Source organism: Capsicum annuum, chromosome 5 (assembly GCF_002878395.1).
Source record: "Capsicum annuum cultivar UCD-10X-F1 chromosome 5, UCD10Xv1.1, whole genome shotgun sequence".
NCBI classification, from domain to species: Eukaryota; Viridiplantae; Streptophyta; class Magnoliopsida; order Solanales; family Solanaceae; genus Capsicum; species Capsicum annuum.
The window spans coordinates 193,551,372-193,623,460 of NC_061115.1; the positions used below are offsets into that span (position 1 = coordinate 193,551,372).

A 72,089-nucleotide genomic window follows, 5' to 3' on the forward strand; every position below is an offset into this window, starting at 1 on the left:
ATTAACAACTAAAAAATTTTAAAATATAAATATTTGATTGACTCTCGAAATCTTATGGGTGTCATATTAACAACTTAAATTATCAACTAAATAAATGAAGGTTTTAATTAAATGGTAAAATTACACATGTCGGAGAATTTTTAAGTATCAACATTGGGCCGTGTGTAGCATGGCTAAGCTACCTAGTTTAATATATAGAAGCATGAAGGGAAGGAGGAGGCGGTCGTCATGCCTGATTCCTCCGTGATTTTATCATATCACCCCTAATTAATTATTATATGTCATTTACGTATTAAAAAATTAATAATATTTAACAAAAATATAAAATAGATATTTATGACATGTCTGCTTCAGCTGCTTCAACCGTAATTTTTAGTATTTCATCCCTAATTAATTACTATAAGTCATTTAAATATTAATCCGTGATTTTACTATATCACCCCTAATTAATTATTATATGTCATTTAAGTATTAAAAATTAATGATATTTAACAAAAAAATAAAATAGACATTTATGACATGTCTGCTTCAACCGTAATTTTATTATTTCATCCCTAATTAATTACTATTAGTCATTTAAGTATTAAAAAAATTAATACTATTTAATAAAAAAGATAAAATAAACAAAAAAAATGATAAACAAATTATTGAAGTTTTAAATTAACTTGACATCTTATATAAGGTCTGTCTAAATTTTTTTCACAATTATTTTTCATATTAATTTTGTTCTACCACTTCTAATAAGTTATTTCGTAATTGATTATTATATGTCATTTATGTATTAAAAAATTAATAATATTTGATTAAAAAAAAAGTAAAATAGGGTAAAATAGGCATTTATGACATGTTTGCTTCAGCTGTTTCAACCGTAATTTTATTATTTTATCCCTAATTAATTATTATGAGTCATCTAATATTAAAAAATATTCAATAAAAAAATAAAATAAACAAAAAATAGATAAATTAACTATTGATATTTTAAATTAACTTGACATCTTATATGAGGCCTGCTTAAATTTTTTTCACAACTATTTTTTATAGTAATTTTATTGTATCACTTCTAATAAGTTATTATAGGTCATTTAAGACATGTCTACTTCGCGACTTCAATTGTGATATTTGATTGACTCTCGAAATTATATCAGTGTCACTTAAATTGAAATAGAAGAAAAAGTATTATAAATTTCAGTAATTAAAAACTTAAATTAATCTAAAAATATAATAGACTATCAATGCTACAAAACTTTGGACAAGGAGAGTATTATAAATTATAAAGGCTAACAACATAAAATAGTAAATTACAATGTCAAAAAACTATTATAAATTACAATAGCTAACAACATAAAATATCTAAAAAAATATTTAAAATATAACTAATTATCAAAATTTTATTTGTATCATATAAATTGCGACTAAAAAATAACATATATTAGGCCCGTGCTAGAACGGGCCTTAGATATCTAGTATATATATAAGCTTCAGTTAGCTGGCACCTCAAGCAGATAGCTGGCGGTTGTCATGCCTGCTTTCTGCTGTCTGCTTGCTTCGTGATTTACTATATCATCCCTAATTAATTATTATATGTCATTTACGTATTAGAAAATTAATAATATTTAATAAAAAATAAAATACACATTTATGACATGTCTACTTCAGCTGCTTCGACCGTAATTTTACTATATCACCCCTACTTAATTATTATAAGTCATCTAAGTATTAAAAATATATTTAATAAAAAATATAAAATAGATATAAAATAATAAATTAACTATTGATGTTTTAAATTAATTTGACATCTTATATAAGACTCACTTAATTTTTTTTCAAATGTATTTTTATAGGCAATTTTGCTATATCACTTTTAATTAGTTATTATGAGTCACTTAAGACATGTCTACATCGCTACTTCAATCGTAATATTTGGTTGACTCTCAAAATTATATCAGTGTCGTTTAAATTGGAATAGAAGGAAAAGTATTATAAATCATAATAATTAAAAAATTAAAATATTTTTAAAATATAATTGACTATCAACGCCACAAAAGCTTGAACAAGAAAAGTGTTATAGATTATAATAACTAATAACTTAAAATATTAAATTACAATGCCAAAAAAGTATTATAAATTACAATAGCTAATAGCTTACAAAATCTAAAAACCTATTAAAAATATAACTGATTATCTAAATTTAAATTTAATTAATTTTCTTAGCTTTAACTTATTATATATATATATATTTGAAAAATTTTCTAAAAAATATTATAAATTACAATAATTAATAATTTAAATTATTTATAGACACATAAAAAATTTTGGTTGACTTTTTATCAGTACAACAAAAATTGAGATATATCATTTAAAATTTTTCGTGAAAAGTAATTTAAATCACAATAATGCAATATTAATTGGGATACATTATTTGAAAGTTTCATGAAAAATAATATAAATCACAATAATTATCAATCTAAATTATTTGAAAGATGTAGAAAAAAATTGCTTGACTTTTTCAATTCTATCGATGTCATATTATTTGCGATAGAGCAATATTATTTGAAAATTATGTAGAAAGTCGCATAAATCATAATATAATTAACAACTTAAAATATCTAAAACTATATAAAAAAATTTATTGACTTTCTCAAATATTTCATTAGTGTCACGTAAATTGAAACAAAAAAGTAGCATATAGTACCCAAAAATATTATAAATCAATAACTAATAACCTAAAACATTTAAAAATATATATAAAAATTTATTGATTTTTCAAATTTCATCTATACCACATAAATTGAAATAAAAAAGTAACATATATTGGGTTCGTGCTTCACGGGCTTCAACATATAGTATATATATAAAGGAGGATCATAGACAAGATTATGTGGCACCTCTCTATGATCTCCATTCTTATTTATCTTTTTTGTGATTTTTTTGGACATTTATTGAGTTTCTTCGTCATTTTAAATATTTATGTATTTAAAGAAAACTCGGGAGGCTCGTCTCGGGAGTGTTGTGTGACAAGAAGGTGTCACTAAAGTTTAAAGGTAAATTCTACAGAGCGGCAGCCCGTCCTGCTATGCTATATGGAGCAGAGTATTGGCCAGTCAAGAACTTCCACATTCAAAAAATAAAGGTATCGGAAATGAGAATGTTGCGTTGGATATGTGGACTTACCAGAGGGGATAGAGTCAGGAATGTGACTGTTCGGGAGAAGGTCGGAGTGGCTTTGTTGGAAGATAAGATGCGTGAAGGAAGGTTGAGATGGTTTGGGCATGTGATAAAGAGGGGCACGGATGCCCCAGTTCGTAGGTGCGAGAGGTTAGCGTTAGATGGCTTCAGAAGAAGGAGAGGTAGGCCGAAGAAGTACTGAAAGGAAGTGATTAGACATGATATGGAGCAGCTTCTGCTTACTGAGGACATGACCCTGGATAGGAAGGTGTGGAGGTCGTGGATAAGGGTAGAAGGCCAGGTTGTGTGCGTGGATTTAGTAAGTAGTTAGAAGAGCTCAGGTTGAGTCGGGCTAGTAAACCTAGGATTGGGTCTAAAGATAGGAGCCCGGTCAGGCGGGCGTGGGTCTCTTTCTCCTATTGCGCTTATTTATTTTATTTCTTGTTGCTCTGACTTCTATTTTTATGTATCTTATTCCTTGTCAAGTTATGATATCCATCTTGCTTCTTATTTAATTACGCTTTGGTCTACTTTTCTTTATCTTGAGCCGGGGGTCTATCGGAAACAGCCTCTCTACTTCTCTGGAGGTAGCGGTATGGACTGCGTACACTCTACCCTCCCCAAACCCCACTTGGTGGGAATACACTGGATTTTTTTTGTTGTTGTTGTTGTTGTATGTGTTTAAAGAAAACTCAAAAGTCACTATATTTAACTCTATTAATTATTTCCTCTGTCCTATTTTACTCGTCCTAATTTGACCTTGCACATTGATTAAGAAAAATAATTAATAACATGGTTGTTTTACCATAGTACCCCTATTAAATGATGTTTACATTTTAATTTGGAGAAAAAATAATCAATACTAAGGCTAAAAATAAATAAATTATCTTGTCTTGATTAATGAAAAATGACAAGTAAAATGATAAATCAAATTAGAAAATTTGGAATAAGTAAAATAGGACGGAGAGAGTATATAAATAAAAAAAAATTGATCCATTTAATTTGATTTGCCGGATGAAGAGTCCAAGTAGTATTATCAATTAATACCATTTGCTTTCATCTCTTCTTTGTTTGCCTTTTTTCACCAATTTTGCTTTGATATTTATACCTCCATAACTTGCTAATTGATTTATACTCTTAATAATATTTGTAACTCTCAAGCTATTCATGTTTTTAATATTTATAACCCCTAAATATTTAATATAAAAGTTAAGATACCTTATGGTATTCCTTTATTTTTATATGTATAAAACTAATATTTTTTGTTTCATGAGATTCTATCCAAGGTACCCTTCATTTTTACTATTATATTCATGTTTCTGTCTGACTTGAAAAGAAAAAGAAGGCTTGAATGGTGATAGGCTTGTGAAAGTAGATACCAACAAGAGTTGAACAATTAGGATTATACCGACAAGAGTTTGAACAATTAAGATTCATTCCGCTTTTCTTTCTATAGAAGTTCATATTTTTTATTTCATGCAATTCTAACCAAGGTTACCTTCATTTTCACTATGATGTTCATGTTTTTATTTCACTTTAACAAGAAGGAGAATGCTCTTAAATGATGATAGTCTTGTGGAAGTGGATATCGGCAAGAACACGACCAATTATACATTAATTAATTTTTTCTTTCTTTATGTTTTTAACTCTAAGATTACCCTTCATTTTCACTATTATATTCATAATTTTGTTTGACTTGAAAAGGAAGGAAAAAGCTCTTGAATGGTGATGGGCTTGTGGAAGTAGATGAGAGTTTGGAAAATTAGGTAATCAATTCATTTTTTCTTTCTATAGAAGTTCATATTTTTTGTTTCATACGATTTTACTCAAGGTTATCCTTTATTTTTACTATGATGTTCATGTTTTTATGTCACTTGAAAAAAGAAGAAGATGTTCTTAAATGGTGAAAGCCTTGTGAAAGTGGATATCTATAAAAGCGTGGGCAATTATACAATGATTTAGTCTTTCTTTCTATTCAACTAATGATTACAAACTTAATGATATGTGTATTTTCTTATTTCTATCTCTATATATAATGCCTAAGTTCAATTTTTATATAAATTTATAATTATTGCAAGTTTATGATTTCTGTTGATTCAAATGAATAACTTTGTAGTTGGAAATTTGCTAATTATTAATTAAGTTTCTTAATTTATAATTAATTTCTTTTTTAGGTAACTAACTTATTTTCATTAATCACCTGTAAAGCAATACAAATCAGACAACATCCACTATTGGCTAAATAAATTTTAATAATTGAAATTTATTCATTATTTGGTTTTTGCTATGTTTAAGTTTTTAGGACTACCAATAAATATGCATGATTTGCAACTTGAGAAATGTAAAGGAACATGGAGGTGAGAGAAGAAAATGAGGTGATTAATTGTAAAAATTTTATACACACAATGAGGTAATTTTAAAAAATTTTGTATACACGAAAAAAAAAACCTTTATGTTTTATTTATTTCTTCTTTTCTCTTTCTTTTTAACTTTGAAAAATAGTGTATTTATGTGATTTATTTTTAAATTATTATAAACTATAAGAATAATATGTTGCTCTTCAACTTCTAGAGTAAATGAGTATATGTTGTTAACATTTTTACTCCATGAAATCAAATTGTACGTCTGTGTATTTTAAGAAGCGGTTGAGTAGATATAATTATTTTTTCTTTGTAAGTTTAAATTTTATATTCTTTTCGTATAAGGATCTATCTATATATATTTAATAAATTATTTGTATTTCTATTACCGCGCGAAGGGTAGAGTTAATTCACTAATGGTTAATAATTATGTCTCTTAATAAGACTAATATAGTGTAGTTTGAGTGACGTGTTTATACAATAATGTCATTAGATAATTTAACATGTAAGATTCTTGTCAAAATCATTTAATTCCTTATTTGGATCAAGCTTTGTAAAACAATGTGTGCAACTATGTTTTCCTTTAAGTTATTTTGTAAATCAAGAAATATTCTAGTTCGATAAGACTGACTGAAATATAGCTTCAAGATTCTTTTATTTTATTTTATTTTATTTTTAAATTGGAGGTAGGGGAAGGAAAATGGGGGAGGGGATTACAATGTGGGGAATCAAACCCTCGACAACAAAGTGAAAGTTCAGGTAACTAACCAACTAAGCTATTAAGATTCCCACAAGTAGCTTTAAGATTCGAACTAATTTTTTTAAAAAAAAATTATGTAGCCGATATAATAGAATAACCAATTAAACACCAAGTTACTAACAAAAATAGTACTCCCTCTATTCTAAAATAATTGAATTATTGGATTATGGTACATTCCTTATGAAAAATCTTTTAGAACATAAATTGTAGTTTACTTTTTTAATTGTTCTTAAATTACTCTCCTAAAAAATAAAAATAAAAACTTAAGAACCTCACTAAATGAAAGGGTAAAATTGAAAGAAATTTTTAACATGTCTCTTGAAAAATGAATAATTCATTTATTTTGAACATTAAAAAATAGTTCAATAATTTATTTATTTTGAAATGAAGGAAGTAATAATCAAAGACAGTAAATAAAGATGTTGCTTAGATAAGGGGTAATTCATTAAAAACTAAAAAAATAAGCTAGAAAGAATATCATTGAACTAAAGACTGAACTACTTAGGGATGAGTTGCACGCAAATTTCAACGGCTCAAAATGTGATTAGTTAATAAATGAATGGATCACTAATCCACCTAAATTAGGCGAATCGTGATTTCATGGCTAATTTCACCACTCCTAATATTCAAATTTGTTGAATGTTCTCTTAAGTTGAGAGTTCTGTCATTAAATAGACAGAATTTTTTTTGTACATCTCTAAAGATCTACTATGTATTTCCTAATATTTGTCAATCCTAGCTATTACATTTCTAAGAATATCTCTTATATCTAAGTATTAAAATTATTTACATAAATGTTTACAAAGATTACATTTTTATAATTGAAATCTCTCTAGATATTCCTAACTGAAATCTGTCGAGTCTGGACAAATATGATCCATCTATTGTCCTAAAATTGCTCCCTCAAATTGATGTCAGTCAATCAAGAAGTATTAATTTGTCACTAAAAATTAATGGCGTCGTCGTTCCATGAATTTTATAAATGCATCAGTTATTTGACGATCACTGGATACATGTGGAAGAGTAATAACTCTCTTAGCTGCAGTTTCTCTGGTATAATAACAATTCACTTCAATGTGTTTGGTCCTTTCATGATAAACTGGATTGATAGCAATCTGAATAACACTTGTATTGTCAGTGTGGATGTGAGTGGAATTAAATTGAGGAAATTCACTTTCTGCAAGTAAAACACAAAGCCAAATAATCTTAGAGCAAGTAGTAGACATTACTCGATATTCAAATTCAATTGAAGATTTTAAAACACGGTCTTGCTTCTTACTCTTTCAAGATATCAAGGAGTCTCCAAGAAACATGCACCAACTCGTGATAGAGCGACGAGTATCAGGACATTGATCCAATCAAAATCACTAAATGCATTAAGCTTAATTGAAGAACCGCTATTAAAGAATAATCCACAAGTAGATGTGCTTAAGAGATATCGAATGATGAGATGGACAACCATCAAATGTAGATGACAGGGAGTCTGCATAAATTGACTCACTTGTTGAACTGCAAAAAAAATATTAGGCAAAATAATAATAAGACAATTTAGGCTCCTAATTAATGCCGATACAAAGTTGTATTAGGAAGAAATTCTCCTTCCGCATGATGATACTTCACATTCAATTCTAGTGGAATATTTACAGAGGAAGATTCTTGAAGACCAGGCAAAGTAATTAAATCCTAGGTATATTTGTGTTGGTTCAAAAACACATCTAAAGAATCATAATGAACTTCCAACCCAAAAATTATGTAGGAGTACTAAGATATTTCATATAAAATAAATTCTTAAGCTATTGTTGAAGGCAAATGATTAATGAAGAGTTTGATAATGATATCATCCACATAAACCAAAAAACACAACTTGCAGATATTTTTTTGAAGAAATAAATATGAGTCATATTTGCTCTGCTCAAAAGAGAATTGAAGCAAAGTAGATCAAAATTTGTCAAATCAAACTCTGGAAGCTAGTTTTAATCCATATAAAATCACTTCAACTTGCATACATCTGATGTAGGTGATGAGAACAAATCAAGTGGGAATTTCATATAAATATTTTCTTTGATATCACTATGGAGAAAAATATTTTTGACATCCATTTGATAAAGAGGTCAATTTTGTGACACAATAATGACAATAATAGTTTGTACCATAGTCATTTTTGCTACCAGTGCAAAATCTCCTCATAATCCACAACATACTCTTGTTTGTTATTGTTAGAGTTTCTGACCCGAATTTTATTGATCCGACCCTGAAAAGTTCGCGGTGCGACCCATATTAGAGTTTGGGGGACCTGTATGTTTTTGGACTTAGAATTTATTTGTACGCACGTATTGTATAAGTGAGATTTAGAGGGTTATTTTTGGAAGTTCACATACGTAATTAGGACTTTCGTATTCTCCTTGTATTCCTCTCCATTATAATGAATTTCCTCCTCCTCTACTCATGATTTTTCCCATCAAGGGTTTCCACGTAAAATCTGTGTGTTTTTCTTATTTTTTTATTTTGTGGTATTACTTATTCTTGTCCGTTTCAATAACAATTATCAAGAACCATTAGTCGAGCTTTGTACTGATCAAGAGTTCTATCAGAATGAAGTTTAATGAAATAAACCCATCTAGATCCAATTGGACGAACATTTGAAGGACAAGAAACAATGTCCTATGTGTTATTTCTTTAAGAGCCAAAAGTTCATCCTTCATTGCTTTTTACAAAATTCTTGCTTAGAGGTTTGTGAGTAACCTGTTGGAGATGGTGGATAAAGTAGAAGAAAATTCATACCATTTAGGAGTATAAAACATTCTGGTAGATCGTTGATGAGGGTTAAGAGGAGCAGACCTTGAAGAAATCTCAAATTCTGATTGTGGAGCAGTCTCAGGTGATGAATCTATTTCGGAATGTGGTAAAATTGGCCGATGTCGTTCATACACAAATTCAAATTTGAATCGCTTATAAGAAAATGACAAGTCCTCAAAATTAGGAAAAAGAGGAGAAACATAAAATGACTCAACATGAGTAGGAAAGAAAAACTAATTTTCAAAGAACACAACATTTCTGAAAATACAAAATTTGTTAGAACTTGGATCATAGCAAATAAAATTTTTTTGTCAAGTACTATAACCTATAAAAGCACATTTAGTAGACTGAACAGAAAGTCTAGTACTTTGAAAAGAAAGTAAGTGCACAAAACAAACACAACCAATTGTATGTAAACTATGATAGTTAGGATACTTGTGATAAGGACGATAATATGGAGACTCAAGATTTAACATATTAGATGAAAGTCTATTAATCAAATAGACGGGAGTAGACAAACTTCTACCCAGTACTTAGATAGGATAGACTCAATCAATAAAGTACGGGTGACATCTAAAAGACGAATGTTTTTACATTCAGCAACTCCATTTTGTTGTGGCATATATGGGCAGGATCATTGTGAGATAATTTCTTTGTCAAGTAAGGGAGTATTGCATTCATCAGACATATATTCTCCACCAAAATCAAATCTTAATATTTTGATACATGCAGAAAATTAATTCTCAGTGTAACCAAAAAATTCTTAAACATGAAAAATACTTCAGATCTGGATAGAAGAAAATGCACCCACGTAAGTCGACTATAGTTATCTATGAATGTCACAAAGTACTTGAAATGTGAACGTGAAATAATTGGTCAAATGTCCCAAACATCACTATAAATGACATCAAAATACTTTGTGGCACAATTACCAAAATTAGAAATAAAAAAAGAGTTTTACTTTTGCTTAATTTACAAGTAGAACAATCAAAAAAAGCAACTGAAAAATTATTTTTATTTTCTTATAAATCAGAATTTGATAAATAAGACAAGATAATAGAATTGGGATGTCCTAGTTCCTTATGCCAAACCTCAGTCTTACTAGTTGTAGGAGTACAAGTAAAAGATAAAACGCGAGGAATGAAAATGTGTATAGGAATAATCTTCCAACTTTAGACCCTTTTGTGATTATCGTCCCCAACACCTAATCATGCACAAGACAATCATTACAAGAAAAATTCACTAGTGGAGAGCTTTGGTAATACAAAAACATTCTTGAAAGTTTGAGTAATATTCTTAACTTTGATGATGGGTGAATTACTACCATTGGCGACCTGAATTTGTGAGAGACCATAATACTTACGAATATTTTTTAGCTCAGTAATTGAGTTGGTCATATGATTGGAAGTGCCAAAATCAACAAATTAAAAATTAGATGTAATATCGTTACCTTGTAGCCCCAAAGCTAAAAAGGCTGACACAATCATTTGTTGTACTATTTTAGGAGTAAGAACTTGTTTAGCTGTCGAAGTAGCAAATTGATTGTTAGTTCATATTGAGGATGGGTTATCAGAAGCGAAACCATCTATCATCCTATGATTTTGAGGACATATGGGACAATTCTTAATTATATGCTCGTGTTGCATACAATAATTACAGAACTTCTTACTACAACTGCTCGCAACATAACCATATTATTTGTAACTGTAGCATTGCATTCTGCTCATATTCCTACCCTTTTCTTTTCCTTGAGCAACAAATGCATCAATTTGAACGTTTCTTTTATGAAAGCATTTTGTGTTTAAAGACGTTGCTTCTCATGAAGAATTTCCTAAAATAGGTATCTAAGGAGAAAAACAGGTCACGATCATCAAGTTAGAGTGAACAAGCTCAAATTCATATCGCAATTTCATCAAAAATTATTTTCTCTTGCTTTGCCGTGAACTGCTTGAATTACAGAGACAGATTCAGCAGTTGGTTTAGCATAAATATTAGTAAATTCATCTCATAAATTCTGAAATCCTAAAAAATAATCTTGAATGTAGAGACCTCCTTAAGAGTAATTAGGAAGTTCATGCTCTAACTGAAAGCGTCTCGCGCAATGATCTTCGTTGTAAACCTTTTGTAAATAATCTCAAGTGGCCTTTGTTTTTTTCTATGGCCAAAGATTAAGAATAATAAGATGATCAATGTAAGATCCCATAAAAATTTTAGTTCAATTCAATCTCATATAGCTTGTAATAAGGGGTCCAAGACTTAGAAAAATTCAGCTAAGTGTTAAGACTTAGAAGCATTATTAGCCTTCGAAATTGGATGATTTTATTTTTTATCTTTTTGACCTTCGAATGTCGATTTTCAAGTTGATTCATGATCAAGGATGTCAATAGGTCATATTGGGTGAGTTTTGAAATTTTTGGACTTCGTTTCGGTCATGTTTGGATGGGCAAAACAGCAAGCCAACACAATCTTGATGCGTTGCGTTGGCCACCGTATTGCACCCATCGACGCAATGCGTCGGTGATCACATCGATGGAATCGATGCGCGCGGCGCCAATGCCGGCGCTGGGCAGTTTTTGTGCATTAAATTTTGAGTTTTCAAGGGCATTTAGGTCCTTTTTTCCTCATCCAATTCAGCTAAAACACGAGATTTAATATCCTAAAGGGCTAAATACACTCATTATTCTCAAAATCCTCTCAAGAACAAGCCCTAGGATCATCAAGCTCAAGAATCAAGTCTCGAGAACTCATCACAATCTTCACGAAATTAATAATCAAGGTATGTTAGGTGTTCATCCTTGGGTTTCCTTCCACCCTTGGAGTTCAAGAACCCTTTTTAAGAACTATAAGTTTATTGATTTCATGATTTACATGTTTGAATTGGATTGTGTTCATGTATGTATTGTTGTATGGTTTTCAAATCAAGATTTATACAAGTTTCAAGTGAATTAATTAGCAAGTATGTAAAATTATGTGATCCTCATGATAAATCCTTAAATTGCAAGTTGAATGTTGTAGGCATGATGTTTATATCTTGATGAATTCCATGTGCATTAATTATGCTCCCCAAGTGTTTGATAGAATACCTATGTAAATTAAGTAGTGAATTCATGACATGTTATCATGTGGTCCCATTCATGTACGAGTTCATGCCTCTCAAGTGTTTGACAAAATATATAAATGAATGCATGCATGGTGAATAAGTAATTAATGTAATGCTTTCAAGATTTTGTCATGTTTTACTATTGATGTTATCGAGTCCTGGGGTATTTAATACCCGAAAAACTAGCTGCTTACCTAGAATTACAGTAGCTACAGAATAGTCTCAGAAACATCACGAACAAGTAGTACTCAGTCAGATACAGAACTCAATAAAATTCAGTCCAGTTCAGTTCAGCCTAATAAGCAGTGTCATTCAATTGGGAGTAGGATTCAGCACTGAGTGAACCCAAGGATGGAGGTTCACCTCCAATTGAGGGTGTGATCCTTAGTAGCAGTCTTTGCATTCCAGAATTATGTAGCCAGCGTAGGTTGAGATATCAACCTGCCAGTTGAGGGTTGATAAGTGTTTGCCTGCCAGATGAGGGTAATACCTATCTCATTAGGGCACCTTCCAGATGAAGGTGACTCTTTAGCTTGTTAGTACCCGTGGCACGGTATTAGCACCCTTCCAACTGGGGTTACAGGTTGGACCCCAAATCAGCTTAACATGGGGCATGTCCATTAGATGATACCTCCCACAGTTTCAGTTTCAAACTCAGTATAGAACTCAATTCAGTTCTGCAAAATTAGGACTGTAAGAAACAGTCACCCAGTTATCAATAATACAGTTATCAGTAACCTCAGATATCATTCACTCAGTTATTAGAACTCAGTATTCAATTTTAGTATGATCTCGAATATTATATATATATGTGTGTGTGTGTGTGTGTATGTATATGCACAGTATTGCATAATCAGTATTTACAGCAATTTCAGTTATCCATGTACTCTCATTCAGTTATGTTCATATCATGCAGTCAGTTACTGTTCATGTATATGAGCCTATGCATTTTAGCCTCACCTCATCTAGCATACCAGTACACTCCACGTACTGACGCATACTTTTTTTTTGCGCTATAATGTCTCATATCGTAGGTTCAGACGCTCAGGTTCCTGACCGTACTTAACAGCTCAGGTTATCAGCAGCAGTTATAATGGTGAGTCCTCATATTTCGAGGACAAAGTTATTTATTTCAGCATTCCAGTAGTTCAGTATGTTCAGCAGTCGGAGTTAGTTGGGGACTTATCCCATCAACTTCATATTCAGACAGTTAGAGGCTTTCGGAGTAGACTATTTCAGACAGATGTTCAGTTTTTCAGTATTATTATCAGTATTTAGTATTTGTTTTCAGTTTATGAACCTTATGGCAATCTCAGCCTAATTTTTGCATAAATTCTCAGTATTATTATTATTATTATTCAGTGCTCACAGCAGGTAGCAGTCATGGGTTAGCTTGTGGTCCTTCGGGATTGTAAGCACCGTGTGACACCCAGGGTGCAGCCTTGGGACATTAAAGCCAGTTGACCCTAAAATTTATGTCATTCACCTGAGCATCTTTAACCTTCCATTCATCGAGCTTTGTAGGATCGTTAGAAGCAGGATCAATTTCATCTATATATCTCCGTAATTCTTTTTCGGTGATAAATAATTAAAACTGAAATTCCTAGACAGAGTAATTTTTTTCAGTGAAACGAACACGGAAGCACTGAAACTGATGTGACGACATATTCTTAACTAGATAAGAAACACAAAAAAAAAACACTATTACAAAGTAACCAGAATGACCAAGACTAAAATTTCAAGATCCGTAGGACTGACTATTGACTAACAGTAAGCAGAACTAAAACTTTCAAAAAAATCCTAAAAGAAACCAAAGATGAAATACTAAGAATTAAAGCACTGGAAAGAGAATTCTAATACCATGTAAAGAATAATTTTGGGTCTAACTCAACTCCAAAAGTTAGCTCATGAGGGAAGGATTACCCAAGTCCAGATGAGGAGATCAATTACCCATTATTTTTTCGATGTGAGACACTTAACACTCCTCCGCGGTCCAAACCTTGTTAAATGGAGCGTGGACACTATAACATGGGAGCCCAACATCGGTGAACAAAGAGCCGGAACTGGAATGGATTTGGCTCTGATACCATGTCAATTTTGCTGAATGTTCTCTCAAGTTGAGAATTCTGTCATTAAATAGAAAGAATTCTCCTTGTACATCCCTAACTGTTACATCTCGAAGAATATCTCCTATATCTAAGTATTAAAAACTATTTACACAAATCTTTACAGAGATTACATATTTATAACTGAAATATGTCCAGATATTCCTAACTGAAATCTGTCTGGATAGTTGAACAGATATGATTTGTCTATTATCATAACACTAATCACGTATATTCCTTCAAAGTTTCAAATCGTCGCCTTTTCTATAGCTACACAATTTAACTTGTAACTAGTAGCCGAGGCAAAAAATTAAAAACAGAAATTCAAATAAAAAATAATGTCACACTTAAAGTAAAAACCTATGTCAAGAAAATCAATAAATATATAGTGTATAATATTATTTATTCTTTTAGCATGATGCAATATTTTGGATAAAGCGAATTTAGATTCAACTGAACATCTTTTGCAAAAGTGCAAACGATAGCTCTACCACTATTTGCAACGATCCACTGTATCAATTCACTCTTATCCTCAAGGGCATTAATGTGGCAACAAAAAATATACCTACGTGATCGAACGGGAAAAATTAGATGTAGTTGTTGAAATTTAAGTATCCATTTAGCCATAAAAATTATGAAATGTCGAGATTGGTGGCAATGAAAGATACACCTGATTTTTTAGGATATAATTAGTGAAGGTGAAATTGGTGGATAGTGGGATAGTCAATGAGGCAAGGATTGCTGGCTGTCCGGGGGTGGAATGGAGAAAATAAAGTCAAAAGAGGATTTATGAAACTTATTTTTTTTACTTCCACCTGGGAAATTTTTGCTTTTAATGAACTAGTTTTCTTAGAAAAAATATTTCGACTAACCAAATAATGGAAAAAGAAAAAAAAAAAAAAAAAAAAGGATTCATACCAAACACATCCAAAGAGTGTTATTCTCTTCTTTGTGAGTGAAATGTTGACCAATTAATTAAGTCAATTGAATTGTTTAGTTTATGGATCGGTTTGAGCAGTTTACAAGCAAATCAATCACAATTTTCTCAATTTACCAACACCGCAAAGTTCTTAGATAACAAACTATAAAACATACTCTATGTAATCCCACAATTGAGCGTGGGAAGGATAAGATGTATATAGACAGTACTCCTACCTTTGTGGAGTAGAAAAGTTGTTTCTAATAGACACTCAACTCAAAAAAAAGTTTAATCAAAGCAGTGTAGAAAGAAAGCAAATAAACAATGGGATAAAATAACAAGGTGAACAAAGCAAAGAAGCAACACAGTAGTAAAAAATGAAGAAAAAGATATTTTTCATATCCAGACTCAAACCTGAAACCTATCCCACCACAACCTCTGGTGGTCGCAAAGTTCTTAGATATGCACAAGATATTAAGTCAAATCCTCTATACAGGAAAGTCAGAAGATCCTCTGAATATAGAAATTGAAGAGCTATTAACTCTACTTAATCATCTTGTCCAAGAGGAAATCAACATCAGGAGTGACAACAGCCCGCTTTCCGAGTTCTCCCAGCTGGCAACACTGCTTCTCAGCAGTATTGATTGCAACAACATCTTGAGCAAAAGAGCATTCTACACCAGGAGAAACCTGCAAATAGTTTCTTGATGTTAGAGGAGTTTCATATTGCAAGCTACTGCATATGGATAAGTATATGCTGGAGACCTGAAAAATGTTTGGAAAGCCAAGGGGTAATAATCTGAACAGCAGGAATATTATGATGAATATATTTGCGTAAAACTGCAGGTCTATTTTCCATTAAAAGGGCACAGATCACTTTGCTACGTCAAACTTAAAACGCGAGGTACATGAAAATTGATTCATTACCAAAGCACCAAACACTATCGAGAAAAAGGCTCAAACTGTGCCACTAGGGGAAGCTTAAGAATTATTTGAACCAAAAGTCTCAGTGGAAATAAGGAAGAAAACAAATGGAACAGATGTGACGCTTGTTCTGCTAAATAAGTTGATTGTTTGCATAAGAAAATGCTATAGCTCGGCCCATTCATGGACAGTTCACATTAAACACTCTGAAGTCCTAATATTTTAACCATTTTGGAAGTGTAATATCTTTAAACTGAGAAGAAGAGCTTATATCAAACTTGCTCAAAGCTTCTTGTTCATATCTCTCATCAAAGGTGCAATTCGATAATTTTTGTCTTAAGCAAGGAAAAGAAGTACTCACATTGTACAAGATGTCTCCAAGCTTTAATTTAACTGTTCCACTCTTGTAAACCAGCATTTTCCCCATGCTTCCCGCAGGTAAATCTTGCAAACTGCCTATATTCTTTGTGGTATTATGTCGTCTAGAGATTGTAGAACTGCCAATTATCTCTTTCCCTTTTGCACTGGCAGGAAGCCTGGGAGCACTGCCAGCAACTTCTTTTCCCTTGAGCACGGGTGATGATAGTTCGGCAGCTTTATCACTTCTATCCCCTGGCAATGTCAAGCCGCCAGCAGTATCCCTACCTCCTGTGCTAGCTGGCCACTTGCCTAGGGGTAAATTAGCAGGAAGCTGAAGAAAAAGAATCTGTACATCATCCTTCTTTTCCTGATGACCAAATATCCATATCAGTAAATCTTTGAGAAGAAAATTTTTTGTTTTCCTATGAATATATTCTTGATTTAAAAAAATGAATATGTTTTTGCATTCAGAATTTGCTGCTTAGAGAAGATACCAACCAGTAAGCCAAGCTCTGAAGCAGCATGAACATTATTTTCATCATACTCTGCATTTGCTGCAGCCTTTCCAAATTCAGCTTCATCTAAAATTTCTACAAGCCACAAACAACAGGAATAAATAAAGATAATGTGAAATCATAGCATAAAACAAGAGAAACGAGCACGAGAGTGATAGCATCTCCTGTAAGACCATATTATTCATACTAATAGGCAGTAGTTGTTGCATCTTAAACCACAATAACTTCCATTCTTTATCATAATTTATCACTAAATAACATACATGATTCGAAGAAAATCTCATGCCCAGAAGCAACCCCACTGGCAACTGACAAGACGGACCAAGCTACACTCTTCCAATTGCAGCAAAATAGTCGGAAATCATAAAGAAAGATAGTAGTGCAGTATTTAAAAAGAGAGAAATACTTCCAACGATAAGTGTACTACACCAGGCTAGTATTAAAGAAAAACTAAAGTTTCTCATCTTCAAAGTGGAGAAAAGTTTAAAAGTGGATAGACACAGGGCTTTGCTTTGGTCTACTGGTAAGAGCACAACGCGTGATGTGCAACTTACGCACGCATCACGGGTTTGAATCCCATGGCAGACAAAAGCATAGTTACTTAAGTGAAGCAGGGTATAGGGGTGGCCTCATTATCCACCGAGTTTCACCCATGCACCATTGGCCCTCGGGGATTTCTCGGTTATAGAAAAAACCAGAAGTGGATATACAATTAACTTTCTGATGAATTCACACTTTATGGTAAAACAAAAGAAGTGTTAGTTTCATATGGTAAAATGAAATGGAAAATATAGGGACAAGCTCTAATTTAGATAAATGACATACTTTTAGGGCACACAAAGGAAAGCAAACTAGTCAATTAGGGGAAAAGGGAGTTGGATTATTTTTGCATAATGATATTCCTGTTTATTCAGAAATACCTGGATCTCCAGCATAAGGTCTTCTCAGAGGAAGAGTGGTAGGATAGTTGCTATGATGGTAATCCTGCCAAAAGCATCAAGAAGCAAAAGGGTCAATCAATGAAAGTCGCTTGCTAAATTGCTCGGACTCTCCAAAAATGTTGCCGCACCCATGTTGGATCCTCCAAGAATGCACTATTTTTGGAGGATCCAACATGCACCGCATGACATTTTTGAAGAGTCTGAACAACATAGTCAGCTTGGGAATTGCCATGCATAAAGAGAAGTGATGACAGGAAAATCCATTACCCATGGTTCTTTATACTCTTTCTTCTTCCTTTTAAGTAAAGAATCTGAATTATTGACTGAAATTTCAGCAAGATCTGATCCAGTACTTGAAGGTAAAGTAGGTAAGGAATCAATGTCCATCTTATCATAAGATTCATCGTCTTTCGGAGTACTATCCGGATTGATAGTGAGTTCTTTAGGCTTTCCAACAGTCCTTGTGGAAGTTGGTGATGCTACTCCATGAGCAAATGCAACCGCAACTGCAGCTTTCATTTGAATGTCAATGCATTTGCATAAGGAAAAAAAACAATCAACCATAAACGATAAGGAATGAGAAAACTGCCAATAACTAATATGATGAATAAACTCTCCAGGTGCATATCTCTATCCAGAAAAGAGGTAATCTAACTTTAGTTTCCTCATTCCAATTTTCTTTCCGTCTCTTAATTTTTTTGAAAATTCAATCCCAAATTTCTTTTAAGTTATCTACCCTTGTGTTACTTACACACGCACAGGTCCCTCTTCTAGGTATCAAGTGTGAACTTTATTATAACATAACATGCTCTACATATGTCATGAATTCTACGAATCATTGCTACCAAATACTTCTCCTCAACGCTTATACACTCAAACCAGTATGTTTCTCGGTAGGAGCCATCCAAATGACAACTTCTTTGCATCTACTATGGATGATGTGTCACTTCTTTAAACCAATGATTGGTTATCAATGTCTGAGCATGAGTCAGATAGTGAATGATGAGAACCTTAGTCTTCTAAAGATTTTTAAAAATTAGAAAATCTAGTTTGACCAAGTGCACAAAACATTCTCCTTCTCAGAAATTTCAAGTAACTTATATAATAGCATTTGCAATCTGCAGCACAGAGATGGGTACAATGAGAACTATCTATCCTATTACAGTAGAAAAGAAAAACAGAAACCTTTCATATACCACAAATCTCACATGAATATTGATTCCAATTGAAGGCCCATAGTTATAGGTCTATCCAACATTGGAACAACATTATTTAGGTTTTAAATAATTTTAAAAAAAAGGGTTTAAGAGCTTTGATCACGATAATCGCAGCCCCACCCTGGAAAAGAATAAAATATAAAGAATTAACACATTGCAGGCCACATTAACAACAGAGGATATGGAAGGTCACTACAAGTCAAGATTGTTGAACTCAAAGTGGACGGCCACAAATGATACGAGAATAATCACGGATATGGAACTTATAAGAGTGCATTTGGATCTGAGACTTGGTGTGTGCAATTGAAGTGTAAAAGATGGCCAAAACACACCACAAACAGTCCACTTATTACACTTGATAGGCGCCTCACCCTTGAGGGGTATTATGGACATTTTAGTCTTCATTTTGTAATAGCTATATAAGGAACATGTTAGGGCTTCTCTAGTTAGTTTTTGATGATATTTGTAAGTCTTGTAAGACTTGAAACCCAAAGTCCTCTCTTCCTTAAGAGGCACAACCGAAACTAGGGCATTATACAAGTGTGGAATCACTTGTGTATTGCATTTGCTTGATACGTTGATGCTTGGGAGGTGGAAGCCGATCTTGTGTCATGTAAGAGAGAGGTTTTTGTTGTGTGTGGTCTTAAGGGTCCAAGAGTGGAATAAGCTCTTGGGTTCTTAAAATTACATCTTCAATTGTCTATCTATCTATCTTTTTATCTTGTTGTAATCATGTAGTTTATTGTTCTTGTTATTCAAAACCGTGTCTTCTTGTTATTGTTATCTTATTCATCCTTTTGTATTGTAATCCAGTTTGGATTGGCTGATTTGGCGTTGAAAACACCTTGTATTATTGTCATTCTCTTCTTGTCATTGTTGGCCGATTTGTGTGTTTGTTGAACTCTCAGTTTTCTCTTCCAATTTGTGGATTGTTTTGGGTGTTTTTGATATATATCAAGTTTGTAGTGTATCATTTGGTATCAGAGCGTGGCTTGATCTTGCTTTAACAAGATCAATCTTGGGCTTGAAAGTTGAAAAACAAAAAATAACAAAAAAAGGTGAAGAAGTTGTTCTTGTTCTTGGCCGAAAGTTGGATCTTGGTGTTGTCATGGCCAAAAACTTGTTTGTGTGTCTAGATTTGGTAGTCATTTTGTTTGTCTAGGGTGTTTCAAGTGTTGGTTTCTTTCTCACCAACACTACAAGTGTCTAGATCTAAAGTTTGAGCACCATGAAATGGCTAGTGTTTGTACTCCGAGAAGCTTCAAAAGATTCTGGCACACACATGAGAAGGTGGAAGTTGAATGAGCAGTACTCCAATTTCTTTTATTCCAGGAAACATAACATGTTTGGGAGATTTATAAGCATTGTGACCGTACAAGAAGGAAATAGATCTGTCATTATTATTCCAGAAATATCATTAAATGTAGGGTGGGGAGACATTGCATTTAAGATTGATAATTTCATCAAAGAACATAAAGGATCCTTTATTACAAACAGTTACAAGAAGGCAGATCCAAAGATCCTTTATGTAGACTCAGTCAAGACTAGCAAGTGGCAATCAAAGGAGGCATTGGAAGCCCTAGTCTGAAACAAAAACAACTCTATCTTCGTCTCCGGTGGTGATGTTAATCCAGAAAAAGATTTGCTCGGAAGATGTATAGTTGGGAACTTCAGCGGGGATGAGAAGGAGAAACCAACTCTCACAGATATCAGGAAGTGGGCGGTGAGTACTTGGAAAAATGATTTTGGTATCAATGTATACGAGATGTGGGGGCACTCTTTTCTGTTCGAGTTTCCCAACAAACACATGGCGGAGCATATTCTTCATGGATAGTGGATGTGGAAGCACCTGAAGATCCATCTCGACTAGTAGATGCCGACAGTCGGGTGTTGTACACATCGAGAGAATTCAACATGGGTAAGAGCAATAGGCCTTCCTCTTCAGTTTTGGACAAAAAAGTATTTAAAGCCATCGAAAATCAATGCGGGGATTGGCTAGAAATCGAGAAGGAGACATCTTTGAAGAATCACCTGAAATGGGCGAGAATAAGAGTCAAAGGAGATGGAGGAGAAGTTCCAAAAGAGGTTAAGATAGCCGAAAATGGTCTTACCTTTCACATCCCTATCTGGTGTGAGTCAAAAACCTTGGTGGTCGCCGGAGAAGATGAAGTGATGCAGTCAAAGGACCACTGGGTTAAAAAATCCTACAGGGTTAAAGACAACAGTCCATGCAAAGAAGTAGATAGGCACGTGTAGGGGTAGGCGTTCGGTCGGTTCGGTTTGATTGTTTAATATCAGTTTGATTTATTGGTTTTCGGATTGACAAATGATATCTATAATCAAACCGAAATAAATTCGGTTTGGTTCGGTTTTTACAAATTCGGTTCGGTTATTTTGGATTTTTATTTCAGTTTGAAATATTAAAGTACTTAGCCTCTCTTTTTCATAACTGAGCATTTAAAATTGATGGGTTTTTTTTAGAAAAAATATTTTTTTCAAACCTGTTTTTCATTCCCAAATATAAATAACTATAAATAACTCTACATGGATGAAACGAAATAAAATAATCATAAGCTTAACATAATACATAACGTCATTAATCATTACATATAATATAATCTTGCATAAATAGTCCATAAAACAGTCCAAAGTCACCAAAATAGTCCATAAAATATTTGAGTCAGTAAAATAATCCATAAACAGCCTGCGACGTATGCAAATTTGCTGTTAATTGTTAATTGTGAATGTGAATTACTAAATATTTTATATATATATATATATATATATATATAATATATTTATATATATAAAATAAAATATAATATATATATTATTTATTTATTTATAAAATTTTGATTTTTCGGTTTAACCAAATTTTTTAAAAAAAAAAACGAAAACCAAACCGAAAAACCGAAATTTTAAAATTACAAACCGAATCCGATCCGAAAAATCGAAACCAAAATTAAATTTCGGTTTGGTTTTTCGGTTTAAACCAAAATATGTCCACCCCTAGGCACGTGGATGCCTCTGTACAAGCATTTATTTCAAATAATAATACAGATGGCGAGGGCCCACCAACATGTGGGACAGATGAGGGGCTTATGTTTTCAAATTGTGATTTTTCTGTGGGCCCAGAGAATAGAGGAGCAGCCTTTGAAAAGGGCCCAGTTCTATTTAATGAGGCCTAGATGATAAACCCAGGACACTCTAATGGCACATGCTCTACAAGGATAGATCCGTTGCTCTACAGCAAACCACACAAATGTCCCTTTCTTCGATAGCAGCTCAGGAAAGTTAGTGATAAAATTCCCAGAGGAAGACCTGCCATCCTCTCCAATGAAAAGATCAATTATAGAAGAAGGGGAAGATTACGAAGATGCAGTAGCAATACATTGAAGATGTAGACACACAATCTGAAAGTGATAGAGATCAGCAAGACATATAATTGGTCGATTGTATTGACGATCAGAATTGAAACATAGAAGAGGTTGAACCTCTTAACTCTGAATATGCAAAGGGGGAAAGTGATGAAGAGATGGACGTGTCAATTTGGGTTCATCAAAACATAATCAAGCTAAGCAAGGAGTTCGGGGTAGAATTCCAAGGTTGCAGAAAGGAAGCGTTGGCTCTATTCAAGAAGATCGATAGCAAACGACAAAGGATCGTGAAAGAACCATTGACAAGAGTCATGAAAACTCCAAAACTAAAGGTTCATAGGAGCTAAAAGGACTGGCAATTGACATGAAGTTCCAAAGTACAATGGCTAGAACTAGGGGGAAAGGAAATTCAATTGTATTATGATGGAGACCAAAACAATTTCTTGGAATGTGAGGGGATTAAATTGTAGAAAAAAAAGGAGGGTGATCAATAGTTGCAGGAAACTAAATTGTAGGGGGATGGGGATATAGGAGGCTTAATTCATCAGATATGGGGAAATAGGGGGGTTAGATATGGACAGCTGAAAGCAAGTGGTACTAGGGTTGTGGGATAGCAAGGTTTGGGAAGGGGAAATTGTGGAAGTTGGCTCTCATACTTTGATGTGTAGTTTCAAGTCCAAGACCTATGATTTTAGTTGGCACATGACAGGGGTGTATGCACCAAACTGCAATAAGAAAAGACAAGAGGCATGGTGGGAAATAGGAGCTAGTAGGGGGACATTCACAGGGCCATGGGTAGTTGGGGGAGATTTCAACATAGTTAGATATGCTTCAGAAAGGAAGAATTGCTCTAGAAATTCTGGATACATGACTGAGTTCTCTGATTTTATCGAGGATATGGAGCTGATTGATCCACAATTGCACGGAGGAAATTATACCTAGACCAGAGGGAACAATCTGGAAACCTCCTCCAGAATTGATAGGATTTTATACTCTAACGATTGGGGAGAAAAATTCAAAAATGTCAAGCAAGAGATTCTCACTAGAATATGTTCTGATCATACACCTGTTGTAGTTCAGAGTGGCAGTTGGGAGTACAGAAAGTCCTATTTCAAGTTTGAAGCATGGTGGTTGTAAACTGAAGGCTTCAATGACAAAGTAAAGGATTGGTGGGGCTCTTTTGAAGTAGTGGGAAGGCCTAACTTTATCCTTGCAGCAAAATTAAAAGCTCTGAAGACCAAGTCGAAAGAATGGAGTTCAAGTACTTTTGGGAGCTTGGAGAAAAATAAAACTTGATCCTGAACAAGATTGCAGTTACCGATAGTATTCAACAGACCAGACCAAATCCTTAACTGAAGAAGAGGACATCCAGAAAGTTAATCTATACATGGAATTTAAGGATTTTGCAAGAAGAGAAGAGATAGCATGAAGGCAAAGGTTAAGAACATTGTGGATCAAACAGGGAGATAAAAATACAAAGTTCTTTCAAAGAATTGCCAATGCTCACAGGGTGAATAATCAGATTGATCAGCTGCTAGTTGAAGGAGAAGTAATTGAGGAGGCAGAGAATATCAAAAGAGAGATCATATCCTTTTATCAAAAGTTTTATTCTAAAACTGAGAAGTGGAGACCCTTGTATAACACAAACCAATGTCCTAGCATCAACACAGAAGACCAGCAGGAATTACAAAGATCTTTTGAGGAAAAAGAAGTTTTGGAAGGGCTTAAGGCATGTGCAGTAGATAAAGCTCCAGGCCCAAATGGATACACTATGGGATTCTTTGTCCAGTGTTGGGAGGTCATAAAGGGTGATGTGATGGTTGCGATACAAAACTTTCATTCTCAGGAAATTTTTTAGAAGAGTTTCAATGCAACTTATATAGCCCTTATTCCTAAAAAGAATGGGGCCAAGGAATTGAGAGACTTCAGACCTATTAGCTTAATAGGGAGCATATACAAGCTGATATCCAAGATTCTCACAGAGAGGCTTAAGAAAGTGATGCATAAACTAGTGGATACACAACAGATGGCATTTTTGAGAGGCAGAAAAATTACTGATGCAGTTCTGATTGCTAATGAATGTGTAGATTCCAGACTTAAAGATAAGACTCCAGGGATCATGTGCAAATTGGATATCGAAAAGGTATATGACTACGTAAACTGGAACTTTTTACTTGGAATTCTGCAGAAGATGGGGTTTGGTGAGAAGTGGATTAGGTGGATCAAATTTTGTATTAGCACTGTCAGATTCTCGGAGTTGATAAATGGTTCACCTGAAGTTTTTTCCCTTCACAAAGAGGTTTGCGACAAGGTGATCCATTGTCACCTTTTCTTTTTATTTTGGTAATGGAGGGACTCAACAATATGGTGAAAACTGCGCACCACAATGGGTGGATAAGGGGCTTCAATGTATCAAAGGGACAAAATGAGGCGATAGAAGTAACGCACCTCCAATATGCTGATAATATGCTCATTTTTTGTGATGCGAAGGAGAGTCAGTTGAAGTATTTGAGGATTATACTTATTCTATTTGAGGCTACTTCAGGTCTCCACATTAATTGAAACAAAAAAAAACCATATTTTTCCAATTAATGAGGTGACAAGGATTCAATTTTTGGATGGTATCTTGGGCGGCGAGATAGGCAAGATCCCAACAGTTTACTTAGGAATGCCCTTGGGAGCAAAGAGTAAATCCAAGGAGATTTGGAATGGTGTTCTGAAAAGATGTGAAAAAAGATTAACTAGATGGAAAACTCATTACTTATCAATGGGAGGAAGATTGGTGTTGATCATCTCTGTCTTAGATGCTATACCTACCTATTTGATGTCTTTATTTCCTCTTTCTAACAATGTGGAAAAAAGAATTGATGCTCTTAGAAGAAACTTTTTGTGGCACAGCAACAAGGAGAAAAAAGGTTACCATTTGGTCAAATGGAAAACCTTACTGTTGACCAAGAATCATGGAGGTTTAGGTATCAGAAATCTGAGAAAGCAAAACAAAAGTCTTCTAATGAAATGGCTTTGGAGATTGCCCAAGGAAAAACGAACTTTATGGGGCACTGTGATTACAACAAAGTATGAAAATGGGCTCTGGAAGACTAAAGATGTGAACAGCACTTATGGAACCAGCTTGTGGAGATCAATTAGGAACTTATGGCATGGATTCTCTGAAAGAATTGATTTTAATGTGAAAGATGGAAAGAGGATTCTGTTTTGGCAAGAACCTAATCAATTAGGAACTGGTTAGGGAATGGTACTCTCAAGCAAATGTTCCCTAACATTTTCTTACTAAATCGGCAGCAAGAATCTACGCTACATAAAGTATGGTCTAATCAAGGTTGGAATTTAACCTATAGAAGATTGATGCAAGATTGGGAGATTAAAGATTGGCCAGCTTTTATGGCACGCTAGACCAGTGTGCCAAGGGCTACAGGAAGGGGAAGACACCTTGCGATGGAAATGCCATAGTAAGGGCATTTTCATTGTAAGTTCTGCATACAAGGAATTGAACCAGATGGGTTCTCAGATAAATTTTCTACCTGGAAGCTTGTTTGGAAAATCAAAATTCCACACAAAATAGCTGTTTTTACTTGGCTAGTTGTAAGAAAAGCTGCTTTAACTCAGGAAAACCTATAGAAGAGGGGCATACATTTGTGCTCCAGATTTTTTTTTGTGAAAAGAATGCAGAGACAATTAACCATCTGTTCCTTCATTGTAAAGTGGTGACCCAGCTGTGGAATCTATTTACCAACTTCAGAGGCATTAAATAGACCATGCCAGGAAGAACAGAAGAGGCATTATTATTAAGCTGGAATACTGAGGGGGAAGGCAGCACCAACAAAAGCAGATGGAGAATTGTCCCGGCAGTAATATGGTGGACGGTATGGAAGAAGAGGAATTCTAGGTGTTTTGAAGATAGCAGCAGCTCTATACAGAAGTTAAAAATGAATTGCATTATAAGTTTTTGCTATTGGTGTAGCTCAGAGTATATAGTTGATCCAATTTCTATTGTAGACATCTTAGGATCCTTGTAAGAAGAGATAGGTTCTAGAGGAAGTTTATGTTTTTGCTCTCTAGTCGGTTGGATCATTGATGTAAATTTTGGCCCCCAGCATTATGTGCTGATGATTTATAAACAAAATCAGTTACCTTCGTCAAAAAAAAATGACGACATTGTTGATATGAACTTGAAGTTGGCCGAATCTTGAAGTTGTTGTTCTTGGCCATATGGTGATGTTGTCGTAGTTCTTGAAGGTTATTGTTGTGTTCTTGTTGTTCTTCATCACTTCTCTTATCTTGACCAACTTAAAGTAGCTAATAGATCTGGAAAAGGTGAAGACAGAGTTGGAAGACTTGTTGGTGAAAGGACTTGATCACATCATTCTTTGACTTGACAACAACTTTTTCAATCACTTTCCCTATTTCAAGCACCTTGTTTTGTAGGAACCTAAGTTACTCGGACTCTTCACTTTCGGTGCCGCACCCGTGTCGACACGACACGGGTGTGGGTGTGGGATCCATACCCGATATGGTCAACCGATTTTGAGTACTTTGACCAAAATCGACTGGGAAAGTCCGGACAAATTTAAGAAATTCTATAATCAAAATAAAAGCTAAGATGAAATTGAAGAAAATGGAATACCTTGTATATAGAAATTTCTATGTTATTGCTTTCCTTTATATCTCCTTTCAGGATTTTCTTCTTGAAAAATATTTTCTCCTCAAGTTTTCCATATAATATCTCAAAATTTATATTTTATAACTCTATTTTTAGATATTTAAATTATTTTTCGCCGAATCCCCGCACCCGTATCCATCTCTAGATCCATATCCCCGAATCTTTAAATTGAGACAGTGAAGGATCTGGCCTCTAGATCCATACCCGTATCGGAAACCCGAACCCGAGTCCGAGCAACATAGGTGGGAATAGTACAAGTCAAGTCACACCTTTTGAAGATTGAATTTGAAAAGGATTATAAGACTTGAACTTTCCCTCCAATTTTAATTTCATCCATTCCAAATTGTGAAAGACCCAAAATATCAAAATTGATAATTAAAATTTGTTAAAATCTCGGCCAATTGAAGCGTGACACGTCATCAAGTTTACCGTTCACACATTAATTTGAGCTCAAACTTAGATTACTAGCTTCTAATTTGTTGTTTCTTTAGTCTCGTTTGTTACTCTATTACTAACTTACAGGCTAATATTAGATTGTAAGTTAGTTTTGAAACCGTTTTTCATGTTAACGTTCCTTTGCGTGCTTTATTCTTTTGTGTCGTTGTAAATTCTTGGTTCACCTCTCAAGCATGGAATACAATCAAGCTTGCCACACTTGTGTGATTGAGTGAAGAAACCCGAGAGGCAAAGAACTAAAGTGAGAGTGTGAGGACCTTTTCTTTTACAACTAACTCGTTTATTGTTTTGTAGGTAACTTCCTAAGTCCAATGGAACCCGAGGCTTCAAATGCTCAAACAATGGACAATAATGCCATCAATCTCATTTTGGCTCGCCTTGAAACTATGTCCCGAGATGTGGCTAGGTTGAATGTGGGTGTCCCGAGATGTGGCTAGGTTGAATGTGGGTCTTGAGAAATTAGATACGAATGTGGCATCAATGAGTGGGAGATTAGAGCGTGTGGAAAGCCAAAGGAGTCGACCTTCCACCCCTCAAAACAATTCCCCAACTAATACTCTAGAGACCTTGCACCAAATGCTATATCCACCAGTTGCCACAAATCCAACCAATCTTTACTCCCGAAGCCGAGAACAAGATAGACCAAGCCATCCTCCACTCCACCAAGTCCAACAAGAAGGGCTTGGAACCCAAATACCACCACCAAACCCGAATCCTCTCATCCAAACTCCACTTGACCAAAGACCTCACTATCCAAATCCAATCCCGCCACTACAAGCTCCAAATAGACCCATCCATGTTGACGACTATGGTAGGGGAGGACAACATGATGGTTATGGGCCGTATGATGATGCTTACATGAGAGAGGGAGAGATAAGGGGAAGGCATGGTAATCCGACGGAAGTTCATGGCTGAGAAGGTAGAGTTGGTCATTGGAACCAACAAGGGGACCAAAACTGTGATGTAGTGCTAAATATCATCAAGATGGGGCTTCCAATCTTCAAGGGTGAGAGTGATCCCGAAGAGTTTCTTGCATGGGAATCCGTATGTAAGAGGGTCTTCTAAGTCAATGATCTTACCGAGGAGAAAAAGAGTTGCTATGTGATTGCTTAATTTGAGGGTTATGCTACTACATGGTGGGAGTATGTTAAGCGTTTTGGCAACGTTTTGATTGAGGGGCAACCCCCTCCTTGGTTTCGGTTAAGGTACCTCATGAGACAAAGGTACTTACCCGAAAGATATCAACAAGAACTCCTTGCCAAGTTGTATAACTTGAGGCAAGGAAACAAGATTGTCGTGGCTTACTACGATGAGTTCCAATAACTCATTTTGAAACTTGATCATAGAGGGAAGCAAGTGGGTCACGACATCATTCGATTCAAGGTGGGGTTGAATAGAGATATTGACTCACGTTTGACACTTCATAAGTTCGACACTATTGATGGCATCTTTCAAGCCGCATTGGAGGTTGAAAGGGGGCTCAAAGAGAGCTCATCCATGGCTGTCCAACCCGAGATCACCAAGGCTTCCCCAAAATAGTCCCCAAGGTATGAAGGTAAACCAATTTCACTTCCAATTCCAAGGGATTTCAATGCTTCAAATGTCAAGGGGGCGCATAAGGCTAGTGAGTGTCCAAACCGGAGGAACGTGATCCTAAGGGAGGGAAAATTGTACTATCTTGGGGAAGAAGTAGTAATTGAATCGACTAAGGTTAATGCCAAGCCTCAGGATGGAGAGCAAGAGGAGGTTGAAATGCAAGATGAGGGAGATGGAGAAGATGTGTGGCCGCATGAAGGAGATTGTGACGTGCCTTTGTAAAAGAGTTGACGCCGTGAATTTGTGGTCAAATTCCTCTCAAGATGGAGAGGATGATACAAGTATGATCACGATAATGACACTTTTTGAGTATTTTTTAAGACTAGTCACCAAAGGGCCCTTTTGTCATTTTGTCTATTATTGTAATGTAGTATAAATAGAACATTGTAGGGTTTATTTCTTTAGTTGCTTAATGATATTGAGAGAACACTTCTCTTAGGGAGAGAGAGTCCAAAACCGAAATTAGGGCATTGCACAAGTGTGGAATCATTTGTGTGTTGCATTAGCTTGATACGTTGGTGCTTGGGTGGTGGACGCCTCTCTTGTGTCAATTGTAAGAGATAGGTGATTGTAGTGTTAGTGTTAAGGGTCCAAGAGTGGAATAAGCTCTGGGGTTCTTAAGATTATACCTCCATTTGTCTATCTTCCTATCTTGTTGTAACCATTGGTAGTGTTCTTGTTATTCCAAGCCGTGTGTTGTTGTTTTTTTAATATTATTGTTGTTCATCTTGTTTCTTCATCTTATTGTTGGTAATATTAGTTTGTGGTTGGCTGTTTTGGTGTCGCAACACCTTATAATTAATCTCTTCTTCCTTGTTCTAACTAGTGAATCCGAGAGTGGTCATCAAAAGGGTTCTTGGTTCCTAGAACTTGTGAACTGTTTTGATGTATGTTTCGTGCCTTTCCCTGCCATTCTTGTATCAACAAACACCCCATTGAAAAGCTGAACACCATTTACAACTTTCTATATGCACAAAATTGCACGATGAGAACATCGTACTTAATAAATCTTAATAAAAAAGATCATAAGAGAATGCCAGTGGGATACTGAAATTATCTAATGCCCGCTGCTTTATACAGATTGAAAGAAACAACCAGGTTGGCACTTGTGAAGCTAGGATTCTGGATGCACTAATTAACAAATCTTCTTGCTGTGGGAACTGGTGTGTCCTTCGACAACAAGGCGCTATCACCCAGTGCAACACAGTCTTAAGCTTCACAAGCGCTGACCTGGTTGCTTCTTTCAATCTGAATGACAAAGGGAGACGACACTCTTAGCACATCATATTACCACATTGTGAGTCCCTTCCCCTGTCCAGTACTGCTGTTGGCATGAAGGTAACCCATAGTTTCTCGAGCAACAAGAACACCATCACTGTTGACACAAAGCTTTATCTAGATACACTTACAGGCACCCTAACATTCAGTATCCATCTTCAAATTTGCGTTCAACATTGCATAACTAATAATCAAGTAATCTTTGTATTTCTTAAGAGTAAAAAATGTGTTAGCTTAGTCGACAATAGTGCTTTCAGGCGTAAAAAAAATTTGTTCGGTAGATGGCACTGACTTTTCCCATCTTCCCTCTATCCTGTTCGAAGAACCAGACTTGCACAGTCGACAGACATGTTTATCACAATGTATCTCATGTAAAAACTTGAAGAGTAACACTAAACTGAAGCATCAATTAATGATTCCAGGAGAAGAGAAAGCTTACCTTTTTTCTCCGTTTTAGGCTTCTGTCTAGTCAAGCGCTCCTGATCAGAGGAAAGAAAATAGTTATTGGGAAAAAACTTACTAAGTAGACTAGCTTTGTAACGTTTGTAGTAGACATAATACTACAATGATACAATGTATCAGTATGTATCCATTCTTCTGTTATTCACCTTTTGTCATCCATAAAGTCCTTTTTGCATGGGAAAGGCATAATTACTAACAAATACATCCACTTACATCCTCGATCAAATAATAGACACCACATAAATTCACTTATAATACCATTTTAATCACCCATTTCTTAGTTGTATTTCACATTATATCTTTTTTTTTCTGGGATAACGTAAACTTATTGATTGCAACTCTACTCTAGACTTCATTCATTTTGATTTGAATCCCCGTTATAGCCTTCCCCTCTTCTTCTTCTCCATTCCATATTCACAGGGCCACCCCGCCCAAAAGAATTTCAAAACCACTATTATTTTTGTACACAACTATTTAATAATTTTAGTGGATGTTCCCAAAAGGACACTACTACTTTATAACTACCATCATCCTACTGCAACATTTTCCCTTATTTTGGACTTGAGACTGGCTATGCAAGATCTTAGGTAGGAAGAGTTTGTGTCCGCATAGAGTGAAATAGATTAGTGAGGATTAACATAGTGTTATGGTCCATTGCAAAGTGTCCCACATCGGTACTACAAAGTATTGGTGTGGGGTATTTATAGCCTTGGACTCTCCCACCTTAATAGCTAGGTGTGGTTCTCCTAAGGTTGTAACATATAGCTAACTCCAATTAGTTTGAAAGTGAGACACAGGGTGTGTTCAGTATGATAGAAAATGTTTCCTTCGAAAATATTTTTTTAGGAAAATAAGAGGTTTCATACTTATGTTTTTTGTGTTTGAGCAAAAAAAAATTATCCTAAAAACATTTATATATAAAATATAGATAAATACTATTGGAAGGTAGGGAACGATAGAAGAATGTGGAGTGGTGGGAATGCTGATACATGGGCAGGGATGAAGATGGGGCGAAGGGTGGAAGGATCACAAGCAATGTGGAATGCCACTTGGGGAACTTATTTTCCCTACTTTAACAAGAAAATCATTTTCTTCTGTTTTAAATTACTTGTTTTCCGTGAGAAAATATTTTCCATTTTACTTGGCCCTATACCAACAATAAATATTTCATTTTACTTGTTCATTTAGCAAATTAAGAGAATGTTTATTACTCTCTCCGTTTAAAAAAAAATGACCTACTTTCTTTTTTAGTCCATTTCAAAAAGAATGACCCCTTTCCTGTTTTTTGGCAGTACATTAATTTCAACTTTCCACATGGCATGTTTAGGACCACAAGATTAAAGGGCATTTTGGTACATTTACCAGAACTTTAATTTAAGGTTACAAGATTCAAAAGTTTCTTTATTTTCTTAAACTTTGTATCAAGTCAAAGTAGATCATTCTTTTTTAAATGGAGGGAGTACTTTTTTCCCCATCATATCCTTAATATTAAATAACTACATAAAAGTACTACCAGTTAAATTTGGAGTTCTAAAGCATCATTAATAAGGTAATTTAATAAAATATACTTCTATTTAAATTTTTCTTAAAGAGTGTATCAGATCGACAGGAGTCAAATAAGGTAATTTAACAAAATATACTTCTATTTAAATTTTTCTTAAAGAGTGTATCAGATCGACAGGAGTCAAATAATATGAAACCAAGGAATTATATAAAAGGAAAATTATTGAAATCCACAATGAAGCACATGGCTTTAGCATACTTCAAAGTGAAGTTACTAAAATAAACACAATAATTATAACTCTACTTCTTTTGCATACAATTTAATATAAATACTTTTTTTAATCATAAAATGATCTCGTGATTATTATACTATTTAAAAAAAAAAAAAAAACTAAAGGAGCAATAACAACTACAAAGTGAAAATGGAGGAGTGAATAATTACATTGACTTTGCGTAGAATAGCTTCAGCAGCTTCATTATCATTAGATTCCTCATTTCCATTCCCTTCACTGCCAGAAAAAATAAATAATAATGTAACAAAAACTAACAAAAATTCAGAATTTAGGGGAAAAAACTGTAAATGCCAAAAATAAAAAATAAAGAGTTGAAAAATGAATAATTACGTTTTAGGTTGAACAGAATTTTGCTTCTTTCGACGGGGAGGTCCTTTTGGAGCAAATTTCACCTGGAAAAAAACAGTTTAAAAATTAATAATTTAGTACCAGAGGAAAGATATTTGAAGGATAACGGAACAAAATTTGGAAAAATTTTAAAACGTAACACAAATGAATAAATAGAAATAAAAGACCTTTCTAGTGCTGGAAGGAGGAGGTAAATTCGGATCCATGTGTATTTTATGTAGAATTTGAAGGACTTGAAGATAAATTGGTGAAAATATTGATGAGAATTGAAGGATCTAAAAATTGGTGAAAATATTGATGAGAATTGAAGGGTCTAAAAGCAAAAATTACAGAAGGATCTGCAAATGATGGTGAAGAAGAAGAAGAAAAAGAGGGGGAAAAATGGTATAGATGAGATTCGAACGCTTGACATTATGGATAAAGAGTGACACTACAACCATATGACCTCTAGGCAACTTATAACCCTAGATTGGAAAATAAAATATCTACCGCATCTCTCAAAATAAATTTATTATGCTAAATTAAGTTAATTTATCCTTTTTAAATTAAGGTGGTTGACTGATTTGTTTAACGGTATTTTCAAGACTGTGAGAATGCTTGAGGCTTGGAGATAAAGTACGATGATTCTATTATATAAAAACAAGGGTGACATTCAAAGTTGTAACAACTATAGGGGTATTAAGTTGTTGAGTCACACTATAAAGATTTTGGGAGAGAGTGGTTGAGCAGAGATTGAGAAGGGTCGTGTCCGTTTCGAAAAATTAATTTGGATTTATGCTTGGTCGCTCGACGACAGAGGCAATTCACCTGGTGAGGAAATTGGTGGAGCAGTATAGAGAAAGGAAGAGAGATTTGCACATGGTATTCATCGACCTGGAAAAGGCTTATGATAAAGTCCCGGGGAGGTTCTTTGGAGATGCTTGGAGGTGAGAGGGGTTCCAATGGCGTACATCAGAGTTATTAAGGACATGTACAATGGAGGGAAGACCCGGGTGAGGACCGCGGGAGGAGACTCCGAGCATTTTCTGATTTAGACAGGGTTGCATCAGGGATCCACTGTTAGTTCATTCCTTTTTGCATTGGTGATGGACGTGTTGACGCTGAGTATTCAAGGCGAGGTGCCTTAGTGTATGTTATTTGTGGATGATGTAGTGCTGATTGATGAGGCAGGGGGTGTGAATGACAAATTGGACGTTTGGAGGCAAACCCTTGAGTCTAAGGGATTCAGGTTGAGTAGGTCCAAGACGGAGTATTTGGAATGTATGTTTAGTGACTTGAGGTAGGAGGACGAAGTGGTGGTGAAGTTGGACTCCTAGGAGGTTTGTAAGAGGGATAGTTTTAAGTATCTTGGGTCTATGATTCAGGGGAATGGTGAGATTGATGAGGATGTCTCTAAACGTATTGGAGCAGGTTGGATGAAGTGGAGGCTCGCCTCGGGAGTGTTATGTGATAAGAAGGTGTCCCTTAAGCTTAAAGGCAAATTCTATAGAGTGGCAGTCCGACCGGCCATGTTGCATGGAGCGGAGTGTTGGCCAGTCAAGCTCTCCCACGTCCAAAAATTGAAGGTGGCGGAAATGAGAACGTTGTGTTGGATGTGTGAGCTTACTAAAGGGGACAGAGTTAGGAATGAGATTATCCGGGAGAAGGTGGGAGTTGCTTCTGTGGAGGACAAGATGTGGGAAGGAAGGTTGAGATAGTTTGGGCATGTGATGAGGAGGGGCACGGATGCCTCAGTGCATAGGTGTGAGAGGCTAGCTTTGGATGGCTTCAAGGGGGGTAGAGGTAGGCCGAAGAAATACTGGAGGAAGGTGATTAGACATGACATGGAGCTGCTTCAACTTACTGAGGACATGACCCTAGATAGGAAGGTGTGGAGGGCGCGGATAAAGGTAGAAGGCTAGTATGAATGTGTGGGTTGTAGCAAGTAATCAGGAGAGATCTTATGTAGCCGGGTTAGTAATCCTAGGGATGTGTACATAAGTGTCTTTGGTATGTGAGTGTATGTTACTACTAGGTGGGTGTACTGTTTCTTATTTCTTAGTTCCTATTTTCTTATTTCGTGTTGTCCTTATTTCTCATATTTCATATTTCTCTGATTTCTATTTTATTATTTCTTATTCCTTATTTCTGTTATGTCATCCATCCCCTTGTTTACTATTCTTTATCTTGAGCCGGAGGTCTATCGAAAACCATATCTCTACTTCTTCAGAGGTAGCGGTATGGACTGCGTACATCTTACCCTCCCCAGACCCCACTTTGTGGGAATACACTGGGCTTGTTGTTGTTGTTGTTTTTGAGCGGGGTGGGGAGTATTGTCCATCCAATATTCAGTATCTGTATTGGAACTTGAATAATTTAAATTCGCGCTGGGTAAGGCCATTTTCGAGGGTAGCATTAACTAGAAAGGGCATTGATACATCCTCCAAGTGGGGTTAGGAGAGGTGAATGTAAACAGACGTTGTTCCTACCCTGTAGAGATAGAGGAGTTGTTTTTGATAAATTATTGGCTTAAAATAAAGCATATTCAAGTAGTTTACAAAAGGAAATACATGAAATTAAGAGCAGTAGTTATAACAAAATAATGTGAAATGAAAAGCACTACAAAACATAGAGAGGAATGAATAGTATGACAGCAAAATAATGCTATGCTTGAAGCATAAAAACATATGTGATGCCTGAAGAACAAGAACTATGAGAATAATGTTAATACCATCTATGAGAATGGAGGTCAAGTACGAGCAACCAAGTCTCTCATTGATTAAAAGGAGGACCTTTTTCTACAATATTGAATTATCTTCTATTAGCATTATTAAAAGATAGTAAAGGAAGTAACCTTTGCACAGTAAAACAATGGGCGATTTTACCCCTGGCCCACCCTCACTTCCGCGCACGAGAGATATGTGAGACATAATTTAAATCTAATTTTATAGAAATGGACTTGAAAAGCAAAACAACGGGTCAATTTACCCCTATCCTCACTCGCGAAATATACATGAGACGTAATCTAAATTTGATTTTACAAAAATATACTTGCAAAGCAAAATAACGGGACAAATTTACCCCCTACCTCACGCGCAAGATATATGTGAGACGTAATCTAACTTTGATGTTGCAATTTTCTTTTGGTATTTCGAGCTTATCTGAAATAAATGTTCAAACATACTTACCCATATTTATGATCAAATTCATTTTTCACGTTAAAAAGCTAGTCAATACAGTTATTGTTATAATCATTTCTGATCTTGACTTTTACTACCCAACATTGTCATCTTACCGATATATACAGGTTTAAATGTCTCGTCAACATACCGAAAATTCTCTCTTCCTTTTCGAAAGGTCTTTTCCTTCTTTTGAGTTTTAGGCAACAATTTTGTGCAAAATCTAAAGTCTAAACTTTCAACAACAAATACATATAGTGGTGTAACTTTGGAGAGCGATCAATTACAACTATCTTTGTCTGGTCAAAATCCCTCGAGAACAGTGGCTACCACGATGTAAAATTACTTGTGGTAAGCTATTTACTCTTTTATTTATGTTCAGTATGGAAATTATTTATTTTGTTCGAACGTATATACTCCATTAATGAACTATAGTTAAATGATAAAAATTGATATATATCATGGATCTGTTATCTTGGTACGATAATTGAGTACAAGAAACCTTTGTTATTTTATTTTTGCTTTGTCTGAAATAATGAAAGCCATTCTTATATTAAAATAAAATAACTTCTCATGAGAAAAAACAAAAGAGGATTATTATGGTTTCTCTCCAGTCACTTTTTCTTATAATTATCTTTTACCCTCATTTATTTTTATTTGTCATTTATTTCTAAAATATATTTTCAATTTTTGACATATGAAGAAAGGATTTTTTTTTTCTTTTGACATTAATTGCTTATTTTTCAAACAATTTCCAAGATATAATACTCTAAACGTCGATTAATAGAGGTAGTATGGTAAATAGTCATATCAATAACTGTTTAATGTGGCAACTAAAAGTGAAAGAAGAAAATACCTTTTATATACTTGCTTCAACTAATTACTCTTGTACATTATGATTAATCTTTAGTATCAAATTTAGATGAAGTGAAACTTGAAAATTGTTTATAAATGTTCAATATCACAAGTTTGTGAATAAGTTAAAATACCTAACAAGTGTTGGGACAAATCATTATTTAACATACATAGTAAATTAGTAAGTCAAAGAAAAATGTATATATGCCAGCTCAATTTACTTTAGCGCACTTTTTTTTTAAAAATGCTTGTTCAGTTTACAATTATATAATTCACTCTTCAATTTGTTTTTCTTTTCTATATCAATAACTAAAAGGCGAATACATAGGGAGACAAATATTGTACCCTTATAATTTTGAGAAGAGGGAGCTGTCCCAATACATTAATGCTCCTACAAAAGCCATAATTAAGCACAACACTTACTAATTCTTAATTCTAATCTATTTTGAGGGTAACTACTTTCACTTAGAATTTGGTGTTCGCTTCATATTTGTTTAATATGAATATTTTCCGATTTTCTTTTTCCTTTCTCCAGAATTTGATCCATTTTGTTATGGAAGAGCTCTAATACAGTTACTGCTATGAATATTTTTAGGCTTTGCAGATTTATTGTGGTAAAGGGCTAATGTGCAACTTCTAACAGTACGCTTTATCAAAATGGCACGGCCAAGCATCTTGCCAGCCGTTCCGGCCTTGGAGCTCATTCACATTTGGTATTTCAATGTTATAAACCCTCTTGCAGTGTCTTCCCTTTGATTTTGATAACTTTAATTAGTTGCCACAATATATACAGTAGCATGTTTTTTTAAAAAAAATTAGTGCCGTGCTCATGCTCCTTCCAATTAGTAACGCTTAATCGAAGAACCAAAACCACACCAATAGTCAAGCAATATATTAGACCCTTTTCATTCCAACTATGTCTAATCCAAGGCATCAAAGTGTATGAGCTTCTTTCAACCAGACTATCTTTTGAAGAATCTTCATCTATTTGCCCACAATTAAGCTGTGAGGGATCTTCAGATAGCGCTGATGTAGTGAAACATGTCACAAAGATAAAACCCAAATCATAGCAAATCTCAAGATAAAAAGCACTTTAGAACAGTTGTAAACTAAGAAAATGTTCATCTATCAAATGGTAAGGAATACTTCTTTTTTTAATTTGAAAAGGAGAGGAACAGCCTCTCTACTCTGTGTGTGTGTGTGTTGTGGGGGGGGTGGGGGGGGGGGGTGTTAAAGTCTGCATACACTTTACGTTGTAGGATTATACAGGGTATGTTGTTGCAGATATGGAAGAAGAAGAGCACACAAACAAAAGTAGATACACACACATACATCTACAATAACAACAGAGCCAGTGTATTACACCCCACAAGTGGGGTTTAGGGAGGGAATACAGACCTTACTCCTACCTTGAGAAGGAGGTTGTTTTCGATAGATAGACCCTCGACTCAAAGAATGATTTAAAAAAAGAGAGGCAGCAACAACAAGCAGAAACCGTAAGATAATAAGATAACGAGGCTAAGGAAACATGATGCAATGGTAACCTAAGAATAACGAAAAACAAGGACAATACTAAACACAGAGAAAGGAAAAGAAATATGCCCGACTACCTACTAATACACACGCATCTACAATCAAAGTACTGGATTTGAATAAAAGATCAATCCTGACTGAAAAGAAAAGGTTCAGAAGACACTTCTACCAAAGAAGGTACAGAAATATGTTTACAACATATACTCGAGAAAGCCCATATACATGTCTCCCTCCATTTGATTTTATGTAAAGGTGCATACAACATGGAGCTTGTGACATCTCTGTGGCGCTAAATCATGCTATTAGAGTAAAGCAGCGAGTTTATGTTATCAAGATGATAAAAATTGTCGCTCTTTTTAAAAGAGACTAAAAGAAAAGACCATGGAAGAACAAAGGATGTTATTAACCTTCTTTGTAGTATGACAAAAACTATCCTGCTTAGCCACACTGTCCATATTCTCAACGACTTCACAACCACAGTTCTATCTCAAAGCATCAACCAGTCCAACACTAAGTTAATGCTAGCCTCCAACAACAATAATACACTCTTCCCGCTTAATAAATAGCTAAAATCAAATGATAATAAATCATCTCTTCCCCCCACTACAACACAAAAAACTTAATCCACTACTGCCAAGGGAAAAAGTAATACACGACTCAAACAGGAAGCATTCATACAGCCCAACTGTGTCACCCCTAGCCTTCTCTTTTCATCTGTCTAATGAGCTAAATAATCCCTCTTGGTGCTGAAATCTAGTTCTTAAAGAATAACCAAGTAAATCCAACAAGGTCACATTTACACATCTAAACTATAAATGAGGATAAGCAAATTTCTCACACACAGCCCCGAACAGGAACGCCCAATGCACTACAAGAATCTTTTCCTGTCACAAGACATCTGGAAAATATATCAGAATGAAATAACAAAGAATTAATCCGGAGACATGTGAACATAATAGTCATACTATCAAGTCACATACCCTGAGGACCTTCACATCTTGAAGATGCATCACCTTCTGGAGAGAAATAGCAAAGGCAAGCATCAGGCTGCTGTCTGATATTCGCTCATAGTTAAATTAGTTTAAAAAACTAAGAGAGAAAACCAAAATTGATGAGCAGTGAATGTTAGTCGAGAAAAGACACAACACAAACTGTCAGTGATCAGTCATCAAGAAAATCCAACAAAATAATTAAATAAGTTCGAAATCATATGCTAGGCAGCTATGACAAAAAACCAATGTTTGACATTATTAATATCCATAAGGCACCAAATTAGCTGCTCCAACTCAGACTGAACTCCTCATCTCTCTGCAAACATCATAATAGTACAGCAAGGTTAAAGATGTAAGTCCGAAACTTCCAACAAGTAAGACATGGCAAGAGGTAAGAAATCACGTGAAGTGCTCCAACAAATCAGCCTGTCAAAACATGGCAACATCAACAAAGGAGAAACATTAAGAACAAATCACCATGCCTTCACTTCTTTAATGCATTAAACTAAATTAAAATAAAGATTTTTCAAACTAGAGGAAAAAAGAAAAAGAACAAGAAATCTCAAAAGAAGTCAAATTCCAACAAATGTAATAGGACCTAATTCTAGACATAGATACTTGTCCATGTAGAACAATGTGAGATGAACATGGCTAACAAAATTAGTTTACCTACATTCTAATTCCTCTTCACCAATTCTTTTTCTTCCACGGGGAACTTAGTGGAAGTGGAGGAAGAGTTAAAGAAATGGTCACAAAAGATGTAGAAAAGATTAGATACTGAAAGCACTTAAGGGTATGCGTAATACACTCCCCGCCCCCAACCCCAAAAAAGGGGAGGGGGCATTAAAGGAGGAAAACAGTGAGTTATCATCAGCTATGAGTCTGTGGCAATAACAAATCAAGCTGTCTCAGGGTCAGTGTGATTGTATGAGTGTATACATAAGAGGTGAAAAGCGCTACCTAAGCTGTACACAAAACAAAATGTTGCAAATGTAACATTTCCAATACCTTGTACTACACGCAAATACAAAGCATCATCATTTCATCTCTGACATGAACTTTTCATATTCTGCATCTGTACCATAGGGAGTTTTGTCTGCAGATGGTGGAGCTGGAGGCGGAGGTGCAGGTGCAGGTTCTGGCGGATTTGAGGCCCAGGGAACATTGCCCATGCTCTGTGAATGATCTACATTAGACTGTGACAAAGTTGGAGGAGGTGGTGGCGGTGGTGCCATGCCATAATACGAAGGATAGCTGTACGAAGACATTGGATATGCAGGTTGGGGTGGCATAGCAGTAACAGAATTTCCATAGGTATAACTGGGAAGAGATTGAACAGGTGCATGAGATTGCACTCCGGGAGGATAACTTTGTTGCGTTTCGCCAGACGACGTGTAATTTTGCTGGTTTTCACCAGAAGAAACTGTCTGAGTTTGGACACCAGAAGATGGTGTTGGCATTGGTGGTGGAGGATAATGTGCACTATATGGAGGAACAAATTGACCCGGAGGAGGAGGAGCATACATGGTTGAGCCAGGAGGAGGGTAAGCAGCATATGGTGGAGGTACAGTTGGTCCCCAAGGAACTGGAGTCCCGGGATAGCCACCCGGGGGAGTAGTGCCAATGGGACCACCTGCTGCATAATGCTGAGAAGGATAAACTCCGGCAGCCTGATTAGGAGCAGGATATGGGGGCATTGCTGGAGCAGGAGGACCTGGAGGCACCGTAGGCTGAGGGGGTTTTCCCGCAACTCTCACAGCAATAGTTCTTCCATCAACACAATGACCATTCATTCCAGCAATAGCACTATTAGCTTGTTGAACATCTGCATACTTAACAAAGCCATAACCTTTACTCAAACCACTAAGACGATCCTTAATAACTTTAGCCATCACGATGGTACCAAACGGAGAGAATAAATTAATCAAACCATCATCTTCCATAGTAGGGGGAAGATAACCAATATACAAGTTCGTCTCGTCAAATTCTTTTGGCTTCATTAAATTTGACCCTAATCCAGGGTGTGAAGAGGTACCACCACCACTCGCATTATTACCGCTAGCCCAAGGAGGATTACTGCCCGCGCTTCCAGGACCAAGAGCAAGAGTTGCCGAGTTCTGCTTAAGAGATGATTCAGGAACCGTCCCTCCCAATTCCGCCAAGAAGTTCTGATACTCGTCATCCATTTTCTTTCCAGTAGTATTTTTCACAGGACAATCTATAGTAGGATGTCCCCCATCACCACATATCTTACAAAGCACATCACTTTTAAATGTGGTGGTTCGTGAAGGACAAGCATACTGCCTATGACCTGGTTCACCACAAAGCCTACAAAACTCTTCGTCCCTAATCGTTCCATTCAATGCCGCAAGTTCCCTAAGCTGCTGCCTCTTATGCTCATTAAGTACTTCATCAACAGGCTGCAATAACTTCTCCAACATAGCCGCAGCCGCCTCAAGAGATTCCTGTGTATCAGCTTCCACCAACACATGTAAATCCTCGTTCTCAGCCGGGTCATGTTTCAAATTTCCTTTCTGTTGTAACCTTCCTTCTTTAACCGACCCTTTCCCTCGTATCACAATCTTCGCTCCCGTCTCCTTCTCCATCCTCTTCTGCGTATTCCCTCTCGGCCCAATAATCAACCCAATAAAATTATAACCCGGATACTCCTTCATCGGAATATAAAGCTTCTTCTGAAGCTTAGGAGGTCTATAATCAGCCGGTGGCTTAAAAGCCGGATTCTTCTTAATTATCTGAGATATAATCTCTTGTCTCTCCCTATTCAATTTCTCTCTTGCACGATACTCCCTCGTATTAATCCTCACTCCCATATTATCATAAATAGGTTCTGGTGAAGGCGATCGAGCTCCTTCAGGACGATCATCCAATGGCAAACCAGATTGCAATTTTCGACTTATCTCAAGTAATCTACTATTAAGCGCTTGTACTTCAGGATCGAACTCAATACCTCCCGCAAAATCTTTCATAAAATCAGGTAACTGAATCAACGGCTTCGGTTCATCATCTGCCCACCTCGATTTCCTCTTCCTCCCGGTTCCGCTTCCATCATTTCCTTGAGTAGTGCCAGTACTGTTACTGTTACCATCCGTGCTTGAATCTGTTGGAGGTGGGTCCCATCGACTCCGCCTTCTTCGTCTACTCGTTGTCTCTTCTTCCCCACCCGATTGGTCTCTCTCGGCTGTACCGGTACCACTATGAGTGTTGGTTAACCCATTTCCCGACAATAATGGCTTATTAATTGAAGTTTCAAGCGAGTTATGAATGTTTGAATTTGAGTTGTTCAGCTCGGCATTTTCACGAACCGGTGGTGGGGGATCCTGAGCTATGGTTTGTGAAGGGTTTTGATAGTATGAATCTGAAGAATTTTGAGGCGGCGGCGGCGGAGGATACTGTTGGTAGGAATTTAGGGTTTCAGATTGGGAATCCATTTGGGGATTTTTGGAAAAAGAGAGGGATTAGATTTGTATAATAAGAAATGTATGAAGGATTGTGTGGGAGAGGGTGCGTGTCTGTGAATCTAGTACAAGTTTAGATTTGTATGAAAATATGGTGGCTTGAAAAAAGGGCTCGGATAATGACAAAGTTGGGCTTTCTAAACTAATTGGGTCCAATTTCTTCGGCCTTAAATCAATCTAAAAATTATACAAACCCGCAACTTATGTTTCACTTATTACAAAAAATTTCATCTCCTTAGACATATTACATAAATCTCACTTTTTTAGTTTCCCTCTATTAAAGTACATATATATTCATATCTGCTTTTCTCTCAAGATTTTTTCCCTTTAAAAAAAGGCTACAAGCAAGAGTCCGTTTCCATGTTTGAAATCAATCATGTTTGACTCCAACTCAATGGCATTCAATTTTAACATAATCTCTTTTTATCATTCTAATTTTTTCGATTTTGAGGTTAATAATTTTATTTTTATATTATTGAAATTTGATGATTTCGAATGAACAAATTGTTACATGTTGTGATTAAATAATTTTTTGGGTTTCTACTTTACCAAAATATAGCTTTTATATCTGGGTTTTCCTTTTTTCTTTTCAAAATTCTCTATTTCACGTACAAAATTACATAGTACTTAATAAATAGATGATTCTCCTTTTTTTAGTTTAGAATTAACTCAGTTAGAGTATAATGAACCAACAAATTCAGTAATTGGGTTTGTTCCCGGAGTATTTGATTACGAGGAACCTAACTTTGTTGAAAACAGATCAAAAAATCGTAACGGTATTTAAAAAAACATTTAAAAATAATATATATGTATGTGGTACGAGACTTTTTGTTAAATGATGAATAACGTATAGTACTTACATATGTTGTTATATACATAATTGTGGGCAGTGATGTTTATGTTTATATATACATTGTTCTGTTATGTATATATTGGTATAAATAATTACAATACATAACAAACTGTTTTATATATATTTTCTTATACATAATAAATTTGGTTGTTAACGTTGTCCTGTGATATCTTAGTATATTGAATTTGAGTTGTTTTGTTAACAACAACATACACAACAAAATAAAATTGAAAATACATCAAACAAATATGGTAAAGTGAAGAAACTGATATTTATGCCTTCGCAATAATATCCAACTTAAATTATTTTTCACAAAAAAAAAACTTAAATTGTTCAATAAAACATTATATAAAAGTAGAAAATGATAATCGAGTAATTAATCAACAAAAGTAGAGGAAAATTTTAAGTTACTACTCCTTTGTAAAAAAGTTACAGGAACGCCTATTGTGACCCTCATTCCTGCATCGTCCACAACGATTTGTGCTTGATGAAAGACTTTCGCTTGATTTCTTCTTTCTTCCTTTTCTAGGCTTTCCAGTTGTCTTTTATATATCGGTGTATCATCGAAGGACATAGCTGAAATAGACAAACTAAATATAATTAGTATATCTAATATTTTAGAAGTTTTTTACTACACATATATGTTTGTATATATATAGTTCGATTATGTATATATTGGTATAAATATTTACAATACATAAGTTGTTTTCTATGTGTTTTCATTTACATAATAACTCTATATTTTTAACGTTGTCATATGTTTTATATATCAACATATACTGATGATATGTATATGTTGTCCCTAAATAAAAATTATTCAACAATAAAAATTGTTCCTGAATAATTATGCAAATGGTGTGTTGAAAAAAAAAAACAGACAAATATATACATAGCTGAATTTTGCAAATACACATCTCTGACTACAATTTTTTTTCACCTTTTACAAAACGAGAATAAAAAAATAAAGATATAAATATACATAAATAAAGTCAAGAAAAAGAAAACAATCATTAAGGAGAGAATATACACAGTAATAAATGGGAGATAAACTAGAAAATAGAGGAAAAACAAAGGAGAATTAAGGATTAACACATTTTTTTCTTCCTCCATTAAAAGTAATAGAACACCATTTTTTCTTCCTTCAAAATTCAATTAACAATAATAATAGAGAGAGTGAGCAATCATTAATAAAGAAGAAACTACAAGAAGAAGAAGCTATCCACACAAAAAAAATCATACATTACAATGAACAGACAGATTTTTTCCCCTTTCTTCTTTGCCATGGATAGCACTAGTAACAAAATAGAGGAATTTCTCCATTAACATAAAAATCTACACCCATTAGGTTATATATATCTTGGGATTTATGTTATTTATATAGAATTCCTCAATCTCTAATTCAGCCGCAATTGCATATATCAACCTCAAACACAAAATATTTTCAATTATAATTTTGACACCTTTTGTATCGTTCTTATTGTATTTTCGGATTACCAGACACCTAAATGCCTCCAAAAGAATTACAATATTCATCTTTTTGAATAAAAAAAATTAGTTTTTTTTTGCAAGAGATGATAAATTAGTGATTACATTGTTTGTGATTTCTATTTTTTGATTATTTTTTTGTTTATGTATTGTTGTTTTCAAAGTTTGAAATAATATAGCTATTACACAAATTAAGGGATGTAGTAATTCAGCATTAATGTTGTTGAGTTAATTGCATGCTAAATTGAAGGAAGATCAGTTAATTTTCTATTAAAACGTCATAATTAGATTTTCATATACATAGGGTCTTATGTATATAATGGCTGAATTAAGTAAAATAATCGGAAGAGAGAAAAAATTAATTAAGAAGATGGAAGAGAAGATAAATATGTTTAATAGGGTTGGGATTTATGTTATTTAGCCTAAATCAATTGGGTCCACTTTCTTGGGTATATTAGTTGGATCAGTCGCAATGAAGATAATACTTGAAAAGGGACTACGAGTTATCTTGTTCGAGTAATATTTTAGTATTTTGTAAAAACAAAATAAATACCGACATTTTGAAGTTTAATATAATTTTATTTTAATATTTTGTATAATTATTGTAAAATTTAATTTTCAATCTCTCGAGAAACATAATTAGCTCCTCATACGTTCAACAAAGATACATAATTAGTTGTGTTTTTTGTAATTACTTTGTAAGAGTGAGGATTTATGTAAATATGGTAAGTTAAGGTGTATGTTTATGTTATTTTTCCTTCTATTTTTCATAATAAAGTGTTTAAACCAATTGGGCCACTTTTCTTGGGCACACTGGATTAGTCACAACGGAGATAATACTCGAAAAGAGGCTATGAATCACCTTCTTTGAGTGTATCTCTGTTTTCGAGTGAGAAGAATGTTTAAACCAATTGACCTACTTTTCTTTGGCATGCCAACTGAATTATTCAGAACAAAGATATTACTCAAAAAGGGACTACGACTCACTTTCTTTGAATAATATTCTATTTTTAGAGAGGAATGTTTAAGGATGTTTTACATAAATCCTGACTAGTTTATCCATAGTTACATCCGATCCTATTTTTTTCTAAAATTTCATAAAATTTTGATTATTTAATTTTCAGATACATAATATTAAAAGAGATACAAGATTGATGTTATATATTAAGAAACAACTAATTCTCTTTAATTATGGAAAGTAATGGTAATTAACTCATTTAAAGAGTAATTTACTCCAGGGGTCTTCTAATTAACATCTAAATATCCACAAAAAACGACATTAGTTAATAATGCAACTTTTTTGAAATATTCTTTTCCATATTCTACTTTCAGATTCATTCTTCTTTAGCTTTTCTCTTTTTTTTTTTTTTTGGTGTTATTTTTCTTTTTCAACTTTTTGCAATTAATTTCAAATCCTGAAAAAAGTGATATAAATATTTATTAAAAATGTATCATGGTAAGACATGATGTATCAGTATAAAAAATGAGATTTGAAATAAAAAGGTATAAGAGATACATAATATCAAAAATATATTAGATCCAGAGATTCATATTTTAAAAGAGATACATACAAAAAACTTCTAAACTATATACATGTATATGAAAAGATACATACCAAAAAATGTATCAGGCGTACAAATACAAGAATATGCACCTGGAACATGCATATAGAACTAAGCTTAATTATGTATCTTCGGCTAATAAAAAGTGTATCTCGAATTAAAATGCTCAGATACAAAAATTGTTAAACCTTTGGTAAGATGTCTCTCGTTGTGACTTCAACAACTTTTCTTTTTGAAACAACACCTTTTCGTCTACAAGTGCGAAATTATATTTTCTTCGACGCAATGGGTTAACGGAGTTCACGAAGTTTCATTGTGTTGTGTAAATTTGTATTTATTTTAAAAAAAAGTCCCAAAAATTGTATTCTCGATCTAAATTTGAATTTGTCTAAAAAAAGAAAAAAAGAAAAGGGGTTTATGGTGCGGCCGAAAGGGGTTGAAGAAGGGGAAGGGGGAAAAGGAGGGTGTCAGAGATTTTGTAGAAGTTGCTTACCATTGTGTTGTGTTTTTAAGAAGGTAAATGTCTTTTATATTTTATATTTTTTAATTTTTCTCTTTAAATTTTGACATGATTTAGGGGGCAATAAATATATCCTAATTTTTAGGATAAAAGTTATGTATCTAGAGATTTAAAAAGAGATAACATAAATAAGAGATATTTATAATTTTTATATAGTTTTTAGTAATTTAAATATTTTAAGTTATGGTTTTATAAAAGTTTTCCATAAAATATTACTTACAGGAGGTATATATTAGTAGTTCCTTTTCAAATATTATCTTCGACATGGATGATCTAATCAGTGTGGCAAAAAGAGTAGGCTCAATAAATTTAAGCCCAAAAAGTAGGCCCAATTGCTTTAAACATTGGAAAAATTTCACAAAACCACAATTTAAAATATCTAAATTACTAAAAATTTCATCACTTAATAAAAATTATAAATATTCCTTATTTATATTATCTCTCTTTAAATCTTCAGATACATAACTTTTACCCTAAAAATAGGATATATTTACTGTCCCCCTAAATCATGTCAAAATTTAAAAAGAAAAACTAAAAAAAAGGGGCATTTACCTTTTCAAAAACACAACACAATGGTAGGCAACTTCTACAAAATCTCTGATACCTTCCTTTTCCCCCCATTCCTCTTCTTCAACCCCTTTCGGCCGCACCATCAACCCTATTTTTCTTTTTTTTTTTTAGACAAATTCAAATTTTCATTGAGAATATAAATTCTGAGACTTTTTTTTAAACAAATACAAATTTACACAACACAATGAAACTCTGGGATTTTCGTTAACTCATTTCATTGAAGAAAAGATAATCTGGCACTTCTAGACGAAAAGGTGTTGTTTTGAAAAGAAAAGTTGTTGAAGTCACAACGAGAGACATCTTACAAAAGGTTTAACAATTTTTGTATCTGAGCATTTTAATTCGAGGTACACTTTTTATTAGCTGAAGATACATAATTAAGTTTAGTTCTATATGCATGTTCCAGGTGCATAATCTTGTATTGTGCATCTGATACATTTTTTTGATACTTATCTTTTCATATACATCTATATAGTTTAGAAGTTTTTTGTATGTATCTCTTTTAAAATATGTGTCTCTATATCTGATATTTTTTTTTGTATTGTGTATCTCTTATACCTTTTTGTTTCAAATCTCATTTTTTATACTGATACATCATGTCTTACCATGATACATTTTTTAAACAATATTTATATCTTTTTTTTCAAAGTTTGTAATTAATTACAAAAAGTTGGGAAAGAAAAATAACACCAAGAAAAAAAAGAAGAGAAAAGCTAAAGAAGAATGAATCTGAAAGTTGAATATAGAGAAGAATATTTCAAAAAAAAATTGCATTATTAACTAAATGTCATTTTTCGGGGATATTTAGATGTTAATTAGAAGATTTGCAAAGTAAATTACTCCTTAAATGAGTTGATTACCATTACTTTTCATAATTAAAGTGAATTAGTTGTTTCTTCAGATATAACATCGTTCATGTATCTCTTTTAATATTATGTATCTGAAAAATAAAAAATTAGAATTTTATGAAATTTTGAAAAAAATTGGGATAGAGTATAATTATGGATAAACTAATCGAAATTTATGTAAAACACCCATATTTTATTTTTTGAAAAGAAGAATGTTTAAACCAATTGACCCACTTTTCTTGGCACATCTTCAACTTGTGGCATATGTACCTAAATTTGAGCTTTATACGTTATAAGTTCATTAATAATTCACGAAGTTCAATCATTCATGTGATCTTCTAACTTTAGACAATATTTTTGTAACGCCAGACCCATATATTTGAAGTAGTCTTGAAAGTAGCTAAACTTGTGGATTTTAGTACCTATTGGGGTATTTGGCAAAATAGACACTTTGAAAACTTAATGAAGCATTTAGTCACAAGTCCTGAAAAACTAAGTGAATGCCCACTATTATGACATCATCACTTTGACCAAACAAACCTACAGTACAAGTTTTAAACTTTACACTTTAATCTCCCCCTGATCCAATAAATATTTAATATTTTTCACCATTTTTCATATTTTTTTATTTTTAATTAAAAAAATTATCCAAGAAGCCACCAAAAGGAGCTCCCATTTTTCAGCTATATTTCTCGATTTCGGCGACTCTTTCGACGAAATCTTGCTCATCACAACTGAAAATCTTCATTCTTGGTCATTGCCTCCATTGTTGTTCCATCTTTTTTGAAAAAATAATTACAAAAAATAGTTTTTCACCATTTTTACTAGCTTGAAAAGCTTTCTAAATCCACTCAATACCCTATCATTAGATATATTTCAGTAGTTTAGAAACTCCACACATACATTTCTCCATCCTAGAGCTAGGAGGGCATCGATTATATCCAAAATTCATTCATTCACATTTTTTGTACGGAGATTTTCATATCTGTCATCGACCAGTCATTTATCAATTATAGATCAATACCTCAATCTATTATCAATTAGTATGGTCTATAATGATAGTAACTGGAGTAATTATCATCGGTGGTGATTATATGGGTGTGTGGGAGGAGGGTCCTAAATATTAGAGTTGGAAATCATCTAGCAAGGAGACAGTTCCCATCTCATTGCGTCGCAATGATTCGTACAACGACATGATTCGAAGCGTAATTGAGAGCGGAGAATCAGATTGCGAGCCAAAGAACGTTGTGATTCGCTATCTAATGAATGAGCGGGGAAAAATACATCTCACATTCATAAAGAATGATTGGCATGTGTCCTTATACATGTTGGATATTGCTGTCGATGGCTCTAGGCCATTACTGAGGATAAGTGTCATCGCGGGATCTCCGACAATCCCGCCACCACACTTGACAATCGATGAACATGATTTATTTGGAAATGAGAGTTTGAATATTCATCTATTGGATATGGAAAATCATTCAATAGAATCAGAAGATTCCAATTTCTTTCAAGAAGAGAGAGAAGAGTGTAGATTAGGATCACAAACCAATCACACTTTCTCCAATGGAACAAATTTCATGTAGATCAAATATTTAGCAGCAAAAAGGAGCTGAAGTTTTTGTTGGATGTAGCATCGATGAAAAATTCTTTTGATTATGCTACGTTGAAGAGCTGCAACAAATACTTTAAGGTGAAATGTGTTTGTCCTAGTTACGCGTGGATGTTGTGTACAAGGAAGTATGAATGCACAGACAGATTTCTCATCTATAAATACGTTGGAGATCATACTTGCGGCATCGAACACGCCACACAGTCATAAGAAAATCATGGTTAAAGTCATTAAATCGATTTGTGGGAACATGTATCGCAAAAGAAAGGGTCCGAACACTAGTGAAATTTGAAGGATCATTTCAAAAACTTTAACAGTGGACCAAACTATTGGAAATATTAGATGAGGGGTGTGATTTCTAAGAAAATGGTTCAAGGGACACCAGAGCACGGGTATTCCTGTCTGCTGACTTTTTCCTACATAATCAACGCTCTTAATGTTGGCTTTACCTATTCTATCACGGTGAACAAGGATGATTGTAGGTTTATGTACTACTTTTTAGCCTTGGGCCCTTGCATTAGGGAATTCGCCCACATGATAAAGGTTATTGTGGTCGACTACACTTATTTACACGGTAAGTACGAGGGCGAGCTGCTAAGTATGGTTGCATAAGATACGGAGAACCATATTTATCCCATTACCTTTTACATCATTGACAAGGAGAACGATGCATCTTGGACGTTCTTCTTTGAGAAGCTGAAGTCTATAATGGTCGATGGACTAGATTTGTGCTTTATCTTTGATAGGCACAAGAGCATCGCCAACGACATTGTGGGGGCTTACAACCATGCTCATCACAGGTATTGCATGAGGCACCTAGATAAAAATCTCCGGGTAAATCACCAATGCGGAGATAACCTCTATCTATTCTACCACGCGGCAAAGGCATATTCTTTTGAGAAGTTTAGCGACCATTTTGAGGAGCTCAAGAATTATTGTCTGAGACTGCCTTTTTCCTCGAGCATGAGCTTAGATTTGAGAAGTGAAGTAGGGCATATTTCTCAGCAACAGGCATGATGTGATGACCATAAATATTATCGATTCGATCAATTCTATGTTGATTATCAAAAGGGAGTACCCCATGGCATTCATATTCAATTTAATTGCTAAGAGGTTTGGTAAGAAATTCAGGGAGAGGCGTGCATATGTGCTTAACTATAAGGATAACAAATTTGTGCCTGCCGACGAAAAAATTGTAAGGGACAATATGAGCGAGGGCGACTCTTTCTATGTAGAGAACATAAACGGAGATGACCACTAATTCACAGTGTTCGACAGTAGTTGTACGACCAAAATTGACCTACTATAAAAGTCATGTTTTTGCAGGAAGGTTGACTTGGTAAAAATACCATGCGCTCACGCGATGGCCACTTTGAGATTGAAGCAGGGTGATGATTATGGTTTGAGCATCTACGAGTACTCGTCGCCTATGTATAAAGTAGAAGAGTACCTCCTTGCGTATTCAGAATCAATTAATGTTGTCCCTTTAGAGTCCGAATGCGCGTGCCACAAGAATTACTAGACGTAAACATTACTCCATCCCTTTTTGACACCAAGCTCAAAAGGAAGAACAAGAAACGCATTAAGGGTGTGGGTGAGACTTTCAAGACGAATAGGAGGAACAAGTGTTCACTGTGAAAGAGATCCAGGCACAAGAGAACCACTTGTAGTAATAACAAATCATAGATAGACTTGTATGCATATGTGTTTTTGTATGTCATGGCAGTGTATCCATTTTGACTACACAGCAGTGGCCTGATTAATGTCAGTTTTATCGATTTTACTTTGTGTCTATTATTGACCTTTTAAGTTATAGCATATATTATGTGTCAAGTCTATTAGGCGTATTCTTTATATCTAACAACGTTTATTTTCCATCCCATTTCAAGTCTATTGAAAAACCCTTATTATTCAATCGAACAAATGAACAATCAAAAATTTATGACACATAAAAAAAGTTGTTGTACGTCCACTCATGTGCTGTGTCAATTAGGTATACGCTACCTACTTGATTTTCGTTCATCCATGCGTCGACCAACCACTGGGCGAGAAGACCAAAGGGATTCTATTTTGCTCTATATAAACAACTATTAACTCTACATAATATTCATCTTCTTTAACCCAAAAAATTGACAAATACGGTCAGATGTCGAGAATTCCACTTAGACCACGAAGGAGAGTTTGGTTCCAGCGTTGCCACGACCTTCTCCTCCTTCAAAATAACCTAGACCGTCTCTTCTACGGCCTGGGTCAGGACAGGGAGAACCTCTACCGTGAATTCTGATGTATCTCCCATTTTTATGGGCGATCGTAGAGAGGCTGAAAGTGGAGCCCGATGAGTTGATCACCCCTCACCACCCCCTTAGTTAGGTTTTAATTTCTGTTGTAGTTGGAGTTCTAAGTTTATTACAAAGAAGTTTTCATGGTTAGGAATTTTGTTAGATGGAAGCTTTTTTCTTTTGCCCTTTTTGCTCGTATTTTGGTGTACATATTGTGTTAAACGATGTTGTAATGAACTAATGAAATGAAGTATTTTTTGTTTCCTACATATAGTCTATACTTGAATTTTATAATTTTGTTGCTGTTTGAATTTTCGTAATTTTCCCTGTTAGAAGATGAATGAAACAATTGTCAGACTTCAAAAATTTATATATGCTAATAGATAATGAATCTGGTCTATCAACGATTTCGTTGATTTATAAATAATTAATTGCAAGGTCGATATAGTATATGATTGACTGAGATCAATATCTATGCATGACTGTCTACATAATCGATTCCATTATGCGGGTTGGTGAAATACAAATAACTAATTAAATAAAATCGTGTCGATTTTATCGATTGTAAATCATAGATTGCAAACTTTGTCATAGATTGTAATCGAGGACCATCGATTGTGTCGATTGTACATCATAGACTGCAAGCTTTGTCAATAATATACCATATTAGTTTATTGTCCTTTATAGCATATTATGAAAAAAGTATATAAAATTAAATAAATAAAATTGAATTGAGGGTCATCGATTGTGTCCATTTTAAATCATAGACTTAAAGCCTTGTCAATAATAAACCGTATTGGTTTATTGCCCTTACTAGTATATTGTGAAAGAAAAATTAATTAATTTATAAAAAAATAAATAATTGTATGCAATTAAATGAGCTTAAACAAGTCATGTGATCATATAAGAGTCCACGTAACTTGGAGAAGGTGATCAAAGATGAGTGAGGATGGGTAGTGGTTGAACAAATGATTTTTTCACAACATACTTATGCTTTGAATAAACATTGCCCTAAGGATGTTGGTTGTACAACTACCACCCATCCCCACACATCTTTGATCACCTTCTCCAATTTATGTGGACTCTTATACGATCACATGACTTGTTTAAGCTCATTTAATTGCATAAAATCTAATTATTTATTTTATATTAATTAATCATTTTTCAAAATATGTGCTAGTTATGGTCTATAAATATGTATTCTAGTTTAATTCGTTTATTATTGAAGTCGACCATAGTTTATTCTAGACTATGATTTGTTATTTATTTAATTATTTATATTTTTGACTATGTACCAATGCTTTTTTGACTGTTGCACCAACCTGTATATACCTTAGCATTGACTGTGTATCGATCTATATGGTTCATCATTTATCCAACGCATGAGAAGACATCGATTATATTTAAGGTCTGTGAAAGAGGTCCAACAATAACAAAATTTAAATATTAGATTTTTACAACGGTAATAAAGTACATGTAAAATCACATCCAATGCTAATATCTCACTTTTTTTTTTGTATAAAAGGAAGGCTATTTTTATTTTAGCACTCATTTTTTGGCTTTAATTTTTGTTCATTTTTAAACAAATACAATGTCTCAAGCATCCCAAATATTAAATGAAAAAGTGTCCTACATATGTCGTTGTGACAATCCAGCTGTTTTGAGAACGTCACACACTAATTTGAATTCAGGTCGAAAATTCTTTAACTGTGCCGTTGGAAAGGTGAGTGCGTACATGAATATGTGATTCATTTTTTTTTCGGTTTAAGTAAGCAAATTCATGTAATAACTTATTTTTTTTGGTCAAGGATAATGTCGGATACTCTTTTTTTAAGTGGCTTATGGAAGACTCATAGATGAGCAACCCATCGACATCAAATTTTCAAGGCACTTCTAAGTTTCAAATACTACAAAGGTTTTAAAAATCTAAAGAAAATAGAGATCTACTCATGACATTGTTAAAAGAAGTCGAAGAGCAAAGGGATTAATTGAAAGGATCATTAAAAAAATTGAAATGGAGAGGGATCAACTAAAGCAAAGGTTGATTTTGGCCGAAGAAAAGAGAATGACCTAAAAAATTATTGTATGATTTGCTGTTGGTGTTGACTTTCTGGAAAGGTGTAACAGGGATGTAGGAAATTGAATAAATAGATGTATGGTTTCTTAAATCAACCGTGGGTGTAATCTATAATTAATAGAGAATCACTTCTACAGCGTTTATCATCGACTATAAACCATGATAGTTACTAAATTTGTAACACAATGCAATATTTAATAGTAAACTTGTTTGTCGTCATTGTAAATATATGATTTATTAAATCAATCATGGGTGCAGTCTATAAATTATAGAGAACGACTTCTATAATATTTGTCATCGACCTCTATAAATTAGGACACTAGCTGAACTAATAACACAATACAATCAACTATTTAATCTAACAAGACAATAGAATAATTGAACATAATTTCATCAGTAAATGCCATCATTGAGATGCCAAATATATGTAATTCAATTATCCATAAAAATCAAATCATTAAAAATAATAAATCATTAAGAAAATTATTTGTTCCAAACCACCAAACTACATATTATCATTATTGAGTTCCTTAACAATGCCTATCACATCCACTTCATTTTCTTCATGTTTTTTCTCCTCTTCTTCTACTTTTTTCTTCTTATTTTATTTCTCTTCTTCTTCTTCTTCTTCTTCTTCTTCTTCTTCTTCTTCTGTTGATTTCTTTTCCTCTTCAATAATTTCATCCTCCTGTTCAGCCACTACTTTTTTTATCAACAGCCTTCTCATTTTTCTCTTCTTCTTCTTATGATGATTTCTTTTCACTATCTTCTTCTGTTTTCTCCTCATTTTCTACTTCTTCTTTAACTGTCATCTCCTCATCTTTTTGTTTTTCTTTTTTTTTTTTATTTCTTCTTCTTCTTCTTCTTCTTCTTCTTCTTCTTCTTGTTCTTCTTTTTCTTTACTTTTTTCATCTACTACTGCAATGTCAGTCACTATAATTGCAAGTTCTTTGAGGTTTATTTGATGTCGGCAACGAGGGGGACTGTCGAGGTGCACTGCATTGTTTTGAAAGGATTACCCAAATTATGCCAAAAAAAATTTAAAGATCAAAAAATAAATTAGTTTACCTTGATCTTGTTGCTTCTTTATGTTCTTCTTGATTCTCCCCAGCCTCTCATCGCTAACAAAAGAAGCAATATCAAGAACAGTTTTCTTGAGTAAAGCAACGCACTCACACAGTCCTTCATCATTAGAAGTGTCTGGTGCAGTTTTGATTCCACTTGAAAGAGCATGATCACAAGACCGTGCTAGACTTGGGACGTAATTGTGACCACTCAAATCTTTGTCTTCATTTACGACCTCCACTGATGAAGTGAGGACAGTCACGCCTTTTAACTGTGCCTTTAAGGCATCGATGGACGTAACCTTAACTTCATCCATGTATGTCTTAAATATTTTTATGTAGGTCTGCTCCATCTCCTGGATAGTAGGGGTAAGGTACGAGTGCACAATCTATTAAAAAATATAAATTATACGACATTCACTAATTTAATAATATTATTATCATTTTATATGTATACTTTTACCTTTGTGTTGTTTCCTTTGTACTTAAATGAGTTGCCTTCTATTATGTTATCGCTCTTTGACGTGTACCATCTAAGAAGATGGGAAATGGGCAAAAGAGAATCCAATGACTTACCGGCGTACCTTTCAAGATGAGGAAATGCCTCATATATCCAAACCTGCAATCAATAGAAGCACAAATAAATCTAAAGGGTCTATGTATTATCACATAAATAGGTAAGAGTCTATAATAAATCAACTAGATGGTAGATTATAAGTACCAGAAATGCCCAAGGAAAGCGTATAAAGTGTACGATGCATTATTCCTCTTCACGAATGCTTCTTTCTGCTTTTTCAAATGAATCTTCTTTTTCAAATAACTCAATGTCAGTCTAAACGACTCTTCTCCACATGGATACCTCTCGAACAAATCTAAACCAACCGCCATCTTAATGTTATCTGAATCCACCTTTTTTGACAAGTCCTTTGCTAGAGTATCGAGTGCATGAACCAAACTAAAGCGCACTTCAACTTTTTTTGATTAGTCAACCTATTACATTTGATCAGACTAATCAGCCTAGCAACATTAATTCTCTTGTTCATTGTCACCTTAAAATGAAATCTTTCACCATTTTGGAGGACTGTTCATTTTTTATTTATGAGGATATGCTGAACAATTCAACCCCGTAATCAGAGCAAATTCCTTTAAGCCGAAATAAGCTGGCTTACTGTTCACACAAAATCAAATTTCATGCAATTTTTTATTATTTTTGATACGTCGCAGCAACACATAATTGACCATCTATCCATGAAACTTAAAATGTTCCGGCACATGTCTCAAGTGTCAAAAATAGGTCTTCTTGAAATCAGCATACAACTTTTGTTCAACTAGGATCCTTCTAAACTCTCGATAAACCGTCATTCTTGCTCTTACGAAAATATTTGTAGGAAAAGAACCTAACTCATCCATCCAAGTTGTTAGGTCGTACAACTCAACGGAGATGTCTCTTGCACAAATTGGCAAGGATAAGGGATCCTACTCCTCTCCGTCTCCACTATCTCTCCTGTCCTTATCTTTACCGCTATCACTTTCACTTTCTTCTTCGCTTTTCCTTTCGCTTTTTCCTTCACTATCCTCAACATCATCACTCTCATGTGCACTACTTTTATCAAATTCGTTAATCTCGGCAATAATTTTTGATTAACTTTTCGACTCAGATTCGTCGATTACAACTTTTTTCCTCCTTGAAGTTTTGGAAACTTCTTCGGATTTTCGCTTCCTACTGCTAGAAGTAGTGGAAGCATCCCTTTTAACTGCTTTATAAAATTTCACCATTTATGATCTACAACCAAAAATGAATCTGTAGTAGTCGATTTATCGACCACTGATCTATTAAAATAAACCAAAAAATACAGTAAAAATAAATCTGTGGTGGTCGATCTACCGATCATTGGTATATTAAGAAAAATGAAAAAACGCCTCAGATCAAACATGCAAATCAGGTTCCAGCTTCTTTAGATATTGGCTATACAATTCACAACAACAAGAACACCCTTAAAATGGGTCTAGTTCAGTCAAAAAATTCAAAATCAATAGGCAATATAAATACAAAAATTTTGTAGCCATTATCCAAAACAAAACACGATTAAACATGCAGAATCGACAATATTAATCAAAACCACTCAGATTTTGACTAATTCAATGAAGAACAGTGCGAATTTCATCAACATTGACGAACGACTACACAAAAAGAAACGAAAAAAAAAACTAAAATGGACCTAAAACTAATCGAGGAAGAAGATTAAACTTACGTAAGCAAGAGAAGATGAAAATTTTTGACTTAGGGAGCAACAATCAAGCAAATTTTTTTTTTTTACTAGAACTATGAAGAAAAATCGAGAGAAAAAGATTATTTGAGGAGAGAGAAAAGTTGTTGAATTTATTCAATGAATTTAATTTTTTTTAAATATTTAATAAACATAAAAAGGGGCCATATTGTATTTTTACAAAGTTATATTTTATCCCAACTTTTAAAAATGTTGAAGAGACCCATGACCCCACAACCCTACCCTACTTTTTATTTTTTCCGAACCCTAACCCTAGAAAATAAATAAAAATAAATTAGGTGGGTATTTCTCAAACTAAATTTTCAAAGTGGTCATTTTTCCAAATCGTCTCTACCTACCTTGGGGTAGTGGCAGAGCTAGGATTTCTATTAAGAGGGTTCAAAAAAATAACTAAGCACGTTAACAGGACCTAAAAAATAAGAGGGTCGGATTAGATATAAGTTTCATACCCGATTTTTACCTAAGGTCAAAATGAGTACGATATTATGGACTTAAAAATAATAAATTTTGTACAGAGTCGCCACCTAATTTTTAAGGAAAAATAAGAAACCTATTTATTTTTTTAACAAGTATGACTTTATTTAATCTACGAAACCATTTTAGCTTTCAGGTAAGGGTTCAAATTATTCCGAAGGGAATGAGTTAGGCACCCTTCAGAGTCCACAAATGTGGTTCCCGACCAAACTTAGGTTTATTAAAAGATAAAGGAAAAAGTTAGTACAAATATAAAATGTGCATTAAAATGGTATATACAATTTATATGTAAAGAATGTATAAAAATAAAAGTATATAAGCATATGTACGGAAAAAATAAAAAGATTGGATAAAGAAAAAATTGTTCTAAGAGAAGATTTACATAATATTTTTTCGGGTAAAAGGTGTGAATTATTTGATTAAATATCTAACTCAATTTAATGTAAATATTAATAGCCTAAATTTGTCTAAATGCATAGTAAGGGTTGCAAAAGTAAAGAATATCCCACCCAACGCCCCAAAAGTAAAGTTTTCACTATGATTAATATTTGTACAATTGTAAAAAATATAAAAGTACAAAACAAAAATTCAAACTCTTCTTTGAATGCCATTCATGACAAGTATTTCCAAGAACCCTTATAGACACTTGTAGTAGAAATGTTAGTAACAAATGAAGACTAAAATAAATTAAGAAAGTATGCGTGCACGCATATGAAAAAGTATGATTTTCATTAAAAAGTGGGCTCAGATAAAATTTTAGCTATTTATAACGATTTCTTCATCGCCCGAATTTATTTATTTTATTACATATTTATACACGTAATATTCTTCTTTTATTTGTGGAGGCCTCAAAAATCGACGGAAAATTTCTTCATCGGCCAAATTTGATACTTAAGAGTGAAATATGAACAAACCAATAGAGTACGAAAAATGATTAAGAAATAAATCCAACGTTAATACATATTAACAAAAAAATGTAACAAAACAATCCAAAATTCATCCAAGAATTGAAAATAGTGAGGGAAAAAATCAATTTAAAGGAACAGAACAAAACATATGAGTTGTACCAAATGTTTAGTACCAAAATTACTTATTAAACACCAAAAATAAAACAATAACAATTAACAAATCAATATGGAAATATCACTAATTAATAGTTTAACAGACAATATAGAAAAATACAAATTAGAACGAAATATATAATAAAGCTTCTATCCGTTTAATCAACACCGAAATTCATTAGAAATTGCAAACAAGAGTAGCACAAAACTAGAAAGTATATTGAATGAATCCACAAAACGGAAAAATAGAATAATGCAAGTCATGGGAGTTTTGAACTCCCAACAAATCCGTAGAAACGTAAAATAAGAATAAATGTTGGCAAAATATTGTGTTACATAAGGAAAGTAGAGGGGAGAAGGGAAGTAGATGTGGAGGTTCGGTGGTGGTAGTGATTGAGTGGTGTTGCTTTAACGGTAACACGCCAGAGCAACACTGGTGATATGTAAAACCGGATAGATCTAGCCATTTTGATGTGGTGTCCTCCATTAATGGAGAAAAGAAGGAGAAGAAAAAGAGAGGCAGCATAGTGACATTGTGGTTTATGGCTGGAAGTATGAGAGGTTTCGTCGGAGCTCATCGGAGCTTTTTCCCGGGGAAAAAGAAGCTGCAGCCATGGAGAGAGAAGGGGCAGGGGAGGCACTGTCTGGTTTTGTTGGGGTGGCTGTTGGTCAACGGTGGGGAAAGGAGAGAAGGAAAAAGAAAGAGGAGGGGCGACAGTGATGGTGATTTTATCGAACTTCGATAGTTGAGTGGTGGTGGGGTAAAAATTATTGGTGTTTTTCTGGAAAGAAGGAGTCGAGAGTAGAGGGTGATGATGGCAAAAAAGAGAAAGGTGTTACGGCAGCTGTCTGCTGATAGCGATAACACTGAATTTAGAGAGATGAAGAAAGAGAGAAAAACAGAGTGAAGAGGCTTAATGGAAATATATGTGTGTATGTGGTATGTGTAATTTATTTTATGTCTATGGAAAAAGAACTACCTCCACTCTATTTATAATATAAATTGACCCTTTTATTTACCCACTAAATAAAACGTCTCCCTCTCTTGCCCCCTTAGTGCAGGTACTAGTCTATAGGTTATTATCTAATGGATTTTTACCTTTTCAATCATTGTATAATATATTATTAATCAAAGGATAAATGATTCAATCAGTCATCTCAATTGTCATTTTTAAAAAAGTTGACATGGTTTTGACTTGATTGGTTCGTTGCTTCGTGTATTAAAAATTATTGTCACACCCTTTTTTAACCAAAAAAGATTATTTTTAAGTTTGAAAAGGGTTTTATTATTGAGTGACAAAAATGTTTTTTTTTTGAAAAGAATTCTTGTACATTTAAACTCAGAGTCACCACTTGACATAAATCGGGTGTGCCAAGTTACCTTTTGAACTCCTTTTTCAAAATAATTTGACTCTTTAAAAACTGGTCCACAAATAAAGATGCTGGTTAAGGAATTTTGTTGACTGAGGGGAAGGTGTTAGGCCCCCATCGATCCCTTGGTTTGAACACGGTCGCTTCGTGGAGTATATCGGCTAGTATGACACTATAAAATGTATAAACCAAACAAAACACACGACAAGAAAGCAAACAATCAAATAAACAAAACCAAAAAAAGTGTCCAGTCCAATTTATTACAAACCGAAACAAAAGTGTTGAATTAAACCCTAAACTATTCTCATTATCATAGCTATGCTTTACCCGATTCCATGGGACTTGATCATTAGCCGCCTTTGCGTATAAGATACTTCGGGACATACCCTGGTGAATAAGTACAAAGGGCCTCTGGGCATTTCCTGACTAAATGAATACATTTTCTAATTTCAAGCGACAAAATGAAACAATCTCAACCACAAATATTCAATCATTCCACAATCGTCAATTTCTACAATTTGCCTACCCAACTTTGTATTTGCCTACTAGTTTCGGCCTAAAGCATGATACTATCACATTCAAAATTAACAATAAGTCAAAATACCACGATTCGCTTTTATCAAGATCGATCCCTCCCAAATAATTAATTTTTGTTCTTAACAATGTATCATTTTATTACATAATTCGTAACCCGAGGGAATCAAACAACAAATCAAACTAGTAGCAATCACCAATCAAGATCAATCAACATACAATATTCAATCAGATTCACTGGATATCATCAACAATAAAATAGAAAAAGTGAAATAGTAGAATTGGATTTTAATTCGAAGCTTTTAAACTCAATGTTATTCAAATAAAAAGACAGGATTCACATTCAAAAACCGCAAATCCGAACCTCAAACGACGAACCTATAATTTAAACAACCCACAATTTGCACTAATTTAAATCAACCCAACTGACCCGTACCCATTTCGACTTGGTCATTTTCCAATGGGGTTTCATCAAAATCAATTCAGATGGGTCAAATTTTTTTGATTTGGTCATTAATTTTGATAATTTTGGTGAGATTGGAACTTAAAACAGGACATAACTGGCGGTTTTAACGCGAGTTTGGTTGGCATGGAGCTAGACTTACTGATTTTTACTTTGCCAGAGCTCCAGCGAGATCGATAATGATGAAAGATTGGAGAAAATAGGAGGCCATAACGTTTTTCAGCGGAAAATCACCAAAAAAGTCTCTCTTTCCCTTTTTCTCTTTTCTCTGGTTTCTCTTTCTCAACCTCGCCTATTCATTGGTTTTTCACCTTCTTTCAAATTTTTTCTCTATTTTTGCTCTCAATTCAGTCCATCTCTCTTAATTTCTCTTACTGTTATACCTTCCACACCCTCTCTTTACCTGTTACTTTATCTACTATATGTGAATGCGTGTATTTTGTGATTGTGAGGTGTGTTGGTGTATGTTTTCAGTGAGTATTATTGTGTAGAGTGTCTGGTATGGTGTGTGTGATTATGTGAGATGATGGTAGTGTGTATGTACTATATTCTGTATGAGTGTATTTGTAACTGTGTGTATATTTCCATTTCAGTGAGGAGTGTGATTATGAGTTGAAAATTCCCTGTGGGCCCTCCCTATTTGTGAGGTGTGTGAATCTGTTGTAAAGAGGAGAAAAAATATAACTTTAGGGAGGGTCTTAGGGGGTATCGGGGTTGGGTAGGGTAGTGAGGTAGGTAGAAAGTTGTTATTTTTGTTAGGGTGAGGTGTTATATTTGTTAAGAATTGATTATTTTTGTTATTTTTTGGAAAAATATTAAAATGAGTTGGGGTGTATGGTAAGGTGGGGTAAAGAGGTAAATTTAGCTTTCGGGAGGAAAAAAATTATGTGTCTACATCATGCCCCTATTTGGATGTACACACAAATTATTTTTAGACAAAGAATTAGACAATGAGACAGAATTTTGACCCGACCATTATTCAAAGAAAGAAATAGAAGGAAGAAGGACAACCGGGTCTTGACTTAGGACATCCTACCTACCCAAGTTATGAGGGAATCAAGTCATATGTATCTTAAAGGGTTGGAAGAAGATGGACTATACTGAGTTGGAGAGTCGAGTGTGGCCCTATCAAGGTATTAGTCCGCAACTCTGTTATTACATCAAAAATGAAAATTACAAGTTAAGAAGATAAATTAAATTACAAAAGTCCTATCTATGCAGGTTCTTTTGCACTCTTGACTTGAGTTTCTGATGCTTTCAAAATTGACAAAAGATCTGATCTTCTTTGGGTTAAATTTGTGGATAGATTCTTTCTCCATACAAAATCTAATGTTGGAGATGAACTCACAAATTGACTATGTTCTGTCGGTGGTACTTCTGAACCTTGATCCTGAATTTTAAAATCTTCACCCTAATCTTTAGGCAGGCTCCTAACTTACAATTTCTTCACCTTGTTGCTTGACTTTCAATTTTATCACCCTGTTCTCCAGGTGGGCTCCTGACTTGCTATTTTTTAATCTTTTGATTTTCAATTTCATTACCCTATTCTTCAAGCGGGCTCCCAACTTGTAATTTCATCACCTTGTTATTCAAACGGGCTCCTGACTTGCTATTTCATCACCCTGTTCTTTAGGCGGGCTCCTGACTTTCAATTTTATCATTCTATTCTTCAGATGGGCTCCTGACTTGCCATTTTATCACCATGTTCTTCAGGCAAGGTCTTGACTTGCAACTTCGTCACCCTGTTTTTCAGGCGGGCTCCTGACTTACAACTTTATCACCCTATTCTTCAGGTGGACTCCTAACTTGTAATTTCATCACCCTGTTCTTTAGAAGGGCTCTTGACTTGCAATTTCATCAGCCTGTTCTCCAGGCGGGCTCCTGACTTGCCATTTTATCACCTCATTCTTTAGACGGGCTCCTGACTTTCAATTTTATCACCCCGTTCTTCAGGCGGGCTCTTGACTTGCCATTTTATCACCTTGTTTTTCAGGTGGGTTCCTGACTTTCCATTTCATCACCCTGTTCTTCAGGCAGGCTTCTGACATCAAAATCAAAACTAGAACCAAAATTATTCCACATAAAGATTATGATAAAGAAAGATTTCATCTTTTGGAAAAATAAAGTCTCATTTTATAGGAGGGTCCTAAAGTGAAGTTCCAAATAACAGGAATTAAATCTTCTTTTTGCCCAGTTTATCATCAAAAGATTTTACGGGTGTCAAACCCAATCACAAATATTTGTAACAATGCTTAATGCAAAGATGAATCAAGATTCTGATCAACAAACACACCTTTTGAGGGTAAAGTTGAATGACTGAGACCCACAAGTCCCTCTCTTAAGAGTGAAAGTGAAAGATTCTTACTAGCCATGAGACATGAAAAACCCAAATTAGAGAATGTATCTCTCAGGTGTACAAGATGATGATTTTTACCATGATTGTGATTACTAGACCTATACAGCAATACTGCTCTTACAACACCTCTGGATATTTGCACTTTGAAGCCTTTGATTAGAAGGTAGCAATTGTTCTTGTTTCATACAAAGAAAATTTGTGAGTTTAAAACAGGGTGGTTGGCTTGCAGCTTTGGACTTGGAGGTGATTTCTCTTGCACTTGTCTTGCTGCACCATTGACCCAAACTTAGATCATTAAAAGTAACTCAGAAGCAAACATAGTATCTCCATTTTTCTATATCTCTCCGATAAGTCCTTCGACCCTTGGTATTTCCTTAATTTCCCAAACTTGTTTCCTAAAAAAAAACTTTCTGCTTATCTTGTTTCGACATACAATCATGTTTCTTTCATATGCCGGCCTTTTGTCTTGCTTTGTACAATTGAAGAAGTTGGTAGCAAGTTTGAAATCCTTTTTTATTTGTTTTGACAATGGACTTGACTCAAATACATGAAAAAATGATTTTTGTTCGAATGACAGACTCAAAAGAACAAAATAGAAATATAGAGAAGAAAGAAAAGGCAATGTTTGTCCCTTTTTTGAAAATAAAGAAAAGAAAAATTTATCTGCAAATAACAATCAATTCTAATGATTATGCCATGCATTTTTGGATTAAACTGCCTGATCTTTCAACCAATTGTTGTTAAGTTAATGACCTTGAAACTGAGTTGCTTCTTTAAGTAAATTTCATTTATAGTCCTCATTTGGCTAGTGACCCCTTGAAGGGTTTTCGTCAACAAGAGTCTCTAATTTTCTTTCTCTTAACTCACCATTTGCCCTATGGTGTTCGTGAGGGTTTTCACCAATGAAACTCTCTCATTTTCGTTTCTCTCAACTTAAAATCATCTTACGGTGCCCGCGAGGGTTTTTATTGATAAGAATCTCTCATTTTTATCTCTCTCAACTTATCATTGCCTTACGGTATCCGTGCGGATTTTTATTGATAAGACTCTCATTTTTGTTTCTCTCCCAATTTCTTATGTTGAGAAATACAAGTAGTTTCCAAAATGCATCATCATATGCATTGCATGCTTAGCCTTAACATTCTCAACGATTGATCTGAAGGTATTTCTATGGTTGTAACTTGGCTTTTGGATAAGGTTAGAAGGCAAGGATGATATGAGACCCAAACTACACTTGAAGTGAGGTGGGAATTACAACTTTTTGAATCGACTCAAACAATGAAGATTAACTCATGCCCCAATTTCTTTTGACAAGGTAATTCTAAATTATATTTTTGGTTGGACTGAACCCAGAGTAGGGCTGCCTACGTATCTCACTCCGGAAGAGGAGAATCAGGTCAAATGTAGTTCCGGCAACTTGTTCTTTTGCTTGATTCTGATTTCTTTTCTTTTTTTTTTTCTCTTTTATTGATGTTTTTTGTGTTTGAAACTTTTTCTGACTCTATTTTTCTTGGCACTCATCACTAGGGGTGGGCATGGATGTTATACAGTGGTATGGATGTTATGATATTTGGTATGGTATTTGGTAGGAGTTTTAAATTATTATGGTATTTGGTATTTATGCAATAACTACCGAAATATCGTATACCACACCAAAGTTTTTTAATATTATATAAAACCTAGATATATTATATTTAAGATTATGTCATCCATTAGAAAATTTAACATATAAGTAACTTTTATTCAGAAATATTTTTTTTGGAAAACTTATTATTTCGAAGTATTAAGCTTAAGTTTAGGTAATGTATGTTGTTCAGAGTTTGCATCTTGGATTACACAGTCGTGATTGAAATATTCTTTTTGTGTAGATGATTAACAAACATAGTTGGTAGCCTGATATGAGTGAGACGTTTTTAAAGTTTTAAAGTTATAGTTTTTTTTATATGAATATATGTAAACCGAAATCAAATAAAGTATGGTTACCGAATTACCACACCATAAAGTACCAAAACTGAATTTAAAAATACCGAAACCGAACTAATTAGGTATGGTAATGATATTATTCTTTTAGATACCGAAAATCAAATTTACCGTACCAAAGTTTAAAATACCGTACCATACCATACCATGCCCACCCCTACTCATCACTTTTCTTTCTTTTTGACACATTTTCTTCTTTTTTTTTTTGGAATCTTTCTGACTTTATTCTTTTACTCAGCACTTTTTTTAAACTTTGTTGACTCTATCTTGATTCCAAAAGAGTGATATGAAAAAAAATATAACTAAAGCTCAAATGGGGTAAACAAAAAATGACACAATGTTTGGATAACAAAATGAAATGCCTTCGTTATATCAATCCTTGAAAATGCAAGTACACATTATGCAATATGAAGTGAAAGATGAAGATCATTCATGACATTTTCTTTTTAGCACTAACTTTAACTGAGCTGATGCGTCGCTACTTCTTCTGCAAACTCCACCTTTGTTGTGAATTCCTCACATCGAATAACGCATGCTTTCGTGAAGCTATCTTTCTTTCTGTTCCTCTTGATATAGGATAACACATTCACTGTTTTCCCTAATTGAGACATGCCTTTCAATCGATGACCAAGTTATTCTTATGATTCTAAAAAATAATTGCCTTAATTTTAAAAAAAGACTTTAACTTGGTCAACAAATGTCTCAGCACTCTACCTATTTTCTCAGATGCTATTTTTCTAAATGAAACACTTTGATTCAAAGTTCAAGATTAAACTAGATTTTAAGATCTAGCTGAAAATTCCGCCAGCATGTCATATCACTGGAACCAACATAAATGTACAATGTAAAGAAAACGAACAAACAACTTAAAATAAGACAAAACGACAAGGGACGCCACATCTTATTGAAAGGAAAAATAGAAGGGTTTGAACAAAGACGATAGAGAAATAAAACAATATAGATTTTGAACTACAACCCTGAAATAATTCAAAAAATAGAAAGAAAAACCAAACAAACTACCAACAATCCTTCCAAGTAAGGAGAGGAGAGACTTCCCAATTACTGAGATTGATATCTTAGCCACTGGTTTTCATATCAGCATGACTAGAGCTTTCCTCACTGTCAATGTTCTGCACCATAATTGATTTATCTTGAATCATCTTTACAATTTCTAAGTTTAAATCCCGATAATTTTCAACTATGACCCTGAACATCAAAATTATATGCACATTGTACATTAGGATTAAAATATCTTAAATGCAGATTAGGAGTATGCCTAAGGAGAGGAGTGATCATGCCTCTTTATACCAATCTCTAGAATAAAGTAGATACAAATCTCTAATTGGTGTGAAGCTATCCCTAGACGTCTTCCTCATTTCATTGTTTGACTTGGATCGAAAATCAGGCCTAGAAGGGCTTTGGTATGTTTGTGGAGTTGGAGGATGACTCTGAGGAGTTGGTGCATACCATTGTGGGTAAGATGGGGGTCTGACATGTGGTTGTGTGTTATATATTATATATGGGGTGGGAAAATAGAGTATAATAGATTTTGAGAGTGATTACATATAGCTTGGGTATTAACTTGGGCTTGAGACTGAGGGTAACGACGACGTGGTCTTCTTCGATGTGTACGTTGTCCGACTTTGATAACAGCAACATCTTCCTTATTCTTCCTTCCTTCAATATTTCTTAAACCCTTTTGAATTGCTTGAGCAGTTGCTTTTAATGCTGCAAATTTCATAATGCGATCGTTCTTGATTCCATCCTCTATCATCTCTCCTTTTTTGAGGACCTCAACAAATGGCTTGCCTAATACAGGTAACAAGTGCTAATAATATCTTTCATCCTGTGCTTGAATAAACACCTCCAATATCTTGCTTTCATTCATTAGTAGTTTCACCCTAGCAGCTTTATCACGCCATCTAATTGCATATTCCCTAAAACTTTCATTACTCTTCTTCTTCTTCTTCATATTAGTTAGGAATTTCTCATCTGGGATCAACTCTACATTGTGTTGGAATTATTGCACAAATTCATTAGCTAGGTCATCCCAACTATTCCATTTGTCAATGTCCTGGTCAACAAATCATTCCGAAGCTAGTCCTGAAAGACTCTCACCAAAATAAGCCATGAGTAATTCTTTCTTTCCTCCAGCGCCCCTTAGTTGGATACAATAACGCCTCAATTATGCCACCAGGTCATCGTGTCTGTCATATTTCTCAAACTTTGACATTTTAAAACCGAGAGAGAGATTAACACCTAGAAACATGCACAAATCTTTATACGAGACTCTTTTATAACCTCCGAGCCCCTGCAAGTTTCTTATGGCTTGTTCTAAACCCTTTAATTTTTGTGTCATGCCCTTCTGTTCTTCTATCACAACAAGCTTCTCAGTGTTAAGAGGAATTTCAAGCAGTTGAGTATAGCCATATGGACCAGTCGACTTAAATATGGGCTCGGGAGCGTAATGCTGATCACCAAAAATATTCAATAAAGGCTTTCTCATAGATTAGAGAGGCACAACGGTGCATAAATATCAAAAGTAGGAGTTTCAGGTGGGGGTGAGGGTGTAAAAACATAGACAGTGGGTGGTGCGAGTATGTGGTAGTTTTGTGTTGAGAAGTAAGGAAATAAATATTAGAAGTGTTTGGATAGTGTTTCCCCAGAGTAGACTCTAATGTATGTTGTGGCGTGTCAACAATAATGGAAAATTGTGCATATGACACGGGAGGAAAGCAAGACAGATATTCCAGATTATCAGTGGGAACTGGAGGAGGAGGTAACCCGTTAGCCCAAGCTCGGTGCATTTCTATCATTTACTGCCTTAATTTCTGAATCTCTTCATTAGCTCATAAATTATCATTCCCTGAACTCTCTATCTGATTAGCGACCACAACCTCGGTATCCTTGTTGGCGATAACTTTCTCTTTGACTTGGTGCAATATGGAGGACCAACTAAAATGCCATAAACCAACTACCTTAAACTAACTGAACAAGAGATAACAAATGCATTAGAGTTCAATAATTCTTCAAAAAAAATTTCCTCATTTTTGTTCTTTTAAAAAGATCACCGAACCCAAGAAGGGCGCATACGTATCTTACTCTCGAGGGAGGAGAATCAGGTATGAGTAGTTTGTGGAGTTTTGGCATAACATGGCCGATCAAACTCTCTTTCTTTTTTTTCTTGAAACTTTAAGAAGAAAAGAAAATAACAAATTGTCAAACGAATCGACGATAAATCTTTTCTTTTGAATTTTCAGCTTTAAAATCCCTATACAAAATTAAACCTATGATTACCAAAGGAAAATCTTTTTGGATTTTTGATTTTTATTTCATACGAAAATGAAACTTGAAGCTATTAACGGAAATCTTTTTGTGGTTTTCTTTTGAAGATATATATGAAACACCTACTCTAAATGAAGAGTGAAAAAAATCTTTTTGGATTTCTTAAATAAGATCACCAAACCCACGAAGGGCTGCCTACGTATCTCACTCATGAGAGATGAGAATTAGGTATGCGTAGTTCGTCCAGATTGGACAATAAAGGATTACATAACAAACTAAACCTTGACTTGAGAGACACGACCAAAGACAGACGATGAAAACATCAATAAAATCTTTTTTGGGTTTTTCAATTTGACACTTCACATAAAACTGACACCAAAAACTATGAAAGAATTTTTTTTTGGTATTGTCGTTATATGAAATGTACAAAACTTCTACCATTTTTTTGAATTTTTCTTTTATAAAAAGCTCATATTAAAAAAATTTTTTTTTTTTAAATTTACTAATTATGAATGCTTGCTAAAGAGACCGAAAGGAAAATCTTTTTTAAATTTTTGATTTTTGAGAAATAAGTGCAAAAGGTAAAAACTATTTTTGAATTTTTGGATTGTGGAGAACAAAAGTCATAAAGAACTCTAAAAAAATTATGAAACTCTTTTTTTCAAACTTTTCTATGCCTACATACTTTCTTTTAATTATGCACATGCGTTTCCCTAATCAGTCTGTTAAATGACCCCATCACCCTAAAAAATGCAACATTTAGCACGTAAAGGTGAGTCTCCTACGAAGGACCAAGTGGTTCCCGCTAGGTCTAAATATGATGCAGATAAGCATGACCTAAAGGCTGACCTAGACTGGGGTCCACTAACAAGGCTGTTCGGGGGAGCGTATGGTCGATTGTGGCTACAAAAGCTTCCCAACTACTCAATATACCCAACGTCTCCCCCTCCTAAAATAAGGGTGACCTAACTAGAGGTCGTATACACACGTGTACTACGGGACTTGTTACGAAAGAAATGACTCGGGTTATGCAAATGATGATAGATATACACGTAGCACGTAGGCACTCAACAATGATAAAATAAATACAAACGATAGCACAAACAATGTTTATACACCCATAATGTCAAACTAAGCCGATACAATTCCAAAAAATAAGTTTGAATTCTAAAAAATCCCCAGCAGAGTTGCCAGAGATGTGACACCCCTTTTTTACCAAAAGGATATGATTTTAAGTTTAAAAGGAGTTTTCATTATTATGTGAAAAAAATAAAATAATTTGTTTCGAATAGGACTTTTAACAATTAAAACTCAGAGTCGCCACTTGGCATAAATCGGGTGTGCCAAGTCACCTTTGCAAATCCTTTTTCAAAATAATTTGACTCTTAAAAACTGGTTCGCGAATAGAGATTCGGGTTAAGGAATTTTGTTGACTGAAGGAAAGGTGTTAGGCATCCCTCGGTCCCGTGGTTCAACCACGGTCGCTTCATAGAGTGTATCAGCTAGTACGACACTATGAATGTATAAACCATATAAAATACACAACAACAATCAATCAGACAGACAAAATAATATAAGTCCAAAAATATAATGTCCAGTCCAATTATTATAGCCCAAAAAATAAAAAATAAAATAAAATAAACCTACACTAATCTATACTAACCCTGAACTATGCTCTACCCGATGCATCAGGCCTTCATCACGAACGTTCTTCGTGTATAAGATACTTCAGGGCATTCCCCGATGAATAAATACAAATGGCCTAAGGAAATTTCCTGGCTAAATGAATATATTTTTTTAACGCGAGAAAATCAAAACTATTCAACAAATATTTCAAACATTCAACAATCCATAATCCCTAAGTTTTGCCTACCCAGCCTACCGTTTGCCTATTGATTTTTGATTTATCACGATTACATCAAATTCAACATAATCGACGATCCAAAATTAATACGAATTCACTTCTTCGAGATTAACCCCTCGCCGAATCCCCTTTTTTAAACACAAATATTCTATATGAAACTAGTCATCCAAACCATACTATCATCAATTTCATATTGCAATTACTTATTCAGATAAACAACATTAAACATCAACAAAATTATCCAATCAACAATCATGAACACACAACTATAACATTAATAAACTAAATTAAAATAAAACAAAGAGGAAGAGTTGTAGATATGGACCTTAATAAATCGGATATGATTTTGGAAGGCAACTAGCTAACCAAAAACCGA

At 34.3% G+C, this 72,089-nt stretch overlaps 2 protein-coding genes and 1 long non-coding RNA gene across 5 annotated transcripts; all 3 read right to left on the reverse strand.

Moving 5' to 3' along the window:
* Positions 1–15,576: 15,576 nt before the first annotated feature.
* On the reverse strand, positions 15,577–33,663 carry LOC107871060 (DNA-directed RNA polymerase III subunit RPC4). 2 transcript variants are annotated; one of them, XM_016717855.2, is made up of 9 exons: positions 33,321–33,663; positions 33,136–33,197; positions 32,955–33,021; positions 30,987–31,026; positions 18,213–18,451; positions 17,925–17,988; positions 16,988–17,079; positions 16,491–16,856; positions 15,577–15,895 (listed from the first exon to the last, which is right to left on the reverse strand). In XM_016717855.2, exons 1-9 carry the CDS (start codon positions 33,357–33,359, stop codon positions 15,749–15,751), a joined length of 1,116 nt encoding a protein of 371 aa, XP_016573341.2. In that variant the 5' UTR covers positions 33,360–33,663; the 3' UTR covers positions 15,577–15,748. The 2 variants fall into 2 exon arrangements, with proteins under 2 accessions (XP_016573341.2, XP_016573340.2); XM_016717854.2 differs by having other exon boundaries at positions 18,213–18,457; positions 33,321–33,608.
* Positions 20,540–21,622, reverse strand: LOC107871061. The gene is made up of 2 exons (XR_001674593.2): positions 21,274–21,622; positions 20,540–21,193 (listed from the first exon to the last, which is right to left on the reverse strand). It is a non-coding gene; the product is annotated as an uncharacterized LOC107871061 (long non-coding RNA).
* Positions 33,664–39,807: 6,144 nt separating the features above from the next.
* Positions 39,808–43,247, reverse strand: LOC107871059 (splicing factor-like protein 1). 2 transcript variants are annotated; one of them, XM_016717852.2, is made up of 2 exons: positions 40,700–43,247; positions 39,808–40,117 (listed from the first exon to the last, which is right to left on the reverse strand). In XM_016717852.2, exon 1 carries the CDS (start codon positions 43,138–43,140, stop codon positions 40,729–40,731), a length of 2,412 nt encoding a protein of 803 aa, XP_016573338.1. In that variant the 5' UTR covers positions 43,141–43,247; the 3' UTR covers positions 39,808–40,117; positions 40,700–40,728. The 2 variants fall into 2 exon arrangements, with proteins under 2 accessions (XP_016573338.1, XP_016573339.1); XM_016717853.2 differs by having other exon boundaries at positions 39,808–40,007; positions 40,700–43,246.
* Between the last annotated feature and the right edge of the window lie 28,842 nt (positions 43,248–72,089).

Bases quoted from the DNA above. Each gene is read 5' to 3' on its own strand.
- LOC107871060 (XM_016717854.2), bottom strand. From the start codon at position 33,359: ATGGATCCGAATTTACCTCCTCCTTCCAGCACTAGAAAG. The intron at 17,080-17,924 runs GTATTTCTGAAT...TGTGGCTTGTAG, and splicing joins ACCTTATGCTGGAGATCCAG to AAATTTTAGATGAAGCTGAA. The intron at 15,896-16,490 runs GTGAGTACTTCT...AACTATTTGCAG, and splicing joins TTGGAGACATCTTGTACAAT to GTTTCTCCTGGTGTAGAATG.
- LOC107871059 (XM_016717852.2), bottom strand. From the start codon at position 43,140: ATGGATTCCCAATCTGAAACCCTAAATTCCTACCAACAGTATCCTCCG.